This window comes from Phaenicophaeus curvirostris, chromosome 5 (genome assembly GCF_032191515.1).
Source record: "Phaenicophaeus curvirostris isolate KB17595 chromosome 5, BPBGC_Pcur_1.0, whole genome shotgun sequence".
Classification (NCBI taxonomy): Eukaryota; Metazoa; Chordata; class Aves; order Cuculiformes; family Cuculidae; genus Phaenicophaeus; species Phaenicophaeus curvirostris.
The window spans coordinates 58,509,478-58,580,837 of record NC_091396.1 but is presented as its reverse complement, the minus strand read 5'-3'; the positions used below and the strand labels follow the sequence as shown (position 1 = coordinate 58,580,837).

The following is a 71,360-nucleotide window of genomic DNA, read 5'->3' as shown; positions in this document are numbered from 1 at the left end:
CCTGAAAAGAGCAATATGGAAAACCCACTGGGGAAAAAACTTTCCGGAAGTGTCAAACACCAAGAGACACTGGGGGCTTCAGGGAGGAAAGAGGGGGTCCTTACAAAGGGGTCTATTCACCTGTCGTACCCTGGCCTTGTCCCTCCCTGCAAAATGAACTGGCCAAACAAAATGCAAGGCAGCTATTCAGATTGTCAGTGAATCAAACAATTCAGGTCGTGCTTTTGTCTACCTTTAATTACACCCATTACTGTTGGAGCAAAAAAGGAGTAAACAACCCCACTGTCCCTGCAGGAGGAAGGATATGATTTGTTTTAATTAACTCTACTGATATTATGTCACCTGTTTCACGTTTTTTTTCAACACTGGCTCTACTTCTTAGTCACCCCCTGTGATTCTGCAGGAAGAGTGCTCATCACTTCTTGCAGCAGAGCATGAGTTATAAAAGGTCGTGTTCTCTTTGGCATCTTCTGCTAACTGGAAGTTGCCCTCACACTGAGCTGTGCTCACAGTTAACAAGGCAAAACTCCTTCAGAGTGGGGACAAATGCGCTGGTATAAATACATCTATATTGGGATAGCTACTCCTGTACAGAAATGGGATAACTCTTCCTGTTTAAAAAATATGTACCAGTTATACCAGTACAACTTATGCACTAAGAAAGGCAGTAATATAACTACATACAACAGTTGAAATGGTTCTTATCACCTAGCAGGATGAATATTTATTCTTATCAGTGTGGAAATAAGGACAGGTCTGTTATTAATCTGTCCTACATAGCAGACACGGAATGGAATCATATGGCTAGCAGGACAAAATGTCCTATAAGTGTTTATTTCCTGGATATATAAATTAAAAAAAGTACCTTAGCAAAAATAATTACGTCAGGACAAAAACTGCCCACGTCCCATCTGAACAATCATGTTGAAATGATTATGGCCAGAGGTGGGTTAGGATCCTCCCTCAGTCCAAAGCCCTGCTGCCTTTGAGATTTCAGTCATACTGATACGATAAAGGAAAAATCCTATTCTTATTTTGGGACATTTCAATAAGCTGCTCAGCCTGCGTGAAGCCCATCTACATCAGCTAACAGTGTGGTTTGTGAGCAGGAAACTATTTAAATCTGAGACAGATCATCATGGCAGTTTGAGAAGAAGACCTATACTCAACTCCTGTGTCTAGTGCTTGATGCATTGAACATGGTTTCTTTTCCCCTGGTCTTTGCAGGGTGTAAGCACAAGTGAGACAGCAGGGACTGCCCTCTGCATCGATGCGTGCCAGTCTCAAGACCATGGCAAATTCATCCCCTTTCTCTTGAGTGTGCTGAGGAGCAAGACTGGTGGGACATGAGCATTAATGCTGAGCTGGAGCATTCACATTCCACCCCCACTTATCGCTTTTATCTTACATTGATATCACAGAATCACAGAATCACAGAATAACCAGGTTGGAAGAGACCCACCGGATCATCGAGTCCAACCGTTCCCATCAAACACTAAACCATATCCCTCAGCACCTCATCCACCCGTGCCTTAAACACCTCCAGGGAAGGTGACTCAACCACCTCCCTGGGCAGCCTGTTCCAGTGCCCAATCACCCTTTCTGTAAAGAATTTTTTCCTAACGTCTAGCCTAAACCTCCCCTGGCGGAGCTTGAGGCCATTCCCTCTTGTCCTGTCCCCTGTCACTTGGGAGAAGAGGCCAGCACCCTCCTCTCTACAACCTCCTTTCAGGTAGTTGTAGAGAGCAATGAGGCATACAGAATCCGGGAGCCTTTGCTAATATTTTGCTAGAGCCCAGCAACAGGACTTCTATTTTGTCTGGCAGGGCTCATTTCAAAGATGCCTGGTCCCCGGAGAGGCAGCTGACATTCTCTCTTTCTGCATTTCTTCCTGTCAGCTGTCTTCTCATTTCTGTCTTTTAGACCTCTTTTGTTCCCGAGCAGAAATTCTTGTGCAGGTCAGCACTGAGCTTTGATTCCACAGCAAGATTTTCAATGGCATAAAGTTAGTTTATTTTAATCCCTGCATAAATTCTCTCTCCTGTAACCTGGATACATTTAATTTAATGGCAGCAGTGAGTCGCATCAAGAAAATAAATGATAGAAGAGGTTAAAAAAGTCCCAACCCTTTTCTTTCTACCTTCTCAGAGAGACTTTGCAAAGTGAGTGGAGCATGCAGAAATATATCTCACACTGCATCACCTCAGTGACTTTTCCAGGCCAGCAGAGATGTTCCTCAGCACCTGTGCTGTTTTAGTTCCTTGCTCAGCCACAGATGTCACTGTAAAGATGAATCTTCTACCTTTTGCTGGAAGTTGCTGACATGGTGAATAAGAAGCCAGGTTGCAGAATCAAATCTCATGTCTCCCAAACCAACTGGGAATTCCACGATGGCTTGTATGGCCTTCAGTGGTTCATTAATGCCAACAGGTTTTCCCAGTATAAATCTCAATCAAAAAGCCTTCTCCCTGGCTAAAAACACTTCACTAAGAGCCATCTCCAACTCAGCTTCCCCAGGGTCTCAATTAAAACTGCATAAGAAACCCTCCTCTCCCTTCCCTTTGCTTCCAGCTGTGTCTTTGCAGCGTGGGTGGAATTGCTATTGGTAAGAAGCAGTGCCCTGGGGCTTTGTTTTGTGAATTGAACTACAGCAATCACCTCTTCTTATCTGCCAATCAGGATATTCTCTGACTAGTCATTTTATAGTCTACTCTATAAGACTTTACAATCTACTGGGTAGACTTTTGCCAAGATATTTCATGGTTTATTCAGAGTAAATGCACGCTAAGCTCATTTAATCTAGAATGGATGCCGGTTTCAAAACTTCCTGTCCTCTCTGTGTCCTCTGTTTACAGAAATTGTAATTCTTTCTCATGCAGCTTGGATGCTAACAGGACTTTGTTTCGTTCACCTACCTTTTCTCACCCTTCTTTAACTGCAAGTCGCTGCCGGCTTCTGCTGAAGTCAAGGTCAAAGCTGTGATGGATTTCAGCAAGTGAAAGTCTGGGCCTTTAGCTAACACATTCTTCTGCCAGAAATGAGAAGAACAGCAGCATCACCTCCATGGGATATAAGGGCACCTTTGAAATACATTATCCACCACAGAAAAGAAGCAGTCGAGCAGCACAGCTGCAGGCAGGCCACTCACCCAGTGACAGATTGAGTTACCGGGAATCAGACTTTCGGGTTACAAGACTTACCCTGAATGTGGCTGAATCATAAGCCTTTAAGCATTAGCCCTGGTAATGCTGGGAAAAGAATCATATTGTGAGAATCTCATTGTTGTAGCAAATAAACTTGCTCGGCGCTGGCAAACGAGACAGCTGCATGGGAGAGCTTGGTTGCTGCAAATGTGATGTTGTTGGGGTATATTTTTATGTCCTGACTGGTTGAGAAAATTTTGCGAGAGTGCTGATAGCAGCATTTAGTTGGATACACCTCCTCCAGTGCTGCTCCCTGTAAGCAGACTGGCTTTCCTGGGGTACCTCTCCCACTGCTGTGCAGCACCACAACTCTCCGAGCACCACAGCTGAGGGTTTGACCCAGCGCAACTTATTAGCATGATACTTTAGAGATGTGCCTTCCCTCCAGTGCTGTTGAGCAGTAAAATCACTCAAGCCCTTCACATACACACGAGCTTGCCCCAGTGGCATCAGCAGCTGTGCTCAACTGGTCCCATCCATCCTGACCTGCGGCATTAGCCACACAACGTGCTTCCGTGGCAGGATAAGCTGCGGTGTCAGAGGCCTGGGCTGCAGCTGCTGCAAACCCAGATGCCCCCAGATCTCAGGTATCAGCCAGGGATTTCATTGAGGTAAAGAGATACATTGGCTGAATTCCTTCGCCTCCTGTTCCTCCCTTTTGTTCTGTTGGTATTTCTTCATCTTCGCATTTTGAGGAAGCCTCTGCTCTGCAGGGGACTCACAGGACATCAAGCAGCCAAACAGGCAGTGAATGGTCCAGCATTTTGTGAGACCACCATTATTTTGCAGGTTATTCCTACCAGGAAGGTTTGTGAGAAGTGAAGTGTGTGGGAATGGGGAGCTCACAGCAGAGGGCAGTGCTCTATGGAAAATCCATCTGCTGTCCTTCAGACGTCCTGGGCGTGGGAACCGTGGAATTACAGGGCCTGGCATGGCAACCCCAAGTTTCTTGAACATCCTTCTAACTCCTTGGCTGAGAAGCAGCACTTGCGATGAGGAGAGCTTGTGCACAACTGAACTGCACAACAGAGATTTTGTTTCAAACACATGCTTTTTTTTTGAGGTTGAAGAAACTCGTCAAGAGTTGTTTCAGTGTTTAAAATCCATGTACATTTTCCTAGACTCACCTGGTGTCTCCTTGGGCCGTTTTGGGAGACTTGAACAACCAAAGCACCTCTACAGCCCCCTGAGGAGGGAGCCCTCAGCAACCCACCTGCCTTCATCAGCCCCCATTTTGGGAAGTACACGCTACCCCACGAGGGGCCGTTTTAATTAAAACTTGAAACTATTGCCAGCCCTTCCACTTGACTCCAGCGTCAGCCCTTTTCCTGTGTTTACTGGAGACACATCCTTCCTGGAGCCCTACCCAAACACAACAGCATCTTGCAAATAAACGCTTGGCGATGAGATCCAAGCCTTCCCTCCTCCCTGCCTGCAGACCGTGACCCCATCACCACGTTCTGGGGTGCGATGCCCATGTGGTGGCCACACCATTTGTGAAGGAGCTGGGACAGGTGGCCTTGGTGAATTAAACTGCAGCTCTCTCCTGCAGTTTAAGAAAGCTTAAGGCTTTGCTGAAGTTCTGTTGTTGTCTTTTAGGGTAGAAAGTGGCTATTTTCTCATTGCCTTGGACTGTGTGGCCACTGGGGATCTCAGCTGGAGGCAATAAGGAGCTCTCCAACCCCCTCGCTCTCCATCTCTTCTTGCTTGTCTCCAGCACACAAAAACCTCAAACGACTGGCTGTCAGCCTCCATTGTGCTTCCTGTGTGTGCCAGGGCAGTGAGAAATTTTTCCTAGCTAATTTGTATCTGTTTACTTGCTTAGACTTTTAATAAGTGCAAGAGAGAGAGACTGATATTGCCAGTACCTTTCACCCAAGATACATGGACCTCTGCTCACTCTCCCATTCATGACTTCTCCACAGAAACCACAGAACTGGTGTTAAGGGTGGAAAGGGTTTGGAAGGGATTGCAGGTCCTTGAAGGTTTTCACACCATCAGCTTTGTCACCTATATCCTCAGAGACCCTGGGGGTGCCTGAAGCCACAAGGAGAGGAGAGGCATGGTGGAGCTGCCCAAACCAGATGATGTTTGTTCTTTAGCAGCCTCACAATGTTGTCCCTGCGTTCTGCTTTCTGTTTTCATGATCTCTGCTCTCTAGCTTATCCACTGATCCCTTTCTCCTCCTCCTTCTGATGTGCCACTCTGGCTTTCCCAAGCACCTTGCCAAGACACTAATTACATTCTTTGTGCTCCTTCATTTCCATTAATGGTTGACGACTTGGACTTGTTCCTCCTTCCTTCTCTCCTCCCAGTGTACCTGTCCCCGTCCTGGGAGATGGTCCTGTCCTGGGCAAAGAGCCAGCACTGAGGGAGTGGTGTGGGATGGGGAAGGATTCTGAAATCCAGGTGAACAGAGAAGAGACAGCCTGTGTATTCCCAAACACACCTGTAAAGAGTGGGACGCATCGCCCCAAGGCTACACTGGTTGAAAAATCAATCAAACTCACTGAAGGTAAATACGCCTGGGGCTATAAAACACACAGGCATCACCCTAAAACAGGATGTCCTCCAGCTGTAGGTCAGGGGAAGCCAGGTGAATGTGCTGGGGAAGGAGCATGTATTTTGCTCTGTTCTTAGCTCTTTCCCTGTGTTGCACCAGCAAGTGCTCTGCACAGTCAGAAAAATCATATAACAATTAATTCCCTTCCACGGGAATTTCACTTAAAATATACCCTGCCCATTTCTTCACTTGCTTGCTTCCACGTTTTCAAAACCAGGGAGCTAATCTTCCACCGCAGGGAGCAAGGAACTGGTTTCACCTTGCGAATAGCGCAACAAGGTGGCAACTGGCAAGAAAGCACATGCAGTTGGCTGCCTGTCCTTCTGCCTACAGGTGCAGGATGCATCATCTTGGCAATCCTCCTGGTTCACCGGTTGTATCCAAAAAGGCATTTTTGAGCCTCTACTGGAAGAAACACAGGACTTGACAAGGAGGTCCCCAAGGCAATCCCTGTCCTCAGCATTGCTGCTCAGCCTGTTGCTGCTCATCTAAACGCTGCTGCTGCTCATCTGTTAGTGTGCAGCCTCTCTCCCCTGTGGGCTGGGACCCTGCCCCTTATTCACGCTTACTGTCTCCTTCTGCTACCAAGCCCCAGCCTTGGGATGCCATGGGGTTCCCGCACCTCCCCCTGACTGTGCACCCTCAGAGGAGCAGGACTGGGTCCGAAATTGTGTCTATAAAGTGGAGGGGACAGCCCTGGGAGAGATCTCACCGCATCACACCAGTCCCCCAAGACAAGCTGCGCCAGATCCATTTAAAGCAATAGTCACCAAAAAGCTGTGCAGCACCACTCCAGGAAAGGCTCAGGAAGCTCTTGTGCAAAGCTGACCTAATTTACAGCTTTTGGTGCTATTCTAGTAGTTTTCGATGTAGCAAAAAGGAACCTGGCATCTATTCTCATTTAATACCAATCTCAGCCTGACTTTGAAATGTCCTACTGAAAGTACAGCCAAGGAAAACTTCTTTTTTTAACAGACAAACAGTAAAGGGGGAGTAAAAAACAGGGAAGGGGGAGTAAGAAAGAAGCAAACAAACAGCAGCCAAGGATTTGGGGGCTGCAAACAGCATCATGAATAACATTATCCCCTGGAAATCAAGCGCCTGGAAACACTCGCCTGACCCAATATGCAAATCCGTCCTGGGAAGAGATGGGGCAGCCGGGATTTCTTGTACTCAGTGCTGGGCTGTTGCAGGAGGGGGAGGTGAACCTCCTTGGCTTGGCACAGCCAGAGGCTCTTTGGCACAGCTGAAGGTCTCTGAGTGTGCTGCCTTTGGGGAAGCTACTACAAATGAGGTCAGGCTGTTTTGGTGAAAACTGGAGGGATGCTTTGAGGAGGAAAGAGATGCACAGAATCAGTGGGGCACCAGTGCTGGTCCATTGGAGCTCAGAACACCTTGCAGGGGGAGCCCTCCTGTGGCCATGGATAAATGTGGGTGTGGAGGGGGCCAGGATGGACTATTTTAAAGAAAGACAAGAGGCTTCTAATCCCCCAGCGTGACTGCTGCTGGCACCATGTCACAATCACGTCTTGCAGCACAGGAAAGGCGGGTGCTCCACTCCCTCTGCCTTGCCAGGGCAGCTCTGACCAGCCTGGTTGGGAATGAGCTGCAGAAAACACACCTCTGTTTACTAAATATTCAAGAATAATGTCCCTGACATTGCACCAAGGGAGGCAACAGATCTTGATGAATGCGAAGGGCATTTCTTCACTCTTGCCCTTGTCAGCCCGTGGTGTGGAGGAACCTTTGCTGCTGTGTTCCTCTCGCAGAGGGTCAACCCTCTTGCTGGCCCACATGGTGCTTACTGAGGAACACGGCTGGTGGATCTCAGCATTGTTGTTCCCAGGAGCCCAACAGGAAACCTGTGGCAAGGACTGGGTTTTTTACTAGTTGGTTTCTCAGGATGTTTTCATGTGTGTTCCACTTTGTTTTCCAAGGCAGAAAAGTCCAAAATCAGAGTTACTTTTGTGAGTGGAGGTTATTAGGTTCCAATAACACCTGAACTATCACTACATATTGTCTCGACACCAATTTTTGTACAGGATTCCCTGGGCACAGTGTTTTACTTAACTAGTTAGTCAGCGATCCATGGGGACTGGCGTGCTGGCACTGTAGGTAAAAAACACAATAAGTGTGGCAGAGATGTTTGCACAAAACTGGCATTTTTGCCCTCAAAGTCCATATACTCATGGTCACACCACCGACTGTTCAATGCTCTCACGCCCTGCCAGGGCTCAGTCTGCTCCAGATGGCTCATCTCACTCTGAAGCCTTTTTCTTCATTTCTTACAGGGACATTCTTCTCTCCTTCTCACTGTTCTGTTTTGACTCCCTCCCCTCTGCCCTCCATGGATAACTTTGGTTTTATATGGAGGTTTTGCCCCTCTGTGGCACGTCACCCAGGGATCATGGCACTGCCAGCTTTTTTGTTTTCACATGACACCTCATTACACATTCCGTGCTTTTCATGCTTATTTTGGAGGCTGTCCCGTGTGTGTTGCAGTGGGTTTGCCATGATTCCAGAGCGGTGGAAATAACTCAGAGCATCTCTTTAGCTTCAACACCCTTTTCATATATTTGGCAGTGGAGCGTTACTAAGATAGCTCCTGGAGCAATGATACATCTAGTCAGTCTCACATGAGAAGCCAGTACATTGAACTTGAGCACAAGGTGCCAGTGCTTGAATTAAAACTAATAGCTGCAGCACATTGGTGCCTGGAACGAGCCTGATAAAGCTGAAGCCAGTGGAGACCATCATCAGATTGGCAATTTGCTGGGGTGCAGCTCGCTGACCTTTCCCCGGGCAGAGTTCCAGTTGGTTCATTCCTCCATCGGCACAAGGAACAATTGCAAAATTTTGTGAGGCTGAGGACTGATCACTGCACATTGGTCCACTTTTTAGTACCCTCATGTGATTAGCATAGATTTTGAAGGCTGAATCCTGCCATGGTTCTCTTGAGTGCATCTTGCTCCACCAGGGGAGGTTTAGGCTGGACATTAGGAAAAAATTTTTCACGGAAAGGGTCATTGGGCACTGACAGAGGCTGCCCAGGGAGGTGGTTGAGTCACCTTCCCTGGAGGTGTTTAAGGCACGGGTGGATGAGGTGCTGAGGGACATGGTTTAGTGTTTGATAGGAATGGTTGGACTCAATGACCCAGTGGGTCTTTTCCAACCTAGTGATTCTATGATTCTATGATTCTATGATTGCTGAGGTTCACTATGGGACAAAGCCCGTAACAGTTGTTTTTTCTGGCATTTAGCTGCAGTGGGTAGATTCAACATTCTTACCAGAGCCTCTGCCCTTTGATCTGCAAATTTCCACGTGGCAAAACTGATCCCTTAAGCTCCAGACTCGGGCTTGCAGTCCTTTCTCTGCCGGTTCAATAATGTTGTTCTTCATCTCTCTAGGATGGGCTTCTTAATTTTAATTACTGGTTATGCAGCTGACCTGTTTTGCCAGGTTAAATGGAAAAGGTTCTCAATGATAGCAGTGACATTGCTAATATGAGGATCAGTTTTAATACAAGCTTCAATTTTGACCAATTTTGCTTTGAAGCCTAACCCACACAAAAGGGAACCAAGCCCATTTGTGTTCAGGTGTGGATTCTGCTCTGTGGTTGGGCAAACAAATAGCAGAGCTCAAAACCCTAAGGTGCAACAAAGATTTGTTTCTCTTGATACCACAGGGAAGTAGCTGAAAATCTGACTCTGGGCTCTGCAGCTCAGGTGTTGCTGACTCTGGAAATGTTTGCCTGGATGTAGCTGAGTGGAACAGCTTTGTGCGAAGTTTGTGGCCTGAGGTTTGTTTGCAGCATAGGATGAGGTTTGCCTAACAGGCTACAAGGCCAGAAGCAATCGATCTCCTATATGACCATTCCACATTTTTCTTCCAAGTGTGGGGCAAACTAACCACCCCAGGACAGAGATGTCCAAACCCAACATCCTTCTAGTGATGCATGCGATAGCTGTTGCTGGAAGGGATGTTTCTTCCAGCCTCTCTTCTACCCTTGCTGCTCCCACTTTTCCTCTTGTGCTCATAGAGTGAGGACGTTGAAGGAAATGGACAATCAGAAAATCCCACAAGGAAAAGGAGGAGAGCTGGCTGGTTCCTCCACAAAGCTGAATAAGTGCTTCATTGTAGGGGTGGGAGGTGAAAACACCATTTTCAGCTCTGCAATTAGTTTAACTGCATTGTCCCGGTGTTTTCCATTAATTTTCATTGTTTTATCCACCCTCCCAGGAACATTCCTGTCATTTTTGTGCATGTCACCAATATACAGAGAGGCAGTTTCCAGAAGACAGGAGACAGGTAGCATCAAATGACTTTAGAAAACAGATTGGGATTTTCAGAACATGTGCTGTGATAGGAATCTTCTTCACCTGCTATTGGAAGAAGATACTTCAGCAGCTGCGGATATAAATAGCCCTTATCAGGCAGTGAAAAGGAAACAAAGGTTTGGGTAATTAGGAGAAGAAATATCTAAAGGAAGACTATTTTTTTAAAGGGCAAGCAAATCAGCTCCCATGCAGCTGGTGAAGGAAACAGTTGCCTGACAGCATGATACCAAATAGCCGGGTCTCAGAAGGGTCATTTGGTAAAGGTCAGGCAAGAGCAAGGACTGGAAGCTTGTGTTGGACCAAAAAAACCAGAGGTACAATAAGATGATCATAACTTTAACAACTAATCTGGCATTTCTCTGATTCAGGAACAACTGTTTGAAACTCTTTCAGCTAATGTCCATGGTGGCATCACTGTTTATTTTAGAAAGAACTGTGTCTTTTTGACAAAACGATCTTGTCTGCATGGGCCAAAAAGAAAATTCACATGAGCAGGCAGATGGCAGTGAAACCAGTGGAGCTACATTCACATAAATCAACTGGTTATTAATTCAGCATAAACCACGTGACCGGTCATTTGTTTGACTATGTTCAGATCGACTGTACTTATCTTGTTTGCACCCAATCTACCAGTTTTGCCCCTATTGGAAAAAAGACCAGGAAATACTTTATTAGAGAAAGGGAACTGTGGAAATACGTAGCTCTCACTCCAGCAGTGTCAGGCTTAGTTTACCATACACAGGCTTACATTTGGCTTACATCTTGCTCAGATAGACAGCGTGTGTTGCTTAAAGTGTTAGCAAGTTTGCCCAAGGATGGTGAATGTAGCTGGAAGGAGAACTAATGCTGCAAAGCCAGGCTGTCCCCGCTGCTGTCACTGCACCCTGCAGGTATGGATTGCTGTACTCTGGCTGTGCTAGTGATTTGTTGCAGGGCACACGCTGCTCTTCAGCGAGGAAAATGGTGATGTAACTGCATAGATTACTTATCTGCTAATATACCTCTCCCGATGAAAACTGGGGGAGTGAAACACTGTTGATCATGTGAGAGTGAGTGAGCAAACGCAAATATCTCAGCCTTCATCAGTCTCTGGAAAATAAATACATTCAGGGCTGACATAGCAGCAGGATTGTTGGTCACTTAGATCTGTCCTGATTTGACTCAAACGATTTACTTCCAACTTCTTCGGTTTTAATGGCAATGAAAGACAAATTGCAGCTGCATCATGTAAAAAGGAATTACTTAACCGTGCTACAGTTTGTAGTGGATTAACTGTTGGGAGGCTGGTGCTAAGATTCCAAGACTCTGGTACATTTTGAAATCCCACAGTATAAGCAATAAAAGGGAAATCGCTTCCCTGAGCTACTGTTTGAAAGCAAGCTTAACTCCTTAACACATCTTTCCCCCTCTGACCCTGCCACGCTTAGCATAATGGGGCCAAGACAAAAGCAGCAAATACCAATGAAGCAATTCTCAAATCTTAATAAAGATGGATTTTTAAGAAGCGATGCTGGTGTCGGGCTCTGGTCTCTGGTTTCGCTGTGGAAAGCCCACCCCAAAACCTGCTCCTCCCCTACAAATTGCCCTGCCTGTTTTCTGTTACCCATTACAGCTGGGATTTTATTTTTCTTGAGCTGGGGATGCTGCCATCTGCATTGTGTAACAGCAAGCACGTTGTTTGCACTAAGCCAGCAATCGCCACGTCAAGCCCTCAGCCTTGGCTCCCTGTGACTGGTCTTGTGCGCGCTGTGAAAAATGCTGGGGATCTCAGGGTTAAAGACAAGTTTGGGATCATTTTTTTCGTAAGGCAAACAATCGCAGGGCTGCGGTGCCCAGGAAAACCTCTGCCTCTTTCCATGATGAGTGTTCAGGCAGCCTTCAGGCGTGCCAGGCATTTTTTCCTTTTCTGAACTAGAAACTTCTCTGTGGAAGCAAACTCAAAGAGCAGAAGTAAACTCTGCATTTCTTGGTGCCACGTTTAAAGTGTTTACTGGTCTCACTGCATCTTAGGATCTGCTATGAAAGGGGCTTCTGAAGCCAAATGTTCTCCTTGCTGGAGGCTTCAAGACAGAGAGCTGAGTCCTTCACTCTTGCCTTTTGCCAACAAGCAGAGACAGCTGACCTTAGAGACATCCTGCTCTCCTTCTTCGGTTCCTCACTCCCAGGCGTGTGGGAAGGGGTCAAGTGCTGCTATGTTTAGTGACATTTTTATGTGTGTTCCGTTTTTGTCTGTATTGGTCCTTTTAGAGAACCAGTCTAACTAACAGCTTCCACCAGCCCAGACTACAGCCATGATGTTTGTTGGTAGGAGGCTCGTCCCAGCAGTCCCAAATCAGCTGACAAATTTCACAGCCCAACCCACCTCCCAGCCTATTTCTTCTGCAAAGTAGCTATGAATTACAAATCTTTCTGCGAGGGAGGCGTCCTCTTCTTTCCTTTCCTGCCCTCTCTTCTCCTCTCCTCTCACTGTTCAAGTTCTAAAATGACATTAGCTTAATCGTCCTCCCAGAAACTGCGGAAATCAAGCATGGTTTGCAGATCTGAGACACCAAGGGAAGGGTGATCCAGCCCTAGCTAAGCACATGCTTAGCACAGGCAATATGTCTGTTTCCAGGGAGGGCACTGGGATCCAATGGGATGTGTTTGATGTCTTGACCACACCTGAGAACTGATCCATCAAGACCTCATCCAAGGACAGTGCCCAGCAAGAACACCAGTAGAGGTCTGTCCTGTTCACAAGATAACATTATTGAGCCCGATCTTGATTTTCTAGCAGCTTTTGACTGCTCTTCTCACTGTTCCTCAATGGATGTCAGTGAAGATTTTCCGAAGCTTCCAGCCTCCCCTACGTATGCACTCAAATGCCTGTCCCTGAAGATATGGGGACAGTCAACAACCATCACACTGACAGTACTGGCCCCTAGACACACGGCATCAGCACTTTGCACCCTGTGGCCCACCCTAACCTCCATTCAGAACGTAAATGGATATCTGGAAGGAGAAAAGGAAAATACACCAAAAGAAAACAGAAATGCCAAGGAAGCCACAGGGGTTTTACCAAGGAGTTCAGTTCCAGTATAGTGTAAAATCCACTGGCCTTGATTGGAGCAACACCACAGTGAAGGAGTGCAGCTTTGACTGGGTCTGTATGACTGCCACCTCCTCTGGGCACACCCTAGCAAGAAGAGCTAATGAGGTCCAGGCTGACCCGAGCTGGAAGGAACACAGTCTGCTTCTCAGAAGGATTAAGAATTAAAGAGCCACTGTCAGGTCCCATAAGCGTAAGCACGAGGTACAAAACCCAGCAGCCCTGAGCTGCCTATACCGGAAAATCTCACTGAATTCTTCAAGGCGGGATGCAAAGGGCATCAATCCAGCAGTGTCTGCAGAACAAGACTTGGCACTGTGTCAGAAGGAGGGGCCGTGCCAGGCAGGTTCTTGCAACAGGCTGAAAGTGCAGTGATCACCAGAGGTGGATTAGCATCTATTTACCCATGGAGCAACTTCAGCCTGAATATCCTGGTGCAATACTCTTCTCTGAACACACGGCTTCTTTGGACTGATCTGGTCCAAAGCGCATCCTGGAGGTGCTCATCCCAACCCCTAGGCAGCAGCACATCCCCCAGTGGGTAGCAGAGGAGGAGAGGTGGTTTTGGATAAGTCGTCCCAGCTGTGGTCCACGGGGGTTCTGACTCACCCTGCTCTGAACCCAGAAGTCTGAGTCACAGTTCTGCTTCCCTGCTGGGCCAGGAGGGTTTGAATCAGATCACAACAGTGTGATTCGGGACTGGAATAAACCCTTCGTCTAAGTAGCAGGAGACTCTGAATCAGGTTGTGAAACGGTCCTTCCTTCCCAGCTGTGGAGGGCCTGAATCAGGGGCTGAGCTGGTAGTTCTGCTCCAGAGCAGAGGACGTTACCCGAGCATGATGGTGAATATCCCTGGCCAGCAGAGTGGGAAGGGAAAGACCCTAATTGCATGTTTTGATTAAAAATTGTCTGGATGCTCCTGTTCTCAGCTAATTTGCCATAATGTCACAGGCCTTTTGAAGTGGAGAAAAGGAGGAGGAATAGAGAGAGCAGGATTCTTGAGCAGTAGCAATGATTGTTTTGGAGACAGGACACTAAACAGGGCACTTTGAATCTCCCTGCAGAGATGTCCTGATCCCAGATAGTATGTCTAGCTGCCTTCAGGCCACTACAGATCCTCTTGTTTGTGTGTTTAATGCAAGGGAGCACGGTCTGTGCAGACTATTATTTAGGTTTTGGGGATTCCTGCCTAGAGGTGGGGGATGCTTTACACTGGATAGAACATGGTCATGTACCACAAGAACTTTGAAAAACACCACATCCAGGTGGACAGCGATGCAGGAAAGGAAGCACCATCCCTATTTTGAAGAAAGGAGATTGACTTCTACCCAAACTCATCCAAGGGCACAGCATGGCCAGCACAGCTTCAGCTCAACTTTTCTTACAGCTTTTGAAGCTTTGTTCTGCTGATACAGGCCTTCTCCCTCTCCATCAGGGAATTAGAGGTGCTTTCTTCAGCTTTACACTTCTTTTGCACACATTCACTTTCATACTTCAATTCATTGACTTGTTTGTGATGGAAGTAATTAGAGTGGGCTGCACGTGCTCTTCTGCACTCCTTATCTTCTCTATTATTCTCCTTGACACTAATAGTGCTCTCTGGCTGGGATGGTGATGATTCATGTGACATATTATCATCAGAGAACACAGTTGACAACACATATTTTCTTTCAGCCAGCACCACGGTTGCATCTCTCAAACTTTGATTGTATCTAAGAGCTGCTGCAGTGGAGTATTTCTGTATCGTGTGCCATCCAGGGAGCTGGTGATTTGTTGCAGGAAAGATGGAAGCAGAAGGAAGAATTCTTTAAAATCACGGACCGGCTTTACCTGTGCGCGCAGCTCTCTGATTTCAGGGTGTGTTCAGGACAGGACAACACGGACAGTCAGTGTCTCACTGCTGACAGCTGGTGACTGTGAGATATGAGTGGATCAGCCAGGATTGCCTGAATTGTTTCTCACCACCATGGCAGCTGCAAACGCAACAGCCTGGGTGCCTGTTCCCAGCTTCCAGCAACAAGGCAGAAGATGTCAGATCCCACTTGGAGAAGGAGGATACAGGAAGGTGTTTCTTGCGGCTGCTTTAGTAGAAGACTTGCTATAGTTGGAGACAAGACTGACTAATATCTAGCAGAAATAAAAGACTATTTTGAGCTGCCTGTATAACCTTCTGTTTCCTTAACTCTTTTCCTACAATATTCCTTCATTCCATTCCTTGCAGCTGTTGTACCACATCTCTACTCTGAATCTGCTTTAGTACCCCTGGGGATCCCTCTGCTGACTTGGGACAGTCAAGTCTCTTTGGAAGGGACTTCCCATCTATCTCTGTGGTTTGTAGAATTGTCATGACAGGTTTGGGCCAACAGTGATGATCAGTGTACAAGTAATGAATTAAAAATAAAATAATGATAAGTGGCATCAGCACCTACAGAGCTCAACACAGACAAAACCAGGCTCCTGAAACAAGAAGAGCCAACCAAGCCATTTCAGACCATTGCACTGAAGTGCAATCATAGAATTTCTTAGCCTGTAAAAGACCTTTAAGATCGTTAAGCCCAATAGTAAACCTAACACTGCCAAGTCCACCTCTAAACCACGTCCATTATGATCAGGAGTGAAAATCAGTTCTATGTTCCGGTTCTCAGATTCTGGAACTCTTCCAGCTTCTAGTTTGGAGTGCCTGATTTACGCACAGGAAAGGATCCTAACAGTTTAAATGTAGATGATTTCTAATTTGAATTTTTCCTGAAAGATATATCTATAAAGAAAACATCATTCCACAATCTTCACTGGCCTAGTTCTCCTCTATAGGTAACTCAGGAACACTAAATAAGTTGCAAACTCGTTTTTTTGAGGGTGTACAGAGAAGGATAAGGCTAAAACTGGAGAAGATCCATCCTATGGACTGGCATTAAATCTAACAGCTATCTCCAGTATTCTACTGTATCAAGAAAACTGTATGATATGGGGAATAAATGAGAACACTTTTAGACATACAAAGGAAGCCAGGCAGAGATGGCAGGAAAGAAAACCATTTCTCATGGCTTTATATGCTTAAGTGGACTTAAAATGCATGTGCATAAGAGAGATACTGGTTTTAGTTTCACTGGGCTAAAATGTACAAACTGGGATGCAGTTACTGTAGTGATTATTGAAAAGCCTCTGGGGTAAAACAGCTGTCACGCAAACCCATTCCACATGGCTGATGCCTTTTTATGGTCTCTAACAAGACATTGGTATTAAGCATTTGGAGCTGCTTAAATACAGGACTCAAGCCTACCGAGACTTGCTATTGGCACGGTGTTTCTTACCCCTTTGCTGAGGTAGGGCAGCACCTTTCTGTGCTGTATTTTCTCAGCATGACAAGGATACGCAGCAGCACGTGGCTGTGGTTGCTGCCAGGATGCTCACACATCTGAGAATGCAGAGCGAGAGGTTTGGGAATCAAAAACCAGGTCACATCAATAAAACAGAGATTTTTTTTTTTCATTTGTTTAATAAAAGACTGGTAGTAAATTCTGTTTCTCTTGCTGTGTTTCAGGGGACAGGACAAGAGGGAATGGCCTCAAGCTCCGCCAGGGGAGGTTCAGGCTGGACATCAGGAAAAAATATTTCACGGAAAGGGTCAATGGGCACTGGCAGAGGCTGCCCAGGGAGGTGGTTGAGTCCCCTTCCCTGGGGGTGTTTAAGAGATGGGTGGATGGGGTGCTGAGGGGCATGGTTTAGTGATTGATAGGAATGGTTGGACTCAATGATCCTATGTGTCTTTTCCAACCTAGTGACTCTGTGATTCTGTGATTCTGTGCTGCAGCAAAGGTTGCTTTCTCTGGCCTCTAGTCTCCAGGCCGTGAGGACTGCTTTCCCATGCCACCTTTGGCACACTCCTGAGCCCCAGGGAGCCGTTCTTGCACCTCAGCAGCCCCAGAAGGGGTAGCTCATGAACCCATCACCCTGTGCTACGGCTTCTGGAGGTCTGGTTGGAGCGATGCACCAGCTTTGACTGAGGTATGCTCAGCATTAAGCAAGACAAATGCAAAGCTCAGCCCTTAGCAGGGATACTGGTGTGCTGCTTGGGGTGTTGGCCTCCCTGTGGGATGCTGGGGGGGCCATGACATAGTTTAGGGACACTGCTTAGGGACACGGCTTAGTGGTTGAGTTGGTAGTGTTAAGGCTTGGACTTGATGATCTTAAAGGTCTTTTCCAACCTAAACAATTCTATGATTCTCTGACAAGCCAACCAGTGCCAATCCCTCTTATGTTCTTGGGGTGGGAATCAGCTGCAGGCGACCAAACACACCTCAGTGATGTCCTGAAGGTGTGAGCTCAGCCCAGAGAGGAGGCTCAGCTTGCTCTTGTGTACAGCTTTCCACTCTCTTCTTTCATGACTCCTTTGCTTTGGGAGGGAGAATGTGTGTGCTAATGGCAAGCCAACAAGTGAATCAGTGCATACCTGCAATCAGCAGTGCCGGGGAAAGGAAAAAAAGATTTATCCTCCCCCTGTTGTTTTAGACAATGCTTCCGCTTGCAGCCTGTGGTCCAGTTAAGGACGTTTATTGATTGCTTGTCTAGTTTACTACTGGCTGCCCAGGGAGCAAATAACAACATTTTAAATGAGAAGGCTGATATATGGCAAGGCGGAAGCTGACAAGTAGTGATTAAGCAGCTCTCTGATCTGGAGGAGGGTAAGAAACAAATGACAATATATAGAGATGCATGACAGCTAATACAGCAGGGGAGAAAATTAACTCGTTGCAGGAAGGAGGAAGATCTTTCAGCTACTCTCATTCCTGTCTGAAGATTAAGCTGCTAAACTAAAGGTTGCCAGAGAGAGTGACGATTCCAAATATGTTTTTAAAAACCCTGCTGCAGAGCACTGTGTATCCCTGTTCCCGCAGCACCCGCAGAAACAAGGGGCTGATTCAAAGGCTGATGAAATCAATGGGAAAGTTTCCAATGACATCCGTGGATTTAGGTCAGATCCTTAAATCCTGGGCATGGTTTCATTGAGAAAAACACTTTATACACGGCAGGCTTGGAAACTGGTCCCCAAATTATTGTCCTGAGAAGAAAGGAAGCATTGCTGATGAACTGCTGGGTGCCACAATAGCACCCTGGATCATGGAAATGCAGTTTGGTATTATACAAATTTTTATGATTTTGCCCATCTGAAGTGTTTAAAGGACTAAAGTGACATTTTCCCTCCCCCCTGCTCCTTATCCTGCACATTTAGGGTAGATGAGCAGGTCCACTCAACGGTGCTCAGCAAAGCATTTTGCTAGATGGTCATTTGTACCGAACAGTTTGTTCCCTATAGTAAGTACAAATAAGATTTTAGATGGAAAGGGTTTACCTGCTGTTCTGCACAGTATAATGTTCTACTGCTGTGTCACAACCAGGCTCCTTAATCACATATGCCTGGTGGTGCTGGTGCATTTATCAGCTGATAAGGATTATTTGCATAAAGCAGATTGATTTTTATTTTAGTATATCTTGATAGAAGAGGAAATGGGCTCCTGGAAAATATTGGCAGAGAACTGGAGAGATACCAAGGTTCGTATGACATCACACATTGGCCTTTGATGGCCTCTATCACTGGTGTTACCATCTGCAGTTGTGCTGAAAGGCTTTTCAAAGAGCTCAGGTGGAAAAAGTGCTGACTGTAAGCTCAGAGTTCATGGCTGAAGGTTACGTGCTGCGGTGGGGCCAGCAATGGCAGGTCTGACAAACAGGTTGAAAGTCAGATGCTCACCTTGCGATTTCTTTGCTAGTCATGAATTCAAAAGCCTTTGAAGGTCAAGGGTAGGGTTTTCTAGTAGGCTGACGGGAAAGGACAATCTGCAAATAAAGTTTCCACCAAGTGCAATGTTACTATAGAATCAAAGTCCTCTTTGTTTAACAAGAACAACAGGTTTATAAAGATCTCATCACCGCCCAGATACTACTGCTGCTCTGCAAAAGCACACAGCAGGGTGTATGAGAGCAGAGGAGCGACATTGTGTCATCTTAAAACCTGTAATTAAAACAGTTCTTGCTTGCAAAAAGAATTAGCAGAGAATGCCAGCTCTTCAACTTTTTGAAGGCAGGCAGAATTCAGAGTGGCATCATGCAAGTGTAGCAAGGTGCCCATGTAAATGATGTTGGGCTGTACCTTAAAAGAAGAAACTAGAGAGAAAGCCCAGCAAATGTGCTGTGTGAGTCAAGACCTCAGGGTATGATTTTCAGGGGTCTTACAGGACTTTCCACTGGTAATGCACACTGGCTTGACTTTCATCTTTAGGCATTTTCTTTTCTTCTCATTAAAATTAACTTTCCCTGTGACTGTTTCCTCCTAGCTATTATTTGATGAGTTGTTCTTTCCCTGGGGAGAGGTAGCTCCAAGGCCACATTGCGTAGGCTCTGTAACATGGACTTTGGAGGAAGGTAGGAGGAAAAAAAATTGCAAATTTGGAGAGATGCAAAAGACATTTAAAGTTGTTATTTCAATACAAAACAGCAAGCTTTTAAAACAAAGTGTTTCTATGAATAAGAAAAGCTCATTAAGACTTTGTAAACAGTGCTGGCTCTAAGGAGGGGACATTTTTGTTTAGCTCTGTGTGCTGTGAGGGAGTTTTTTGAGATTCTTGATATTTACATAGAGAACAGGCTATATCTTGTGAAGATCTGGAGAAAAATGACAGGATGCTTTCTTTACTAAATGGAAGCATTGCCCCTGTGCAACCCAGGATGGTGGGATGCAGGTGAGAGAAGCAGGGGATGCGCCAGGCTGCATCACATCATTCTCTATGTAGTCTGCGCTAACACAGCTCAGTTTGGCTTCCAGCTCGTGTGGGTTGCTGCTGAGCTTGGCTATTGCTGTTCTCCTCCAGAGACCTCTAAACAAACAAAGTTTGCCTTCCTATTAGATGGAGAACATAGATTGCTTATTTTGTGCAGAGGTAGGGCTGAATTATACTGGTTGTTCCCCAGCTTCCAGAGCGCTTGAATTTAAATCGTAGGTCTGCACTATGAAATTTATGGCAGATCTTTGTTTCAAAGTACATAAACATTCTAAAAGACATTAATTTACAGAATAACCCACTAATACGTTGACTTCACGAAGCATCCTTCACTTTGCTCTCGGCACGTAATAGATAATTGTGTCCATGTCCTTAGTAGAGTAGAAAGTAATATTACAAACAAGTATGTTAGAAGGCTTAATACAACTAATAAGCAGATAGCAGAATGCTAAGGGCAGAGCCAGCAGCAGTATCTGTCCCCTTACTGCCTAATTGTGAGTTCCTGCCCATGATAGTGTCGTGCTGGACCTGAGTGACCCATCCAAGGTCAAACACAGAGATCAGCTTGTCAGTAGCAAGCAACTGGCCCTGCTCGGACAAATGAAGTTTCCTGTCGGGTAATTACACTTTCCCTGATTTCTTTGTTTTGAATTTGCAAGAAACTGCCCCCATAGCGTGACATCTTGATTCCCCTGAGGGGGAGCAGCCTCCCTGCCCTCCCAGATTGGTGCTGGTGTTGCTGGGGTTTGGCATTTTCTCAGCAACAGGTCTGACTCTGAGGAGGAAGGCAAGCAGGGAAGTGGAAAGATCTACTCATAGAATCATAGAATCATAGAATCACTAGGTTGGAAGAGACCCATCGGATCATTGAGTCCAACCATTCCTATCAATCACTAAACCATGCCCCTTAGCACCTCGTCCACCTGTCCCTTAAACACCTCCAGGGAAGGTGAATCAACCACCTCCCTGGGCAGCCTGTTCCAGTGCCCAATGACCCTTTCCATGAAATATTTTTTCCTGATGTCCAGCCTGAACCTCCCCTGGCGGAGCTTGAGGCCACTCCCTCTTGTCCTGTCCCCTGTCACTTGGGAGAAGAGGCCAGCTTCCTTTCCTTTCCACAACCTCCTTTCAGGTAGTTGTAGAGAGCAATATTGCAGCATGGAACATGGGAAAAGCCTTCCCAGTTCTGGAACTTGGGTTTCTAAAGTTGCCTCCTCCCTCCTTGCTTGCTCCTGATGAGACAGACCAGGCAAGAACGTGGTTTCACCAGGGGGATAACATCGATCTCCCACAGTATCCCAAGAGGTGACAGGGACATATGGGCTCAGTGTGTGTGCGCTCCTCCTGCTCCTGCAGCTCATAGCAGCATTCCCTCTGGGAGAGATATCTGCTTCAGAGGGTAATTTTCTATTGCTGCCCAGCCTTTGCAAGTGCTTATTGATGGTGGAGTGCAATTATATGTGGTGAAGGTACAAACGCTTGATTTTCCCCAAATAAAACCTTTAATGCAGAAAACCAAACCCTATCTGTAACTAACGTTTGAATTCACAGCACATGATGCAGGCAAGCACAGCTATAAAGTTCATTATGGAGATAAAGCAAAGGCTGCAGTGCCTTCACACATGCCAAAGTGCCAACGTGCCTCTTGGGGCATAAACCAACAAGCCCTGTGCCTGCCAAGATGTGCAAAGCCATGAGATGGGAAAGTTGTCTCCGCGGTGCAGCTGCCATGAGAGCATTTTGCACTGTACCTGCTCTCCAGCATCAGCCCTGATGCCATCACGCTCCCTGAGAGCTGCCTGAGAAGGGGGAAGAGATTTAAACTAACATGTTAAAAAGAGAACAAAATGAACAGTTGTGGGTGCAACTTGAATAAATGCCTCAGAGCTGCTAGATCTCGCACTCAAAAATAGCACGAGGGAGGGGATTTTAAGTCCTGTGCAGTATTTCCAAGTGGCTTTTTGGATAGATTGACACAAATTCCAGAGGGATTTTAACTACAAGGATGAGGATCCAGAGCCTCTCTCAGCCTGTGCACAGGATTTAACCATGCAATGGTAAAAGCCTGATTTCAGTTCCATGGGGCAGGGACAGGACTTTGGGAAGAAGGGAGCGTGCTTATAATGTGCATGTTTGCACAGAGTTTATTAGGATTATTTTTAGGAATATTTACTGTACATGGGCAAAAGAGTGTGAGCAACACCAACTCCCTTCAAATACAAGACTGTTGTGTTATGAGAAATGACAAAATAAACATATACCTAGGGAAAGGGTCAGGTACAGGGTTAATTTTTGGTTTATCTCAGCTTGATCTTCCTGTTAAAGAAATAAATCTCCTGTTAAAGCTCCATTTGCAGACAAATGTGTTGGTTTTTTGGAAACCGACTTTAAGCTGCATCGTGGGGAGTCTCTCAGACTTCCTAAATATTTCTTTTGGAGGGGGGAGTGGTTGGAGGAGGGAAAGAGCTATGAAATCAGAGAGAATGTTATTAGGATTCAATTGTTCCTGCTTCTTTTCCCCAGCTACTGTACTGCATGCAAAGCTGCTCTGCTGTGAAGCATGGAGAAGGCATGAAGGTCTGCTGTGCAGGTTTGCTCAAGGTCCTGAAGAGGGGAAAGAGGAATTTGTCCTTCTGCTGGCAAAACTCACTGCTTATGCTGTTCGCCCCCGTGGCAGCACAGTTCTCTGTTGGTAATTAAACTGAACCAAAATTCCTTGTAAGGCTTTGCCAACACTCACAACCTGTGCCCCTGCGAAGCTCAGCCTGGTGCTCCCTGGGTGCTGGCAGCTGACTCCAGCTGTAGTTATGTGGCATTGAATCCCTGGCAGCCAGGGCAGCACCAGTGCCACACCATAAAACTCTGACTCCACCACTGGAACATTCTTCAGATGTTTTGGAAACCATTTTGTCTCTTTTATCCATATTTCAAAGATAAATGAGCCAAATCTCTGATGCCATTGTTTTAAATTTCCTTATTAACTCCATTGCATTGGGTATGAGAATGGGGGCTCTGGGCAGAGACGTGGCAGCCTCCTGCTCTGGCATGGCAAGGAAGGTCTTAGGTGACAATGACAAGGAGAAATTGTTAGAGCAGTCTCGTGTATGGGCATCTCCTGAGTAAGCAGTGAAGGTGAAATGGTCTGGGACATTAATCAGATAAGATCAAAGAGCAGAGCCCAATCAGCCCTGACTGGCAGCTTGATAAACTCAGCACCAGCGAATTCATCTGGGAGACCTCCACAAAACCAGTACTGGTGGGATCAGGAGGGCACACTGACTGCATGTGACCAACCAAACAGGAACGCACAACCACCTCTTTAATGGACCTGGGATTTAATTGTGTCACCTTATGCACGATGAGTCTAATTCCAGAGAGACCTTTTCAAGTTTGTACACATTATCCCATCAAATGCCAAGCCTGGGAAGGCAGCATCTTCCTCTGGGACCAGCGCTGAACCCACTTCTGCAGAGCGTTTTTTAGCAGTGTGACTGTTGTCAGTGGCAGTTGTTGTATGGGGCTTGAATTATGGGGCCATTCCCGTTCCCTCCTTGTGTGAACGTCGCTATGGCAGGCAGGCAGCTGCTTTTACCTCTTCTCCGAAATTCTGTAAATTTTGGACCCCGTTCAAGACTGAGCAAATCAGCTGGGGAATTTCCATTGTTTGCTCCAAGCTTCAGAGCAGCTGTTATTGTTCTTCATCATCTGTTGGAACATTTCTGATTGAGTTATTGTCTCCCAAGGAAACTTTCAGAAGACTTTCAGAACGAAGAAGCCCTCACATATTGGCAAAGTGATTTTTTGGTTTCATTCCCAGGGTGATAGTCAAGAGTTTTTTCCTTTTTACTGACGTCATGGCTTTCGGATGTGCTTGGACTAACTTGTGGGTGAATTCAGTGTTTGTCTTCATAGCTTCTGCTACGTTTCTCTTTTTACCCCACGGTGGTTTATAATCACTAGTCCTTACAGAACTATATTTAATTTCCACAGAAATGTGAAATAATGTAATGGAAAAGTCTTTATTCTTTAAATGTTTAGAAGAAAAACGATAAATTAATTGCTGTTGCTTAATATGTCTTCGGTTGTTTTTTCACTTTTCATTTGCAAAGACTTCCCACACACATCTACATCTGCAGTCATTTTTCTGGTGCGTCTGGGTTTTGTCTCTCCCTTTTTGTGGGAACACTGATGGGCATTGTCAGCTTTTTCCAAAGCTGAGGATTTAAGAGATCCAGAAATTTACTAATTAGTTCATGTTTAATCTGCACGATCTGCAAGAGCAGTTCTGGAGTCTTGTAGATTTGTTCCAGCACAGTCAAATTATGCTGATTAGATTGGCAAAAAGCCAAAAAGAAAAAAAAAACATAAATAGCAATTATTTTAAATAAATTCCAAGCACATAAAGACTGATTTTAGCCTGGGCTGTTGAAAAATTCCATACAAGTTGTAGTCTGTGTTTATTGCATGTTTTTTTCCCAAACGAAGTGGGAGAGTTGGACTTATAAATAGTCAGAAAAAGTTGAAATGCCATGGGCAGCCATGATCAGTGAAGCAGCTACTCCCTGCAGCTGTGCGGTGCCTTGCAGGGGAGGGCACCATCACCAGCATTTGCTGCGTCGCCTGTTCCTGAGGTAGAACGCTCTCTCTTAAAAATCCTGGTAAAATCCTATTGCCTGTAAACCAAACTGCTCCTGTTGAACTGTGCCACCTCCTAAGGTTGTTTGAGCTGCCTTGTGAGGCAACAGGGCTGCTCCCCGCTGCAGCCACCTGCTTGCCGCCCAGACCCTGCTGCGGGTCAATGGGCTGTGAGGTACACTTGCTGGACCAGGATAATCATCCAGCTCTGTTTGTTAGTGCAGCTGAAGGTGCAACTTGGCAGCGCCCTTTCTGGTGCACCGGTGGTTTCTGTCACTGTTTTTGGGGTGGAGCGAAGGTTAAACAAGGACCTTACCTCTGGCTCTTTGGTTCATGACAAATTCAGGCATGGGAGCCAGGAGATTTAGCTCCCCAGGCTACACTGCAGGTAGGAGGCTTCTTCCATCACTGGTCTCACAGGACTGCTGCACTTGCTAAACAGCAACACGCATGCTCAGAGGGTAAATGCAAGGTAGAAAACAAGTCAGGTATAATTTGAATGTTTATGGACATAGCTGAGCAAGCCTTCTCCTTTTCAAAGGCTTTCAGTTGTTTAGGAAACAAAGTTGTAATGAAAATCTCCCCTCTTGCAATGGGCAAATGTGCTGTTTAAGAACCACTGGAGATTTGCAATATAAATCTCATGACTGTAGTTGAAAATACAACTGGAACTTGGCTCTGGCCTGCAGGAAGCTGCCATTACACATTTTGGGAAGTGTCACGGAGCTTTAGACCATCACTGCCAGGAAGGTACAGAGGGACCTTGGAGTAAATGGGCATGAGCTCCTAGATTAGCTCCATTTAGTCACACTCTGCTAGGAGGTTTAAAACAGCTCCTGTGAAAAGGAATGAGCTTGTCCTTCCCTTGGCAAGGATGACAGTGCTCCTCTTGGCAGCGTTGCTCAGCCTGGAGCAGCTACCACTGTGAGCTGCTGCTGAGCCCTGAGCTTCTCTCACTTTGTCCTGCATCCCCAACACCTGGTATTCGACACCTATCAGCTCACACTTCCTGCCCCCTCCTGCTCCCCTTGATAGCCCTTTGCTGTTATCTACACTGAGTTTCACCTGTGCTTTATTGCCTAGTCAGTCATCCACAAGAAGGACTCATCTCTAAGGCCCTTCCGTAGTTCTTCATGACCTGTCCCCATCCTTATTGCCATAAATAACTTTGTGCCATCAGCAGACTGCCTCAGTTAACTGCTCAGCTTTTTTTCCAGCTCATTTATAATGGTGCTGAGCTGCACAAGCACCAGCACAAACGTTGGGATGCCACTCATGACCTCCAAGCTCCTGTGAGACCCAACTAGGACTTCTGCTCTCCGTCCCTTATCCTTGAACTCAGCCTTATTAATCCTAAAATGAATGGTTTCAGGTTGTGCCTTAATGCTGTTAGATTCCCCTTCTTTTTGCTTGGGTGGCTCCGCAGCTTTGCTTGTGGTCTTTTAATATGACTTTGGGGTGTGTAACTGAATTCAACCACTCTTAGGTCCTCTATAATGCAGTGGGGCAGGGTGAAAGCAAACTGCCGCCCGCTTGGTGTTTTGAGCAATTAGCAGCCTACGTGGTTATTTCTGCTTTGTTGATTTTTACTCGAGGAAATAAAATGCCGACTGGCATTACTCAAAATTGCAACAAAATGTGGTTATCTGCTACTAGGGTGGCTGTACTGGGTCCAGACTATCTGAAACCAGTGCCATGTTTCATCTGGTGTGGGAAAAGCACAGGATCTATCTATAGTCACTGATATTTCTAATTCACAGGGAACTGGGGTTATTTTTCAGCTCTGATAAAAACAATGCAGCGCATAAGCCTCTTTGAGTCATCCCCTCTGCTATAATATCAACCATAAACTGCTGATTTCTATAAGGCAGATGTATTTATAGGCTTGGGATAGAATATAGATTTAAAAATGCCACTTTTCTGCTTCAAAGAGATTGACTTATATTTTTAATCTGTATAAAAGTAATCCAGCTAGTTAATGAAAATGGCTACAGAGTAAAAGGAATTAAAGTTTCCAAAAATCATTAAGAATTGATACGGCTTCATGCTCTGATTTGGCAATGAGTCATGACACAGTGAAGATTATCTAACGGTATCTGCATCGAGGTAATGTAAGAACTTGTGGGCAATGAGGCGCTGCCATGTGAGAGCTTTGTTCTGGAGGAGATTCTAGCTTAGTGCTAGGAGAGCACGGTTATTTAGGGAAGGAGCTGTGATCCTTCTAGCAGAGGGAAGACCTGGGATGTCAGGTCCCGTTTTCCACCCTGCCACTGACTTGCACAGCCCCCTTACATATCAGCCTTTAAAATGAGCACAGTGCTGCACGATTCCCAAAGAAGCCAATGCAACTAGGACTCAGGTCATCAAGGGAGTTGTGTTGAAATTCCACTGAAATACCTTAGTGAGGAAAGTCAGTAAGAGCTGGGGAATGAAATCCCTTCCCCTCCTTTGAGAAATCTGCTCTTCCTTCAGGCAGCCAGCAGCTACCTAACGTGGAGGTAGCACCACGCTCTCACAACAGCAGCAGGCACTTCCATCTCCTTCTGCAACCATTTTGCAAATCCCTTCCTCCTCCTTGAATAAATGTTAGCAGGTTCAAAATCAACCTGCATGAGAAATGAGGAACTGCTCCCTTACAAAGCAGAAATAATGTCTCATACAGAGATTTATCATGTGGAACAATCACATTTTCTTCCCCTAGGGAGGCTTGCTGCACCTTGACTCTTCTAATGCATCTCCTTCAGAAGTGGTACAGAAGGAGCTGGCAGGTGCAAAGGTGCTTGCTCAGTCTGAAGGGAACACTGAGCTCTGTGTATTCCCTTGGAGGCTGAAAATGCTCTGAAGGTTTATGCATAAGATCCAGCACCGTTCCTGAGGCTGGGAGAAAGCCTTGGGCTAGCTGCTGCACTGCATGGTTGTGTGCCAGTCATAGAATCACAGAACCATAGAACCACAGAATAGTTAGGGTTGCAAGGGACCCTAAAGATCATCTAGTTCCAAACGCCCTGCCATGGGCAGGGACATCCCACTAGATCAGGTTACCCTAGGCCCCATCCAACCTGGCCTTGAACACCTACAGGGACAGGGCAGCCACAACTTCCCTGGGCAACCTGTTCCACTGTCTCACTGCTCTCATGGTGAAGAAATTCTTCCTAATGTCTAGTCTAAATCTGCCCTTCTCCAGTTTATACCTGTTCTCCCTCATCCTATCACTACAAGCCTTTATGAACAGTCCCTCTCCAGCTTTCCTGTAGCCCCTTTCAGGTACTGGAATGTCGCTATAATATCTCCTCAGCGCCTTCTCTTCTCCAGGCTGAACAACTGCAGCTTTCTCAGCCTGCCCTCATAGGGGAGGTGCTCCAGCCTTCTGATCATCTTTGTAGCCCTCCTCTGGACCCGTTCCAACAGCTCCATATCCTTCTTACATTGAGGTTTCCAGAACTGGACACAATACTCCAGATGAGGTCTCATAAGAGAGGAATAGAGGGGCAGAATCACCTTCCTCGACCTGCTGGCCATGCTCGTTTTGACGCAGCCCAGGACACAGTTGGCCTTCTGGGCTGCGAGTGCACATTGCCGGCTCATGTTGAGCTTCAAATCGACCAGCACCCCAAGTCCTTCTCTGCAGGGCAGCTCTCAATCACATCATCCCCCATGTGTACTGAAATCAGGGATTGCCCTGATCCAGGTGTATGACCTTGCACTTAGCCCTGCTGAACCTCATGAAGTTCTCACAGCCCCACTTCTCCAGCCTGTCCAGGTCCTTCTGATGACATCTCATCCTTCCGGTGTGGCAACTGCACCACTCAGCTTGGTGTCATCTGCAAACTTGCTGAGAGTGCACTCAACCTCACTGTCAATATCATTGATTAAGATATTAAACAGCACCAGTTCCAGTACAGACCCCTGAGGGACACCATTTGTCATGGATCTCCATCTGGACATTGAGCCATTGACTGCTACTCTCTGAATGCAACCATCCAACCAGTTTCTTATCCACCGTACCGTCCACCCATCAAATCCAATTTAGAGAGGAGGATGTTGTGGGGGACCATGTCAAAGGCTTTACAGAAGTCCAGATAGACCACATCTGTCGTTTACCCGTGTCCACTGCTGTGGTTACCCCATCATAGAAAGCCACTAAGTCGGTCATACAGGATTTGCTCCTGGTGAAGCCATGCTGGCTGCCATGAGTCACCCCCATGTGCTTGAGCACAGCTTCTAGGAGGATCTGTTCCACGATCTTCCCAGGCACAGAGGTGAGGCTGACAGGTCAGTGTTCTCAGGGTTGTCTTTTCTGCCCTTTTAAAAAATGAGCACAACATTACCCTTCTGCCAGTCACCAGGGACTTCTCCTGATTGCCATGACTTTGCAAATATCATGGAGAGTGGCTTGGCTACCACATCTGCCAATTCCCTCAGGACTCTGGGATGCATCTTATCAGTTCTCATAGACTTATATATATATATATATACCATGCCTGTTCTGTTGGTGGCTTGCAAGTCTAGCAACCTGTTGAGGGGGCATACAGTCCCATTTATTGTCTGTATAAGAAACCTTAAGGAGTTCAGTGCTGTTATCCTTACTCTGACACAAGCTGGGAATCAGCTGTAACCATGTGAACATCCCCTCTCTCCACTGAAAAAGGACAATTCTCTCTCTCTCTTCAAAGTGCTGCTAAGGTTGATGAGGAAACATTGGCAACTAAGGATCCTCCTGGGAGCCCTGGGTGGTAAAAACTGGAAGCTTCCTATCTGCAAGCCTTTTGTGGGGTATATATTCCACTCAGGTATCCATTAAGTATTTCCACCTTATCTAACAGAGAAGACAAAAACACAGCAAGAGAATATGCAGCAATTGCAACTGGTGTCTGTTAAATATGGTTTCTCAACACAAGCAATCAATAGGTGGTTCGTAATTTTTTAATTTATTTTTAATTATTCGGAAATAGTGATTTATGGACAATTTCTAAGGGCATGGAGAATCAATGTAAAAAGTACCACAGAGCCTACAATCTAATCATCTTCCTCACCCCTCGAGTGCAATAAAATAACTTCTGACTCAGACTATTTTAGCATCACAAACTTTCATTCCACATGCCCCAGGATCAGCCAAGCCGAGTCACAGACACTTAAGTTAGCGGTAGCTACTGCTAATGTATTTCTGACTCAAGAAAGGAGAGGAGACCACAGCCCTCCAGGGCAACAGGAGAGACAGACTGGAAAATCCCACTGCAGACTTCCCTTTCCTGCACTGTGCCCAATATAAAAGGAGGTTGCTAAAGCAACAGTTTCTCCTAGCTGACTGGAACTTGTCATGCATGTGGGTTTCATGCTCAATCAGAATCGGTGTTATCAGGAAAAAATGGAAAAAACTCCTTCCTCTACTTACACAGCCAGCACCTCTGGGAGCAACAGCTCTGAATTCACTCAGTCCTGGTCTCTGACATTCCCTGCAGCTATCTGGACCCTAGGGAGGGCTTCTCCACAGCTCCACTGGAACCATTCATGCAAATGACTCTCTTAAGAACTACAAAGGAATACGATATTTAGCACCAACCCACTCAGTCCCCACTGAAATAACTTCAGGCTGAGGTCTTCACTGTCTTGAATGAGGCTGTGCTGTTGCCACGGCAGCGCACTGCTCTCCGCAGGGTGCCTGGGGTCAGCAGCAGTCAGGCAGCATCCCACCACCACACCTCACAGCAGCTGTACCTGTAGCTGTACCTGTACCTCTGTGACCACATGCCCTCATGGGATGGCAGAAAAATAGCAGAAAAACAACCATTCTCCTTGCCTTGTGGGCCAGTGAAGAGAAAAGGAGCCTGCCTCTGCCAAAAACTTGCCTGTGCAATCCAAGCCGCCTCGGACTGCCAGAAGAGCTGGTGCATGCCAGCGGTGCGTCTGTCAGCTGGAGATGTGAGGGCAGAATGGGGGAGGTGACAGGAAGGGACCACTCCGCAGCAAGGGAAGCCCTGTTGTGGCTTATCTACCTTAGCAGCCAGGTGAAAACACACAAGTACGGTGAGATGCCCCACAGGCCAGTGTTCCCAGCTGGCTTCTGCATTTCTATCAGCCTATCAGCCAGCTAACCTCAGAGTTCAAAGCTGTTGCGCTCCGGCTGGAGAACAACGCACCCCTAACAGCCTACAAAAGGACACATCGCTCCTGGACGAGATATGCAGGTAAAGGGCTGGATACCACTGAGGAGGATTATTTTTACTTGACGATTTCATTCAAGGTTTGTTTGTTCCCTGTGTTGATACTGATGTAGATTCATTGCAGTTCAGAAGCTGTCACATAGAGAGAAAGGAAATAACACAATCTGGCTTTCCTCCTTTGGCATCTGAACAACATAGCTCCTCAGGAGCAGTTGAGAAGCTAGTGTGCCTCATATTTCCCTCATGGTGACACAGACAGAACTTTCTGGTCCTAGGGCAACCCCCTTACTCCCTCTGACCAGCCACAGCTGCACCTGCCTGCAGTGTAACACCACAGCTATGCAACGCTGACTCTCCCACTTTGCTCTTATTGTGCCTCCCCCATTTTTGTGCAAGCAGAAGCCAAGACAGAGCACAGGAACGGCCTCCAACACCCCAGCCATTTCTCAGCCCTCCTTTTCTGAGCCTGTACTGCTGCCACTGGCATCAGGGGTGAGCTGGAAGCACCAAACACCACTGAACTGCAGCTCAGGAGGGAAAAGTTTTATCATGTATCTGTCCAGAAGGAACCTGGTAAGGCGTGAACACATGGGCTGCCCTGTGCACTCGCCCACCTAAATGATCAGCTGGGATGCATGTTAGCATTTACAAGCAGATAGATGTAGGCCTGCTGCATCTCTAGGCCCCACCCCGTCCCCCGCTTTCTAGGTCACCACGACTTCCGCAATCATCCCATTCACCGGGACTAATGAAGCACAGATGTACTCTCGAGGGAGTAAGCGTGAACCAGAACCCTCATCTCTGGAATGCTTCCCAGGAAGAACCATCTCCTCACCATCACGTATCCCAAATTACCGAAGTAGAAGACAGAGTGTGAAATTAAGCAGAAGGGTGAATTCCTAGTATTTTTACTACTTTATCCCTTTAAGGTTTTAAGGAAGATTTATGATCACACCTTCTTCAGGGGAAAACAGCGTTGGGCTAACAGGTAGGCAGGTAACAACCACAACGAGATACAGATCTGTAATGCTTTAATTAAAGCACAGGTAAATAGTGAACAGCAGCAGACCTCTTAAGTGTTTCACAAGCCTCATCTTAGTCATTACTGTTTGCCTTGTAGGTTGCAAGATGTCTAAGACTGCTCTCCATGCTAGCCTATAGGACATGGAGCACAACGGCAACAGGAACCTGGCTGTCGGGCAGAGCTGTGTGCTGGTGCTTCTCCACAACAACTGAGGGATCCAAGAACACCACAGCAATGAAAATGTGCAGCCTGCCAAGGTGTGACCAAGCTGTGTCCGGGCAGGAAGAAGAGATGTTTCATCCCTGACCAAAGACTAAAATGTATTAAGAGAAAGGAATCTTTGTAAGCACGGTCTGGGCAGATTCCCCCAGTGTGGCAGGAGAGGCACATGTTTCGGATTTACCACTTTTGGCAGGGAATGTAGCCAGAATATAAAACACAGGTGATCAGAATTAAATAGTGGGGGGTTCTGGCAGCACAATACCATCCAGGCTGGACAGTGTGGGATCCTTCTTGTGATCCTGACAACAAAGCAGCAGCAGGAAGTGGTGTGGTGCTGCTGGCCACGGCTGTGACTGGCAACAAAAACACAGAAGCCTTTTTAATATTGCAAAGCCAGAAATGAAATCCTTCTCCTCTTACGCAATGCTTGCCCTTCCTCAGCAGGGATCAAATCAATATGGGTCCACGCAAAGTCAATGCTTTATTTCAAGGGGGTTTGAATTGGGCTTTGTAGGCAAAAAGGCATCAGCCTTGTTTCAAGCTCCATGAGACACATCGGTATTTCCATTCCGTGTCTATTTGTACAACACAAATGTGACTTTGTTCCTCTTTAATCCTGTCTAAATGTTACGCTATTTTTAAATAAAGGAAAAAATAATCAAGGCTAGGGCTGGAATTACCCTCGGTGAAGACTGGGGATCCCACTTGCTAATGAATGAGAATCACCTTGAGGGAAGTTAAGAACAACCCTGTAACATTAACGTTGTTATTCCCTATGATAGCACCTTCTGTGGGGGTGGTTAAAGCACACAAACACGTGCATGCACACACACATGCAAGCATGTCACTATAATACAGCCACCAAGCCACATAAACAGTGCTAACAGTTTATTGCAGGCCTTTCTGGAGAACACTAGCAGCAGAAAGAGAACTTTCACATAATTTCTGGAGAACTGCTGCAGTTGTAGGCCAACTTATGTAACTGATTCAGCTCAGCAGAAGTGCTTTCTGCCTCTAATCTGCTCAACAGTTTATCTTTGCTGTCGTGATCGGTTGAGCTTTCTTTAAACCGTTATGGATTAGCGTTCTGCTATAACATGTTAAAAGCTTAGCTTTGTTTATTTTTGTCAAGAATGGCAGAGGGATATCAGGTTCAAATGTTCAGGCAGTGGTTTATGAATGGTTATTTTTCTTACATGGCAATCAATATATTCAAGTACCGAATGCAAGGCACAGCTAAACATTTTATAGACAGTACTAATGGCTGGAATAAAAATACTTGTGAATTCAGTTTTTAGAAAAAAAGAAATAAGAAAGTTTATAAATTTGCATAATTATTTTAATCTGTAAAATGAAATTTAGTCCAGGACTCAGCAGTTCATCACACCCATCACTTTGTATGGAAGACCAAAGAGTAAATGGTCTGAAAACTTAATTAATAAAGATGGTTAAGGATTTTACTAACTTTGCATTGTTGTTGCAATTTGGCGACAGAAATCCTGCCAAAAGGAACCTGTCATTCAACCACTGGAAGACAGGATACCATAATGCACATAAACAACCAAACAAACAGAATCTGAGCCACACTGCTTACGAAGAGGTGTTCAGATAACATTAACCAGCTGTTGAGTGAATTTTCATAGTTGATTCATCTACTATGAAAGCAGATGATCCATTAGAAGACTACAGTATGAAGCAAGGTCTACTTGAAGCAAGATTCTACTATAAATTCATGAGCACAATATACTATTTTAAACCAAATCCAACAATTAGCACATTTCTTCGATCTCTGTGTAATCTAAATGACTTGCAGATGCCAGCCTGGAATGGAGTGAGAGGTTGTGTTCCTGTGCGCTGCCAATATTCCTCTGTGCAGCCGAATGCTATTCCAAGGAAACACTAATTCTGCAATCGGTAGGGCTGGCAAGCCTATGACCTCCCAACTTTTGTAACTAAAATAAAGCAAGTAGCCACTTTCACCTTCCTAATAGCAACAGAGAAACTGCAGAAGTTAAAAAAGAAGTGTCTAGTGGTGCTAGAAAAAAATACAAACATAAATCTGGGAAAATAATCCAGAAAAGAGGAGAAAAAAATCCAGCTTATCTGCAATTAGTGTGTGGCTTGTTTTGCTTTCTTATTGGGAGAGATCTGTATTACGCACATTCCAGCGAATGGCCATTCGCTATTAATTTATCTTCTTTCTGACGGCAAGTGGAGCACCATTCCAGAGTTTCAACATTCCCTTGATGTTGCTCTGGTTAATGCTTGTGTGCTATTTAAACAAAATGTATTCCAACTAAATCTGACTATATATGGAATTCCCTGACAAGCAGAAATTTTTTGGATATTCTACAAAGAAGAACCATGAAAACAGAGTAGATACACAAACACACAGGACGCTCTGAACCGCACAAACTCAACGTGTACTAAAACAGGCTCTTGCTGGCAAAGGTCAAGTACCCAGTGTGACCGACCATCTCCCTGAGTGGCACGCCGCTTTTGAACTGCACAGTTCCTTGCTGCAGATTAACGCATGAGCTACCTTGATTTGATGGGTTGGTGCTGTCAAAGCCAGCGCTAGAATTATCCTCAGCTGCTTTTCCAAGGTCAGGGATTTGCAAGCTAATTGTCCTTACATTGTAGACTCGGAGCAGAATTTCCAAGGTGTTAATTTCTGTAAAACCATATTCTTCCATCGCTAGGCAGGTTCTTTGGACTTGTTCAATGCAGGGGGAGAAAGAGCAGATGCGGCCACCTGCAAAATGAGACAGGTAGTGGGAAAGAGAACAAAAACCAAAATGAAGCGCTTTTTATCTTTTTTCAAGTTCTCTCAGATGCACACAGGATTACTATTATACAAAGTAGAAAACATTCTTCAAGATCTCCATGAGGCAGCTATGCAGGTTTGAAGTGTCAGCACAGAATCAAACACGGACGACTCTACAAGAGTAGAGACTTTAGACCCTTTAAAAATCACAACAGCAAATTCATTCATCTTCCAAATCCAGGGTTGCCCACCACATTCGTTCATGCTAAAACCGTTAAAGTTGATCCCTTTAGAACAGCAACTCCTTTGGAATCACTATCTGCTATTCTGGACTGAGACACCAAACTGAAGTTGGCACTCACACAAAGCCAGAAGTCATTCTGTGTACACTGTACAGAGTTGCCTTCATCAGAATTAAGCGTGCGTGCACACGCACTCTGACAAAAGCGGCTGTGTTTATCTGAGAACGATGGTATGCGTGTACAGAATAAAGTAATCTCTCCAGGCCATAGATGGAGTGCTGCTAAGGCTTCACCCTTTTAGTCAAGCTGACTAGCATGTCTCCTGAGCATTAAAGGTTACTGGACAGCGTATCAGGCAGTTTTACAGCAAATGCTTCAGAACTCTAGGATATGACTTAAGGGATAAACTAACACTTGTTTTCTTGTCTGTGCACAGTTCAGATTTTTGATTCAAATACAGAGTATTAATTGGCCCCCTATAACTCTCTGCATGCTACAATGTCACCTTAACAGCTGAGAATAGAATGATTCAGATTTACTCTGAAAAGCCACAGCCAAATCAGATCAAAGAATTATAAGGACACTGTCTGCCATAAAGCCAGGGCATGTGCTTTCACCCAGGACACAGCGTATCACGAGGCAACTGCCCTTCCTGAAAAGCTTTTGAGCCAGAGCAAGGAACACTTGGTGATGGAGCTTCAGATATTGCTTTACTTATTACAACTAGATGAAAATGCTTGTTGACCTGACTTGCATACGTTCCCAGCCCTCTCCCTGGCTCACCCAGTCAAGCTTTCTAACACAAGTTGTCTAAGCAGTTAAAGAACCCATGCAAGTGAGAGCAAAGCATCCTGCTAAAAATAGAGGCTATGCTGGGACTATGTGAAGCCTGCTTTATCTCAAACTCCCCTTTTTTTTTCCTTTTTCGTTTCTAAAGTCACATTTCTAAAAAAAGAAAGCATCAGGTCTGAAAGTGTCACTGCAGCACTCTAGTTACTGTGCAGCAATGATGGGCTGGGTACTGACTAGGGAAGAATGCTTTCCATGACTGTTAATCCACCATACACTAAGTAGGATTTAATTTTAGTCCTGAAATAAAGTCTCCACAGCTAGGGGTTCTTATCATGCATCTTCAGAACAAAGTACTATGGACAAGTAACTCCCTGGAGTGATGATTAAAAACCAAATCTAATAATCACCTGCAAAACTAATGCCGGTATGTGTCATTATTAACCAACTCTGTTGATGACAATTTAATTGCACATCCAGTCCATTAGCTCCCATGAAAATAGATTTATATGTTCATCAGCAATGACCAGGGCTACCAAAATGATTCTGAATCAGACAGGTAATCTTTTCTGGCCAAAGCAGTACACACTTCTCGCATGTTTGTAGACATAAAACAGAACCCCAGGAAGAACTCTGTTACACAATTAGAAAGCTACTATGATGCACATATGCTAGAAATAAATATATTATATCCTTATTGTGTAGGGAAGTGAACAAATGTCTAAATTAGCTAAATGTCAGTTCACAATAACTCTTTTGTCTGCAAAGCAAGAATTTGCAGAAAGATCAGAGACTTACTACTAGTTCATTCAGGCTTTTTGGTTTTGGTGTTTCATATTGCAATAAAAAAGGAAAATATATTTACATTTACAGTAAGCCTGTTCTTATTTACTCTGACTACAGAGGTTTCGAGATATGTTTAGGCTTTCAAATTCACATGCTCTGGATTTATAGTCAAAAACTAAGTAGCCTGCACACAGCTGTTGCCATACAAGCTGCAGAGCCGCCTACAGTTCCTGTCAAGCCTTCAGTTAAAGGCAAAGCACCCTTCATTTTGCCTCAGGACGGTCAGCTGAGCACAGCATGTCAACACCAAACTTGGTGTTGATTTATCAGACTGACTCCTTGCAAAGCAGGCTGCTTGGGGAAGTATAGTTAGAGAAAATGGGCTTTCAGGCTGCCTGGTAGGGAAGAAAACTCTTGTTTGCAATAGCTAATACCCAGAGGGGAAGCACAAAAAATAATGTTACTTTACTTACTGCACTGCTGGGAGCTTCTCAGGTACTGAGTGAGAAAACAGTGTAACAGTTGGTAATCCACATAACTGAAAGTGTCCAGTGGGTTTTAGTAGTTCTGCCAATTTCAGTTTTTCCCTTTCATATCTGTTCTTCCAGTTATTATTATTATACATCCCTCTGAAATAAATATACCTACAAATAGCTTAGAAGCAAACCCACCATGTATGTTATCTTCATGGATCCTAACAAGCGGGAGAAGGGTCTCCTCTGCTTTTTCTTGTACACATAATTGGGCAGGCCAGCTCTGACTTACAGGCTGCACCTGTTTATTAAGCAATTATGAGAAGATTGGAAAGCTACAATTAGCAGAAATTTGGAAGGCAAAAATGAAATTGCAGTTCCAGACTACAAGAAGTTAGAAAGATTTGGGAAGTTTCGATTGCCATGGTGTGTTTAGAGCGGTCAAAAATGTGGATGCTAAGCAGCAGAAAACCACACTCAGAAGGACATGTTCATCTGTTCTAAGAGCAGAGATGCTGTCACCTTCAACAGACCAGAGGCTTCTTAATTCTCTGTGCTGTGGGCTGCCCTCTGTACAGCCGCTGGATTACCAGCTATGCAACACCCTTTGTATCACAGTCACCAAAAGGATATAAATCTAGATTTCAGCATTCGTGATTTTCAGATTCTCTAGGAGTCCTCTTGTTCTTTAGACATCAAGAGGCATTCAGGGCTTAAAGGACTTGAATATGCTTTGCTTTGGCTTGCCATGACAAGGATTCCTTAGTGAATGAAGAAAAGACATGCACTCTCTCCCTCTCTGCTTGCTGAGGCGCAATGCTCTGTCTGTGGATCACAAAGGAGCGGACTAGGCTAGAGAGCAGTGAAAGCAACTGAACAGAAACTTTTCAGTACAAACCGAGTTTGTGTTCTTTCAGAGCTCTCCTTTTAGGAAAGCTACCGTTTCTAAATTTGGTTAATGAGATCTGTGTGTCATCATAAATTGATACAGTAATTATCTGAGATTAATCCTGTTCACATTGGGAAGCTGTGTGAGCTTTTTGATCAGAAAAGCTGTCTAAAAATGTGTTTATTCATGTATAATGCATCTGACAAGTGCTATAGTTGAGGAGAAGAGAATAATGAGACCGTATGAAAGACTTAAATTTTTTTTCTACCTCCAGTTTTACAGAGAGTGAGTTAGTTTGGAACATTTAATGGAGAGGTTAAATCTCCAAAAGCCGTAGGCTGGAACAAGCCCACACAGTCCTGGCAGTCATTGTAACCAGCAATAGGATCCAGAGGATATGAAAACTGTAAGTGCAATTCAGGCTGGTACGATTAGGAAAGAGAGTTAAAGGGAAGGGGGAAATGGAAGAGACGATTGGATCCACATAGCATTGTACACTCAAACAGACAGTGTCTAATTAGTAATCAACTAATTAGTAATCAAGGGATACACCCTTGCATCTTTACAAGAAGTCAGAGCCTTGAAAGTTGCTCCTCCTTCAAGAACAGTTCCTGGTATTTTCCTGTGCAACTCCAACTAACAATTTTGTTTCTCACTTGTCTGAGCAAGGACTGACACCTCTACCAGTTCTACGCAGCTAATAACTACATTACACTTCAAGTATGGAAAATCTGTCAGTGCTACTCAAAGAATAAGAACTCCAGTGCACGCTTATGATACAGAAAACGTGTCTAAGGTATGTGCTCTCACTTCTGTAGGTTACAGTATGTGTCACAAGTGCTCTAACAGGTTTTTTCATCACCCTAGTATTATTCAGAAGATGTAAAAAGAACATATGTAGTGAAACACCATTAAGTTCCAGGGAGAAGGGCCTACAATTTTAGAAATGATTCTGTGATGTAAAGAACAAAGCACTGCATTTTCCTCCCTGGTAAAAGAACACACCCCTGGCTTTTGGGTCTTCAGTGCATTATCATAACTGGAAGATTACGTCACAAAGATCTCGTGGAAGAAAAAAACACACAGACATTATCGTTATATAGGGGCGAGGCAGCAAAGTCACTGAGCAGCATCACCGTGGCATTTACTCTGTGCTAACAGGACACTAAAAATATTGCCTCTGGAAAAGGGGACAGAACGTCCTTTAAGTGAGTGTGCTCGTGGGCGATCTGATGTAGCTTCCCTGACAAGTGAAATTAGAGGATTTGGCTGTTGAACGAAATTAAAGGATGTTTCTTGATTCAGAAAAGAAAATTTTCTCCAAATCTCTTGCCAGCTCATTAACAGGAGTTTGATGTGATTTTCTGCAAACATGACCTTAACCTCTACATTTGTAGGTGCATCCTTCAAAAGCAATTTATTCCTGCTCACTGCTAGGGGCTGGCAAAAACATGCAGCAAGGAAATTAAAGAATTGATTGTCTTCAGAATGGGGAAGAAAATCTAACAACTTGTTTTAAGGATCATTTCATCCCGGACTACTTCATATAACTGTGTGAAGGCCAATAGCTTTGACTGGCACTTCACAGCACAGATTGTGATGCAGGAATCCTTCTGTTTGACTCTTGAACACATGAAAGAATCACTGTTACTTCAGGCCAGGCCTTTGTGCACATATGATCCACCAATCCCTGACAGACTGACGCCAGGTTAATGCCCTCCAATAAGATACAACTACTGGGGCCAGCTCAGCAAACTGCCAGCACTCGGGAACCAGACAAAGCTGCTTTGTGCTTTTAGCACCCAGCCCTATAGCCTAGTAGGGCAGTTTTGCGCTAGACCAGATGGCCCCTTGATGTTGAGAGGATATGCTTCAGTTTAAAGCTAGATTGTGGATCTTTGACCTCACCTTGAGTTAATTTGCCTTCACATCAAAGCAGGCACCACACTGAGCAAAGGGTGATGCCGACATTTTGGCAAGCCCTTATTGCTTCATCCGTTTATTCCAAAACAATCTCCTAGGGACATGAAAAGTGTTGATACCGACTTGAGTACCACCTGCATGGGTGGAGAACGACAGCATGCTAGACTGTCAGGCTCCAGTTCCTGCCCCAACACATTCTCTGTTCATTCTTGAGGCAGCCTGAGTCCAAACAACATCAGCCCTGATGACACTGCCCACCTCTCACTGTGATTCAGCCTGGGGTACTCCCTACTCAGATACTACAGCAGGGAGACTTGTGGCCAGGTATTTACAGCTGCTCTTCAAAGCTACACTTGGTTGGTTTAAAAACACTGCCATGAATAACCACTGAGGCCAAGAAAAACAGACAAGGAGGCCTTCTACATGGATGTGGTATTCCTTGAAAGCTCAGTGGAGCCCAAATGAAAACTGAAACTAGCTAAACTAGGCACTGCCTTACCTGCACCTCAGGCTACTGGGAGGATGAGCTATTACTTATTCTCTTATACAGCACCTGTAATAACACCTGGCAGGTCAGGACTGCAATCAATGGCTATGCTAAGGGAAAAAAACGCAAACAAGATCTGTTTTAAGTCCATTGCATACAAATAAGACAAATGAAAATCAAATGGAAATGAGTATCAACTACTATTACAATGAGCAAAGTAGTGCTGAAGGGCTTCTGTGATGGCAGGAAATGCAGAGGCCCAATCAGGAAGAAGTTCAGATGAAACTTCCCTGCAGAATTGAGGGAGACCTGACAGCACCACATTACCTGATTCAGGTGATATCTCAAGGATCACAATTTGACAAGATCTAATTTCAGGGGCTCCATGATGCTCAAAAGGGAATGGCAAGTCATTTAAATGTAAAATTTTTAAGAGAAAGACGGGAAATAAAAGAGGAGTGGCTTTAATGATTTAGTGACTCAGACTCTTAATTTAAACACCACCAAGGACCAATTTATAATGCAAGAGGCCAACACAACTCAATATATGGCTGTATTTTTCTATACTCCTACCTCAAAATTTAAAACTTGTGTGAAATGTATTGTACAAATGGGTTCCTGCCTCCTCTTCCACAGCCTTGGAAGAAATACACAATATTTATGAAAGCAGAGTAGATGGGTGCAGAATTATCTTCAAAGTACTACAGTGTTCATCTGTGAGATGACTGTGAGTCAGAAGTTTGGGGACATTTAAGAGTTGTAGGATATTAAGGATATTTATTTTTAATTTTCTCCTTTTTTTTTTTTTTTAAATATAACCTGAAGGGGTTAAATGGCAATTTTGCAGAACCCAACAAGGTCAGATATTAGGAACAGCAGCTATGAGTATAGAAAAGCATTAATCAGCAGATGCTATGAAAGAAAAATAATTCAGGTCTGGAAATGAAAGCAAGTTCTGCAGTGCAGCAGTGCCCAAGAGATATTACAAGCAGCACTTCTGCTGAAAGCGCAACTGATTCAATCAGCACGAGGATGTAGCAGAGATGCAAGCCTGATCATCAGCAGAGTACATCACCACAGAATAAGAACCTTCTAAGTCACAAACCTACAGTACCATTTCATTCTTCTAGCTCTTCAGAGGTTGGCAGTGCTTTGAATGGGAGGCCCGGCTACTGTAAGTAGCATATTTACAGCATGCTGCAAGGCATAATGTGAGTGATAAGTGTACTCTGTAAAGCAGATCATGAACACTCACCCTACTAGGAGCTGCAGCTACTCAGGATCTTGAGCTTAAGTAGGAGAGAAAACACTGACTTGATAAGCTTATGTTAAAGTTAAGAACTCTCTTACATACTGTCTCAACGGAACACTCTGTAATGAATATTGTGGTTTCAAAGAGGAGGCTAGCTGATGCTACATATTGAATTCACTTAGCTCTGATTTCATTCAAAGTACCTTAATACTTTAGGGAATAAATTACCGCTATCTGGCTGTACAGCTGCAGTATTTGCATGGCACATCACAATAAAACCCACAGTGTGAATGGTTCAAATGGTGACCCTGTCCAGATATAAGAGAGTGCGTGGAGGAAAGAGAGTGGAACAACTGATGTTCTCTAGTGATGCTTTATCACTACACTAACCCTCGGAACAGTGGTGAACAGCAGCAGCATGTGCACAGACTGTTCTCACTGCAGAAAAGCTTCAACTATCTAACAATGAAACAAAGAAGCACTATAAAATTATCTGCTTGCAGTAGGGAACGGGAAGCAGTTACAGATAGCCTTCTATCATATTTTAGATTTTACAGCAGTAAAAAAACCCAAAACTACCCATATGATTTGGAATAGAACAGAAATATGTGATAGTTTGTACCTATTACTACTGCAATCAATTATATTTCATATGAAAAAAGAATAACAACTTCTGTTTATATGCAAAAAGGCAAAACAAAAACAAATGCCCCCAGCTCAGTCAGGTACCCAAAATAAGAGCCTTAGACTAATACCACATTTCAAACACTGGTGGCTGTTTGCAGCCAAAACTGCAGGAAGGGTCAGCAACTTCGCCTTCTAACTGGTACATAAAGCGCATGATGCCATTTCACAAACAGAAAAATACTGGATTTTTAAGTGTTACTGCCTAAGCAGATGTAATCTTGTAGCATAGCAAAGAAAGGTATAGCCAGATGGTACAGCCAGTTTGGGACTATAATACCTGTTCTAGGATTTCAAATGCTGGAGTGAGACAAGGATTCAAAACTTCAAGCAGCTCTGCTCATTATTCTAAACATGCACCACTTAAATAATTCAAATTGGACTGCGCAATGCAGCGCCTTCTAAGCTGGGAAGTCAGCTGAGCGTTGTGCTCACTAGATTAGATAATTTGAGCACAGGAAGGGCATCGTACAGTGCAGTGAAAATGAATTTTTTTTCCCAGAGCACACTGGAAAGCAGCTACAAATCGAGCTGTAACCCTTGCAGGTACAAAGTGGTAACAAGTCTCTCTCTATTTACTCACTTTTTAGAGAAAGCATGTGTTACACTGGTATCAGAAAGCATTCTAGAAAATTTTCAGTAATACCTGAGTAGTAGCTGAGGTAGCCTAACAGCTGGGTCAGTCCTGGCTGACCAAGGTAATGCACATTCAGTGACCTTTTAAGAACAAGCTTAAATCCTGTGATTTCACAAAGACCTAGCAATTCACTTAAAGTCAGGCCTGTCATTACATATTTTAAAAAAGAATTGGACCTTGCACAGAATCAAGTTCTGCTCAACTCATATCCCAGCATGGGGACTGTTCAGCACTCTTTGCTCTCTTGATTAGAAAAAATCGCTTTTGTAGATGGAAGCAATCTGGTTAGTTTAGATCCACACTGGTACAGTTAGACTAGTGTAACGTTAATCAGGGGAAAACTTAGTCCAGGATAAAAGAACTATTTCTTCACTGAAGGTTATTTTTCAGTAGGGAAAAGTTCTGTAATAAACTGATTAAATTCATCCAATACCTCAACCGTAGGCCTCATTTGTCGCCACAATTCTGGAATAACTGGCATAAGTTAGAACAGCCTTTATGTTCCATTCCCACTGTAACTGATGTAACTTCTCATTAGCTCCAACAGCAAAGATTTAAGGCAAAAATTGGCAAGCATTTTTAAGTATCTCCACATTTTCTTTAACATTACTGACAGGGTGCTCTGTTAAATAGGTACAAATCTGTAACAAATGATGTAAAGTGCATCTGAACACCTTTTATACAAACACCTCTCCACTGAATTGACAAAGAAATCTGCTTTCAGCATTCATTGTTACTGCTGCTTCCCACACACCTCAGATCTAGCAAAATGCACTTGACAAGTTCAAAGGGTTTTTTATAAACTGCCCATTTTAATTCTTGCAGCTAGCACAGGCCTGTAGGAAAAATGTGTTCTTCTCCTTTCAAATCTTCCACTGTAAATTGAAGACCTCTTTTGAAGGTTTTTCAGCCTTAGGGACATTTGAGAACAGTGATCACACAACGGAAGCGAGCAGATACAGCACATGGCTCAAAGGCAGATGTGTGCATGCATGGTACTTCATGAACAGAAAGAGAAAAGTGGAGTTACCTTCAGCTTTTAACGCTGACTTTGCATGTCCTATGGCTTCCCATGGAGACGGAATATCTAGGAACACGGCGTCTGCAATGTTTGAAACACCAAACCCATTTTTGCAGACGTCCTGGTTGGTCACGGTGACCAGGTGCTCCACTCCATGCTCTCGAAACTCCTCTCTGGCCTTCTCAGCTCTCTGTTGGTGGAACTCTACCGTGTACAGGTGCCCTGTGGGAGCCACTGTCCTGATGAGAGCATGGGAGAGAGATCCGCTGCCTGTACCTAGAAAAGACAAACAACTCATGAAATGCCTTTTGACAGTGCTAAACATTAGAACAAAGGTCTTCTCCATTAGTTCTCCTGCTTGGAACGCTTACTCAAAACCCAAATGAACGGAAAACATCGGTTAAATTAGAGAACAGTCCTTCTTTCATAAGGAGAAAGGGACTAAATGACCTAGGAAACAGTCTTCAGAGTCCTCAAAGCATTAATTAAATATCTGGCAAACTGAAGACCTGTCCTGCCTCCCTGGAGTAGAAAAATAATGCCAAGGGTCAGCTATAGCTCTAACAAGTGCCACAGGAGAACACCAGGAAGTAAACGCAACAGGAAAAAGTCAGGGAAAATAACCAGAGTTTTTCTCAAAGTGCCAGACTCTTCTAGGGTAAGAAGAACTGAAGGCAATTTTTAACATATCTTCAAAACCTTATAATTAATTAAAACAAAGATGAGATGTAGGCAAGGGTCTGTGCTTGAAAATCCTATTGATACCTCTGAAAAAAACCCAGCCTTCAGGATATGGAGTGTGTTTTACCCAGGTCTCTTAAGAGATACTGGCTATCCTCCATTCCCACTGCAATTATCTGAAGCTATGGCCTCTTGGCTCCTTGCAGTCACACTGACCAAACAATTTGATTTCACAGGTGACACATACATACACACCTCAGCGAAGTCTACTGAGATCCCTGTAATTGTATGTAAGTACAATTGCCACATACAATCAGGGACTACTAAGACACATATTTTTTTTCCTTGCTTTAGTCTGATAATTTAGAAAACTTGTTTTAAATGATCCACTAGTGTATTATATAGACGAATGACTAATAACCAACATTTTCACTGAAGAAAACACCCATACACCAATTCGCATTGCAAATTACTCACTCAAGTGGCATTTAATGGAATAACCCCACAAACTCAAAACCCCACAGCAACCCCAAATTATCTGTGCTTATTGATTTATAATTCTGTAGCTGGAACACATTTCTCACAAATCTATTTCTGGCTCTCTTCAATGACTGTTCACACTAAATTTCAGGCTGAAGCAAGCTCTTTCAACTAGCATATATCTTAAAATTCTTATAAAGCAGAGAACCTGAAGTACAGCAGTGACAGAGAAAGCTCAGAAACTAGTAGAAAGGAAATTAATTAGGGGACACAGGGGCTGGTATGGCTGCTTAATTGGAGCGATACTTTCCGTCACCGCACAGGAAGTCAGAGTTTACTGACGGATCCAAGGTTCTTGCCCTCCGGTCACATAAGAGGAGAAACATTGTCTTGGCACTGTATTTAACCTGACAGCTCTGAAAGGGCAGCCATTCAGAATATAAACAGAGTTCAGGACCCAGGTTTGCCGCCGGATCAACCACCCACACTGCAGAATCAGCACTGCTCCTCTGCTCCCCTCTGAGAGGGCTATGACCGCAATGGGCAGATCTGCATACCCCTCCCAGCTTTAATGGGGAAGATGAGACAGGAGGGAGGACCTACAGATTTTAGCACTGGGCTCAGAGAGCGCCAAGGGAACAGACAAACTCTGACACACGTATTTATTTAAAGTGCAAATCCATGTACTCATGGAATCATGTATAAATATATATATGCCCCAACCCTGGAAGTGTTCAAGGCCATATTGGATGGGGCCTTGAACAACCTGTTCTGGTGGGAGGTCTCCCTGTCCATGGCAAGGGGGTTGGAACTGGACGATCTTTAAGGTTCCTTCCAACCCAAACTCATCCATTGAGAAGGGCAACAAAGCTGGTGAAGAAGTTGCAAAACAAGTCTTCTGAGGAGCAGCTGAGGGAACTGGAGTTGTTTAGCCTGGAGAAAAGGAGGCTGAGGGGAGATCTTATCACTCTCTGCAACCACTTGAAAGGAGGTTGTAGTGGAATGGGTGTTGGTCTCTTCTCCCAAGTGACACGGGACAGGATGAGAGGGAACGGCCTGAAGTTGCATCAGGGGAGGTTCAGATTAGACATCAGTAAAAATTTCTTCACCAAAACCATTATCAGGCACTGGAACAGGCTCCCCAGGTAGGTGGTTGAGTCACCATCCTTGAAGGTATTTAAAAGACGGGTAGATGAGGTGCACAGGGATAAGGTTTAGTAGTGGACAGGTACGGTTAGACTCGATGATCTCAAAGGTCTTTTCCAACCACGTGACTCTATGATTCGATAATTCTATCTGGTCAGGGCAGCTGTAGGCTCTAAATGTCAATATAAACATTTTCCTGGTCAAAAGGATGGTTGCACAGCAGCCATGTGGTTGTAAAATCTCAATGATACATGCGCATAGCAAACAAATAGCATTTTATCAATTTATTTTTTTTAATGACAACAGCAGGGAACTATTGTTCACAGGATGCAAAAATGACTGAAATTCTACTTTTACATTTCATGACAGAAGGCAGAATTGCACAACTGAGAACTTTTGCACCCTGACGGAATTCAGTTAATTTACCACTCAAACGAGTAATGTTGAACATTTTCTGCATCTTTCTCTGCTGATCTGAAGGGCTGAACAGAAGGCCTGTCAGCACAGCTGGGCTGTAAGCAGAAGAGAGAGGCAGCTTGTGATGTATCCAGTTTCCTTGTTCGTATTCTTTTACATTTTTAATCACTTTCCTTTTAAATCTGCTCTTAAAAGTGCCACAGAAGATACTGTTTGTCCCCTTCCTAGGAAAACCCACTAAGATTTTTTGGCTTATTTTCTGGTACTCTTTTTTAATTCACAAACACTCCAAGCCAAACTCTGTACCGAAATCAGGGTGTTGGAAGTCACCACTGGCAGGCATATTACAGACAGAGCTTTTGTTAAACAAGGCTGCCAGGAATTATTTATTGTTGACTGGTTACGGCAAACACAAGAATAATACACATGTATCACATTTTAACATATCAAATTCTATCACACTAACATCATTAATTAGAGTATTTCTGAAGATGCTGCCTGCCTTCTCCGTGACAACACCCTCAAAACTGTAGGAAACAAAGAACACGATGGCTATGAATTACCCACCATTGTTAACTCTCTCCTTGAAGAGAGGACAGACTCTGAACCCAGCCCTGTGAAATGATGATGACCCTCAACTCTCATGTGCCTGCTAGTTCAGCACGCTTGATGTGATGCATTAAGAATGTAAGGGTCTGGCAATTCAGTGCGAGTCCATGCTCACCACAAACCCTAAAGCCCAAACACCACTGCCTAAAGAAGAAAGGGTTTCAACCCTACGTTTCTCTGATATTGTAGAAGGGGAAAAGGATGTTTACATTCATCATCTCCCCCCACAAATCTGCAACATTTAACGTTTGAGTCCTCCCACCACCTGTTGTATTCCTTTTCAAATGCTCTCTGTCCTTATTTCAAATTTCTACTGAAAAAAAAGCAGAATCCAGCAAAATGTGTCTCGAAGCATCTTAGGCACTGTTTTGGAATAAGTTCTAGTCAGGTTCAAGTTTCCTTAGGAAAAGAAAGACATTCTTAGCGTGGTACAGAATCAGTCAAGGAAGCAGGAAATTGCAAGAAACACTACTGAAACATGAACTAGAATGCTACCCAACCTGAAATATCACAGCTGAACTACCTGCATACAAACAAATCAAAACCCTGAACACTCAAAATTAACATTTTGTACCAGAAGCAGCAAGTTATGAACTGAGTGGATTTCAATGGATTTCTGTTCTTGTATATGTGCAATGAAATGCCTGTGTTCTGGAAAGCATAAGATAAGACAATTTCTAGAACAAATAAGAGTTTATCATTTTTCCATCAGGATGCTTGTCTTTCTGACACCTCACACTATAAAGAGCCCTAGAAACTGCTTTCTTTCACTGGACAATACCCATTTAATTAGAGTGTATTAATCATGAATGGACTCTGCAGAAGAGAGGTAAAATGATGATAATTCAAACTGTGCTGAAGACATTCTTAACATCACAGCTGCTGTCCTAGAGCTCACTTAGGTGAGCACTCAGGTCATAGCTAATGCCTTTGGAAAATATGATGCTCTTTTACATTCTGTGACCCTAAACATCTTAGTCAAAAAGCAGACATCTGCCTTGCAGGCATTTAAAGAGATGCTGCAAGGTCCCCAATACGCCATACTCAAACCTCAAAGCCTAAGGAGAGGCAACCTGCAGGGGATCAGCAAGCAGACAATGAATATGGTCCATCTCAGTCCAAACGCAAGAATTAAGATCTTGTGTTAAAACCACGAGTTAAGTGGCTAATGGCCCTGCAGACAATGCATTATCCTTCCCTTCCTGGGCTCAAGCACATTCCACTCTTCTTCTCTGACACATCTTTGCTCAGTGGAGTGCTTCTGCCCTCTCCTACAACAAGGAAAACACTGCAGTTTTAGGATTTCAATCCTAACAAGTGGCCTCCTAGACAAAACACTAGCTCAGCACTTACTGATATTTCCTTCTGGTTTGTAAGCAAGAAAGAATTGCCCAGATGCATCCCCCCATCATTCTCATGACCTCAAACAGATCTCTTCCTCTTACTGTCTGCTTATGCAAGTGACAGGTTTTCCACAGAGAAGCCACCTCAGTAATCTGAGACAATGCTCATGTTAAGCTCATTTCTCACCTTTTCAAAGCTACCCTGAGCAACATCTGAGCTGTTCAATAATAACACATGCTATTTCCCCAAAGTATAGATACACAGCTGAACACTGGTATGAGTGTTACCACAGCATCTAGCATAGCACTTGGCTGATAGCTGAATAAGAGTATATTTTTACACTGTTCTCTGTTTAGTCTGGTTTTCTTACTGCAAAGGATATTTCTCTAATGTCCTGGAATCTCACCTATGCTATAAATATAACTGATCTGATTCTGTGCTCCACTACATTTCTTCATTGCAGGCTACTGCTTGGCTTGCCTTCCCTAAAATTTCTCCTCATGGGTGGTGCTTCTCAAAAAAAAGGAACTACAAATTGTGATTTAGGATCTATAGTCGTTTACAGCTCTGCATAAGCAAAAGCATTTTGGAGTAAAGCTGAAGAAGTTAAGTGCATATATAGGTTCATATTGCTTGAAAATACGAAAAATTAAAAGTATGCAAAGTATGACTTAACACTGACTGGGTCAACACAACATTTTCATAGAACTCAAGTTTCTGCTGCAAAATTTGGCTACCTAAGATATTCTAAAATGAGTAAACACAACAAAGCAGTGACAGTGTTGCTGTATTTGTCTCCTAGCTACGCCGCTTAGACCTAGCAAATAAGACGACAAGTCATGAGGCAGCCATGAGAACGGCAAGACCCTCAAAACCAAAGGAAAGTTAATCTTGAGATGGAGCTAACAACTCCACAGCTAATATCTACCAAGAAACACTGAACAGAGCAAGACTGCTCACTCTGCGTGACAAGTTTATGTAACAGGAGAATCATTAATAATTTTCAGCAAATACATGGAGAGATATTAAGCCTCTGATTAAAACTAACACAAAGATCTTGCTGTGAAGACAGCCAAGGGCACAAATTCTGGTGGCAAAGGTGAAACACAGCAAGATCAGGGACAGAGAGAGGGAGGAGGAGAGGGGGAGAAAAAGTTTCAAGGAAATGAGACGGCAGCTGAAAGAGGGAACAGTACATCAGGAAGTTCCCTTTACAGGAGATTAGCTCTTTCTCCTGCCTATCTGTTGTGGCCACCATACCAAAACAGGCATTTTAGGCAGCATACTAGAGGTCAGAGAGGGCCACTGCTCACTGACCAGACTGAAGAGTTGGGGTAGGATTGTGGGTAAGTTTTCAAGGCTGGCACTGCCTACAAAAGGAATGGAAGACTGAAAAGAATTCTTCCTTAGAGAATCAAGAGTCAGAGTTGTTTAGGGAGAGACCTTCTGCAGAACAGACATAATATCATTAAGTTCAGAGCTGCATGAGAAATACGCATGGTAGTCAAGTGAAGTGATAAGATGAAAGCGAATCTAGAAAGTCTAGAAACAAGCACTTTAGGGTATGAACAGCATTCCTCATCAGCTCCAGGTCAGCCACAAGTCTGAATATATTAGAGGGATGTCTCATGTGGCCACAGCTTTGCTTCAGTTCTTTGGTACACTAAGAGAATTCTATGCTCTCTGAGGATTGTATTGATGAGGTCTTTCTTGCACTTCAAAAGGGGCTATACAAGGATTGGGTTTTTCAATTCTTCTCTCACTTTAACCTGAACAGCTGCTAAGAGGTAGATAGAGGAGACATTAGAAAACATGGACTTAATTAGTATGAGCACATTCAAAGATCGAATTAATACTTACAAACCTTGGCCTGTACTTTACACTAAACACGGAGCTGCAAACAGTTTACATATACTTATGCCACGAAAATAGTGAAGACATGATCAGTTTTTATCAAAAACTCTACAAGCACTGCAGAAGAGTCATCAGCATACAGCTGACTTGTTATTGTGGGCCTCCACAATAAACTATTAATCATTTAGTAAGCATCCATTAATCATTAAGTCCTTATTATTTTTTTATGAGTGTACTCTTAACAAAATCTATACCCAGGCTGTGAGTTTCAAAAATTCATAATCGTTTTTGAGAAGCTGGCCAGGAGCTCTAGTTACTCCTCCACAGAGGAACCATGAGGACCTAGAATACTGTTCTTAGTCTTCAGAAATCCAGTCTGTGGGCTCAGAAACTCATTGCTGTGTGGCAATGAACAGCTTTTAGAAATTTTTAATTTGGGATTTAGCTGAAAGGGGAAAAAAAAAAAATAACATTTTTGCTCATGTGAGTCTGATTTTGCTGAGTGCTGAAGGATCACTGGGATGGTGGTTAGAACACTCTTGACTAAATTACATTTTGTCTAAACACAATGCTCCGTCAAAGCCAAAATATTTCTGAGATTTATCAGATTAAATGAGGTTTCACAGTGCTGCACTGCATTCCCTGAGTAATTCTGAGGGTTAAGACGGACACCTGTTTAGGTCTCGCTAGGGAGAGAGGACAGAAAAAAACCTAGAAACGTGGGGACTGGAAAGGGAAAAAAAAAAAAGATTGCACACACTTTTGTTTGGAAAAAATATCTGAAAGGTTTCAAATTAGTTCAAATGTAGTATAGAAATGAATGTAAAAACCTCAAAATCTGTCGTCAGAGAGCTGTTATACTACAGGCAACTGTAGTCACTGGACTGAAAATAGCCTTGCCTTGAAAGTTGCCATCAAGATTAGTTTTGGAGAGTGTTGTGACATAAAAAAAAATTTCAGCTTATTCCTTTCTCTACACTGTGGCTGCACATGTAATGAACGCAAATGGAATGAACGCAAATGGGATCAGAGTTACCTGAGAAGAATTAAAGTTTCACACAGGCCACCCACAGCAGATATTTTAGCAGCTATCTCAAGTATCCCTTAATTCTGGGAAGATCAGGCTGTTGAAGACTGTTGCAGAGCAAGGAATTCCTCAGATCAGGGACCAACGTTTTCAAGAGAATTCAGCTCCAATAATGGCACTAATGTTTTTTAAATCTCAGCATATCTTTACAAATCAGAAATTAGCAGAAGACAGAAAAAGGATCATGTTCCTACATCTCCATCACAAAACATCAGCCAAACGCTATCTTCTCTTATAGCATTGATAGAGTATGCTTGGATCGTTTTAATTATGCCATGTACTGATGAAAAGCTTGCTCTTTATGTATTTATTAAAGATGATTAAAAATAGCAAAAACTATATTAACATGTTTATACCATTTTGACAAATCATGACTAATCAATTTAAACTGCATAATTCAAGTAATATAAAATCAAGCCTCTGCTTATTCTACTGAATTTTCCTAAGCACACACAAAAGATCATTAACGCTCGTATTCACAGCGTCACAGCACGACATAGAGGTTATTTAATCTTGCTTTATCGATCCTTTCTCCATATATTTGTGGAGACTAATCCACAATTCTGCTTGCTTACACCAGGTACATGCAGGACACACTTCCACAGTCTAATTAGGAAGACAAGAGGAAGAGAACCTGGCATCTTTACAGTGCCTGCTTTGCCAGCCCATACAGCAACTATGTACACTAGTCCAATTTCAAATTATAAAGAAGACAGACCTCCATGCTAATCAACGGTCAAAATACATTTAAATCCAGCACCAGCAGGAAGCAGACTCAAATGTCACTACTAGACTAGATTTCCCGTCTTGTTCCTATTAATCGCCATTGCGCTGGTTCCATCTAGGCCAGACAAGTTTAATCTAGAACTAATGATTTTGGATCAGTGAATACTGTCTGATTTAGGATGGCACCAAAGTAGGTTACATCATCACACTGGAGGCTCCAGTTGTCAATATCTGTAAAATTTTTAATCCACATCACTGCTGCTTGTCAGTTGGAAGAAAACCTGCAGTAAGATCTCTTGTGTCAAGGTTAACCAGATGAATTTGATGCAATTCTCTTTCTTTCTTCATGAACAGAGAATCTGGCAGGCAATACAAGCACAACTACAGTAGTAAAACAGTTCACTTTTCCTGGAAAGCTGAACTTGTGATATTATGACAGCATAAGCATTAAAATAAACCTAGAGACAGTTTCCCATTAGAACAAAGGATTGTTGTGGCTTTTGCCTCATAATATCTTTTGGAATCTGGATAGGTTACGCCTCAAAAGTTCCCATTTCTTAGCTGTTTAGATAAATGGGCTTTTGAACATTTTCATCCTCTCTAGGTACCTTTGACTTTACTGTAAACATTTCATGTGCACCTCCATACTCCAACATTCACCTATTCCAAGTGAGGCAGGACAAGAAGCAATTCAAATCTCCCCCATCTGAATAATTTGCTGTGTTTATTTTTCCCATCCTGTCCAAACATAGAAGGGAGGGGAAGAACGGAAGAGATGCCCAGTGAACAATACCGCTGCTTCCCATGACAACCCTAAAAATGCCTGATTGTCCGACAAACCAAATTATACACTCATCTCACAGGACCCAGCCATTTCAGCAGCACCAGAGACTTTTGCATATGGCTTTGCCTGTTCCAAGGGCTGCTGTACAGCAACCAGCTCCGTATTCCACCCGTTTCTTGATGGTTGCAACTGGATGCTGACCTAAGTGGTGCTACAGTTGTGTCAAAAAGTGGTCATTATGCCTGAAAAGCTGCCCAAAATGATGCTTGGGTGGGAACAGGAAATGTTAAATGCAAGAAAATACGGTGCAGCACAAGCCCACAATGCCGACGGTTTGCCGTAGCTGTGCTCGAGAGGGAAGTGCATAAAACTGCTTCATAAAAAGACTCAAAGAAAACAGCTAGAAAAAAGGCAAGGACGAACTACCTCAGTTCATTCTTTTCCAAACTACAGAGATGGAATCAAACCAAGCGAGCCTCCTACTGCCTGTAGAAATAAAGTCATGAAGGCATTATTATAAACTGCATCTAACAAAGAAAGTATCTATTAATATAAGATTTCACTCCTTATTGGCAAATTCAGCAAAATGATGGAAGCTGTGATAAATTTAGCCAAGTTTAGAAACAAAACACAGCCCTGTGATGAACACATCATCCATTGTATTATACAGCTACATCAATTTTTCAGTCAGTTGCCGTGTGCTAGAAACAGATCACACTTTCAAAGAGAAAGAGGAAATATATGTACTTTCATGGTACCACAATATATAAATACTGCCCATTTATTTCCCTTACTAGCTCAACATCCTATCATCAGAGTCTCTTTCACTGGGTTATCTCAACTATATTCTCTGAAACCACAAATTCAAAGCCTGACTTTTTATTCAAATCATGTATTTGCAAATATTTTTGAAGTGTAATACGTAGCAACAGTTTCAGAAAACAGAAAGAAAAATGTTTGTATATTTATTTTAATAAGATTAATTAATCGAACGTGTACTCAAAGGTATTCTGGTACACGAGGCCAACTTACTGAAGCAACATTACTTGTTCAAGAGCAGCTGATTAACACATGCAAATGAAACAGCACTACTCAAAGTGCAGGCTGGGAAAACTATCACAATGAAAAAAAAGTGACGTTTGCAAAATGCAAATATAAACCTGTTTTTTCATGAAAGTATTAGCGTTAGTTCTTAATAAAGGATTTCAACATATTAATTATTACCTGATTCGCATACTATGGAGCCTGGCTTCAGCTCTAACATCATGGTGATAATGGAGATGTCAGTGGAATACAGAATCTGCGTCCTGTGCGGAAGATTCATGGTCCACAGTTCTGGAGTTGGATGAAGAATATATACCCATCCTCCTTTACTGCAGGTCACTCTGGAGCCATACTTCTTCCCTATGAGGTCCGTGGAATGCCTGATGACCCCATACTTAGTCTGAGTCACAGTGCCATGCTGGACTTTCACAGGAAACATGGATTCATGGCCCAAAAACACAATAGCTGTGTCACCATCCTTTATCGTATCTCCATATTCAACAAAACTCATTGTGACAGTCCTGTAGTTGGCTGGTGGTTGTCACCTAGAAGAGAATAAATATGTCAAGAGAGTTTTTCATGATGGAGCTGAAAGTACAGACATAGAAATAAGTAACTTTGTTTTCCCCAATACAGAACAAGAACAAACTGCGCAAATAAGATGTTACCAAGAGAATTCCGTGACATTCGGGGACCTACCCCCTGCTGCGCTTTTGATCAAAATCAATGGAAAGATCCCACAGACTTGAATATAACCAGTATATTTCACACTTTATAGTGTATTTGAAAGAAAAATTAGCCAATATAATTTACTCAGCCTGCTCCACAATACTACTAAGAAACTTGCAAGGTAATACGAGTTTCAGCACTCTGTTCAATTCAAGTTCAGAAGCTCTTTGAGCATGTCATTAAGTAGCAATTTTTATTTCCATCTGTTGGCTTACAACATTAGATAACTGTTACTTGCCTGGATATCAATCAGCAGTTATTAGGACCACTATCAAAAGTTTACTTGACCAAAATAAGGCTTAGAGATAGGATAAACGTAGTAACTGATTGATTTATGCATAAATTTTACTAACTACAAGGAGAAGAGAACATTGTGGCCTTTAATTTGCCATTGAGGGTGCAAAGTACTTGTCAGGGAAACGATCTGTGCTGCAAGTAAATGTAAACAACCATTTGCAAACTAATGCAAACATTGTGTTACTTCAGCCCCATGGTCTCAAGAGATGTTTAGAGAATAACAGTTACATTTTTTATAACCTAGAAATGAGAAGGCAGCTTACAATGAAACCTGGCATTGCCTTTCAGATAAGGCAGTTAACCATCTAAGCAGCAAGATGATCAGTTTGTGGAAGGAATTGTTTAATGAAGCAATGGTCATTCCGAAGTTAGAAACTAAAGCCTAAGACAGAAAGCTTTCAAAGTCAGATTTCTGGTACTCCTTCCACAAGAGAATTAAAAGTAGCATTACTTTTAGTTCCAGAATAATGACTTGACTTGAGCGCTTTTGAATGTGTAACGGCTTGGTCCTACTTCACCATTTTCATTAAAAACTTTTAGGTCTCAAATTCTAGTCTGTTTTTGTTGACCAAAACTCATTGTAGTTCAATTTGCTGTTAAGCAGACAGATTTACAGTTTTTCTGCTGCAGTCAGAGAGACTGATGGGAAGATATGCTTGTGACCAAAACTTCCAAAGCTTATGACATGCCTGTTGCATAAGGTATTCAGATGCCAAAACAGAATAGGCCTGTCTGGACAGTGAAACAGTAAAGGCATCACATTAATTCAGAAATGTATACATACTCAACTTTGTGAGACAGTACAAATGTTTAACCATGTTTTATAGCTTGCCCCTTCTGATTATATTTATGTTCTTAATCCTTCACAAATGGCACTAGCAGTTTTCATTCTAGATGCTATTAATGCAACATAGCTTTCAGCTGTTAGAACAGTACCATTGGAAAGCCGCTTGACTGTAATCCATTTATTTCACCGTATTTACACAGTAGTTACACGTACATGGAAAAGCAATGTTCCCGCAGCACATCTGCAGAGACATGGAAAGAATTATTCTCTGTTTGATTACACAAACCACTTTCTTTGCCTTCCTTTGAACCATGGGTCTTACCACAGCTAACTGCCACAGCAGGGCATGCCGACATCCCCAACGACAGATCTCTCGGGCTCAGATCTCACCTGGCACTTGGGGTCTATGAGGAGTTTTAGTAGTTTCTTTGCCTCACCCTACGCCAAGGAACAGAGTGATATAGAAACACTCATTTTAAATAAATATTCACTCCCTACCAATGCAGGGCCGCACACACTGCTATTACCTCAGTCTCCTTTACTCTCTGGGCAGCACAGAGATGTCCTGGGTGAGTATTATTACTTTTGCTACACGGTGCCGTGGAGTTGGAATGGGAGGTGAGGCAATGGCTTGTGGCAAGAGGTTAGGACTTTGCTGTGGGCTGTCTTCAATTTTTCATTCCCCATGACTGCAGCACCTCAACTCAGCGCCCCGGGTGTTCCCTTGCAAATCAAACCTCCCCAGATGGAACCCTCAGCACAGCAAGGCCATGGAGCTGTTAGAGCAGGTCCACAGGAGGGACACAAAAACCATTCGCTGGCTGGAGCACCTCTCCTGTGAGCACAGACTGAGAGCTGGGGTTGTTCAGCCTGGAGAAGGCTCCAGGAAGATGGGGACAGGCTTCTTCACAAGGCCTATTGTGACAAGACAAGGAGTAATGGTTTTAAACTGTTGGAACGGGTCCAGAGGAGGCTACAAAGATGATCCCAGGGCTGGAGCACCTCCCACACGAGGCCAGGCTGAGCCTGGAGACGCCTCTGGGGAGATCTTATAGCGACCTTCCTGTACCTGAAGGGGGCTGCAGGAAAGCTGGGGAGGGACTTTTACAAAGGCTTGTGTTGACAGGACGAGGGGCAATGGGTATAAACTGGAGAGGGGTAGATTTAGACTAGACATAAGGAAGAATTTCTTCACCACGAGGGCGGTGAGGCCCTGGCACAGGTTGCCCAGGGAAGCTGTGGCTGCCCCATCCCTGCAGGTGTTCAAGGCCAGGTTGGATGGGGGCTTGGGCAGCCCGGTCTGGTGGGGGTTGGAACTGGATGGGCTTTAAGGTCCCTTCCAACCCAAACTATCGTATGATTCTATTTTACGGTCCTGCGCTCCCTCCCCCACCCCCAGACGCTGTCCCGGCAGCTCCGGAACCCTCCGCGGCCACACGAGGCGGCCCGGTCGGCCCTCCCCCCGCCCCGGTACCTGCGCCCGCCGGGCCCCGCGCAGCGCCCGTCGCAGCCGTGACGCGCCCGCCCCCGCCCCCCGGCCCGGCGAACCCGCTCCGCGCCCCCGCCCCGCAGCGCCCGCCCCCCCGTGCTTCAGCCCCTCCGTTCGCGCCGCCCCTCGGCTCAGCCCTCCAGCCCCTCCGTTCTAGCCCCCGCTCCTCCACCAGCCCCTCAGTTCCCTCAGCGCCTGCTCCCTCCGCCCCAGCTCCCTCAGCCATAGCTCCAGCCCCTCAGTTCCTTCCACTCAGCTCCCTAACTTCAGCCCCTCAGCCGCAACTTCAACCCCTCAGCCCCAACCCCCCAGCTCCAGCTCCTCCACGCAGCCCCCCACCTCCAGCCCTTCAGTTCCCTCCACCCAGCTCCCCAAGTTCAGCCCCTCAGCCCCAACTCCCTCCGCTCCCTCCATCCCAGCCCTTCCCACCCGACTCCTTGGCCCCCAGCCCCTCCGCCCCGGCTCTCTCCGTTCAGCCCCATCTCCATCCCCTCCACCCGTGCCCCTCACACCTTCGTTGGCTGCTCTTCCACAGGAACCAGGAAGGAGGGAAGAATGAGAGTTGTCCACCTCCAATCCTCCTTCATCTTTAAGCATCCCCCTCCGATCCCGATCCCCCATCCCAGCCCTGCCACGGCCCCTCAAGGAGGGGATGGGCACCCATGGGTGGCAGGTCACCGATGGGGACCTATCCCAGTGGGAGCTCATGTTCTCCCATCGAGGGGGTGTGTGTGGAGCCACTTTTCCCCATGGAATGCCTCAGCCTTTGCTCCCTCGCCCGGAGCAATGAGCTTCCAGAAAGTTCTGCCTGCATCCCCTAGGGAAACACGGCTCAACCTGACCAGCCTTGAGGGCTTCATAAAGCTGTGGGAGAAACCAGAATGTGGGCTCAGAAGGAGCATGATCATTCTCTAAACCCCAAATGGCACGGTGCCAACTCCCACTCATATCTCGTGTGGAGGACTCAAGTGGTGCTGTGGTGGCACAGGGATGGAGGAGAGCATCGCCTCATCTTCTGCGGAGGTGTGAGGGCACAGCAGGACACGCATGAATTGCCCTGGAACGTGCAAGTAACATCCTGGCTCCATCAGATACCGCTCTGCACCGTGCCTCGTTCACCAGTGACCTGTAATGCACAATAGTGGAGAAAAAGTCATCCACACCGTGGACGCTGTAACGGAGAACTGTTTAGATGACAATTTATGATTTATTTTGTAATGAATGTGATTGCATCTAGTATAAGGGAATTTTTGCCCATTGCCATCAGTGAGAACGCGTTTTCTGTTACTCTATTGAGATGCCCCTAGCATAATTGCAGCAGTCTTTGTTATTTAGTTATGAAACTCTCCTCCATCTAATCTAAACATAATGTATGCGGTTCCAGAGGTTTCTTAAACTGCTAACTCCTACTCAGCTGTTTTTCTGACTGGCAATCGTGGCTCTACTGTGCCTTTAGATTTGCGCCTACCTTGTTGTTTCTTTTTTTCCTGTCATTTTTAGTGCCATTGGTTATCTTTGTCATTGTTTATGTTCTTACAGCCTTTCTTTTCCACGATGAACTGCTGTTCAGATCACTATGGGCCTGGCTGCAAGATCAAGATGCTCGGCAACTTCTAGTTTCTACAGGCGCTCAGCTCACTGGAAATGATCAGTACATTTCAACAGACTGCCTAAGCAGTGTGAGAAAATGCTCTGAGGATAATAACTAGGCAAATACATTTTAAGCAATAGATGTAAATGGGAAGAGAGGTTTCGTTTGGGAAGTTTAGCAGATGCATCTACAACCAGTTCCTTTAATCCGCTCGTACGTGAGTGTTATGTTACATTTTCAGGTGCTGTTCAGTTGTCAATTAGGAATTGGAAACAACTCAGTTGTATGTAGCAAACCACTTTTCTCTTGCTATTTCTGAATTTGGAATATTCTTCTAGATTTTCAAGAAGATGTTTATCCCCTAATTCTTCAGGTTCATCTTACGTTCACGTGAGTGATTTCAGAACACACGTTCACTAGCTAACACCCATCTCCTCCTGCATTTGTACACTGCACAACATTTATACTTAAGCCTCTTAGGAAGTCAGCTGCATGGCCCATGATTAACTTCCTTTAATTCTTCATGGCTAAAGCCCAATGCAGAGATCTCCAGAGTAATCATCCCACCTTTCTATCCTGAGATGCAGAACAGCAACGTAGTGTGTAAGTCAATATGCACTAAGATACCATCCCAGCATGGAAAGTAAGTATTGGTGCCTTTATCGCAGTCTAACAGGCCATCCAGGCTTATCCAAAGAAAGTATTCTCTCAGCAGATGAGCTAGATAAAATGGTTGATCAGAGGCTGTTGACACACGGCATAGCATCTGTAATTAAGTCACTAGGGAAGCTGGGCTGGGATGCTCTAACAAAGGTAGGATCCAATTTATACACAGCTTTCAACAAATCTTACAACGCTGTCTGAGTAAAGCACAGTGCGGTAACAGCCACTTCTGACTTACTGCATGCCAGGAATTTGTCAAACAGTGGTGAGGGGAAGAGGGTAGAGGGTACCCTGTTGATTAAACATGTAAATTGGATGTATTTTGATTGCTTTGCGCCTGTGACTCTCTTCCCGTGTCTTCTTTTCAGACAAAAGCTTTATGAAGGGGAGGTGTCTATACCAGAAGTGCTATAGTGAATGGCACACTAAGACTACTACCACCTTATAATAATGACTGGTATTCCCTGTTCTGCAAGACTGGGAGGGAAAGAGCATGTCCGATGAACAGAAACGAATCCTTTGATTTTGGTTCTTGGGGTGACCTTGGCTACAGCACATTTATAGCGTGGAACAGTTGGTTGCTTCTCTGTTCGTGTAGTAATAGATTGTGAAATAAGACAAAAGGAGCCTTCAGTACCTACCCTGATATTTATTTTATTTATTTTTTAAGAGAAACACTGCAAAAAAAGGGTGTAATGTAAGAAATTGTTCGTAGTTTTATTTCTTCTGTTCTAAATTGAAAATAAAACCTGAGCAATTCACATTAAAAACATCCACAGTCAGAACTATCTTTGCAGCTGAAGTAATACTCCAAAATTACATTTATTTTGAGGACTCCGGGTATGATTTTACACTTACATTCATTTAATACTTGCTGAACAATGGTGTTACTTGCAATTTACACTATTCTGAAGCCTGAGCCTTCTGTGAAGCTAGTAAAACATAGGAGAAGATGTTGTGAGGTCAAAAAGGCAGAGGAAACCTGGAAAGAGGATTTTTTCTTTGATCCAGGAGATAAGAGACTAGACTTACACAGGCGCTGAGCCCTTGGCTTCTGCTAGAGATCCGTGTACTCAGCATCTCAGTCTATCAGACCTGGAATAACTCGGAAATCTGGCTGGCAGCCAAACACAACACATTTTTATTTGAAGCAGCCCATGGTTTTTATTTTGTAATTATTTCCTCTATATGTATATCATTATTTTTAAATCCCAGGCAGTTTGGTAGTGCGCACGTGCTTCCCATTGTCGGGGTGAGGGTACTGGTTGTGGTGCTGAAAGAGCCATGGTGGGGAAAAAAATCCAGCTGATGGCTCCTGAAATTATAAACTCACGTTGAAGGAAGGAACTCTATGGCTCAGATCTGCTTTTGCATGGGTAGATACATGCTCTGTTTGGATAGCACGATAAATGTGGATTCTGCTGTGAGAAATACACGTCAGAGGAAGGTGAAGAAAGTATTATGTGAAGGTGAAAGTCAGATCACATCCATCCCCGCCTATGGAAGCGGGGTTGGAACTGGGTGATTTTTAAGGTCCCTTAACAACCCAAACCGTTCTATGGTTCTATGATTTACATTATTTCTGCCAACAGTGAGATTCTCAGCTGCATCTTAATTTTAGGACCTGCTTGTGTTCTTACAAAAAGACCAATGGAAGTCACTGTTCTCATGAATTTCAGGTGAGAATTAGATGGCTCCCATCACAGCTTTTGTGCCTTCAGCGGGAAACTAGCCACTCGCCAATAAAACTTAAGATGGGGTTTTTTTTGGCACATGACAAGAGCAGGAGACTCGCTGTGCCTCACACAATCAACTCGCTGTCCTCCAAACCAAATTATAGAAGAAGCCCACAGTGTTGCAGGCACTGGGGCAAAGCACAGGGCCCTTCTCCTGTGGAATCCACAGTTACTGCCTGGCCAGCTTGGTCTGGTTTGTCACTTGTGTCATAGAATCATAGAATCACTAGGTTGGAAAGGACCTCCAGGATTATCGAGTCCAACCATTCCTATCAAACACTAAACCATGCCCCTTAGCACCTCATCCACCTGTGCCTTAAACACCTCCAGGGAAGGTGACTCAACCACCTCCCTGGGCAGCCTGTTCCAGTGCCCAATGACCCTTTTCATGAAAAATTTTTTCCTGATGTCAAGGCTGAACCTCCCCTGGCAGAGCTTGAGGCCATTTTCTCTTGTCCTGTCCCCTGTCACTTGGGAGAAGAGGCCAGCCCCCTCTACAACCTCCTTTCAGGTAGTTGTAGAGAGCAATGAGGTCTCCCCTCAGCCTCCTCCAGGCTAAACAACCCCAGCTCTCTCAGCCGTTCCTCATAAGGCCTGTTCTCCAGCCCCTTCACCAGCTTTGTTGCTCTTCTCTGGACTCGCTCCAGAGCCTCAACATCCTTCTTGTGGTGAGGGGCCCAGAACCAAACACAATATTTGAGGTGCAGTCTCACCAGTGCCGAGTACAGAGGGAGAATAAGCTCCCTGGACCTGCTGGTCACACCATTTCTGATCCAAGCCAAGATGCCTGTGGCCAAGCCAAGTGGCCACCTCGGCCACTGCTGGCTCATGTTCAGTCGCTGTCAACCAACACCCCCAGGTCCCTCTCCTCCAGGCATCTTTCTAGACAGACTTCTCCTAGTCTGTAGCACTGCACAGGGTTGTTGTGCCCCAAGTGCAGGACCCGGCATTTGGCCTTGTTAAACCTCATGCCGTTGGACTCTGCCCAGCGGTCCAGCCTGTTCAGGTCCCTTTGCAGAGCCTCCCAACCCTCCAGCAGATCGACACTTCCACCCAGAATCACTAGATTGGAAAAGACCTCTTGGATCATCGAGTCCAACCATTCCTGTCTGCCACTAAACCGTGCCCCTCAGCACCTCGTCTACTCATCTTTTAAACACCTGCAGGGACGGGGACTCAACCACCCCCCTGGGCAGCCTGTGCCAGTGTCCGATGACCCTATCCGTGACCTTTTTTTTTCCTGATGTCCAGCCCGACCCCCCCAGCGGAGCTTGAGGCCATTCCCCGGTGCCCTGTCCCCTGTCCCTTGGGAGAAGCTCCCAGCTCCCTCCGTGGCTTTCGCTTTCGCCCCCGCCCCGCCGCGGGGTCACCGCGGGGTCACGCCCCGCCCGGGACCCCGCGCGCGCGACCCCACGCCGCGCAAGATGGCGGCGAGCCCGCGCGCGGCCCGGCGGCGGGGGCGCTGGCCCCGCCCCGCGGCCCCTCTCCCAGTGGAATGAATGGGCTATAAATAGCGGCCAATGGCGGCGCGCGCGCGCTCCGTATAAAAGGGGCGCGGCGGCCGCTCGGCGGCTCCAGTCCGGGCAGGGCGGCGGTGCGAGCGGGGCTGAGGCGGAGCGCGCGGTGAGTGCGGGGCGGCGGCTCGCCCTATAAGGGATGTCTAAGCGCGTAGATATATTTATATTTCTTTCTCTTTTTGCGTGGGGTGGAGCCGCTCGCGCGGAGGGAGGGGAGCGGGGGGCTCGGCGCAGGTGTGCACCCAGCCCGCCCTAAAACCAGATTAACCCGGTATTTAGCAGGGTAGTTACATATGCTCGCCCCAGCCAGGTCCCCTCCCCGGGGGAGCCGTCTGTTGGAGAATGGCTCGCCGGCTGCTCCCCGGCGCTCCCGAGTAGCCGCCTGTTCCCGAGCCCCTCGCACACCGGGTGGAGCCCGGGGCATCGCGGGGCGGCGCCGCTCACCTGCGGCCCGGACCCAGCCCGCTCCTGCTCTCTCCGTGGCTTCCTAACTCCCCCAGCTCGCCGCCTGGCTTCTCCTTCTCCCCCTTCCCAATCCCCTAGCTCGCCGCCTGGCTTGTCCTTCTCCCCCTTCCCAGTCCCCCAGCTCGCCGCCTGGCTTGTCCTTCTCCCCCTTCCCAATCCCCCAGCTCGCCGCCTGGCTTGTCCTTCTCCTCCTTCCCAATCCCCCAGCTCGCCGCCTGGCTTCTCCTTGTCCCCCCTCCCACTCCCCCAGCTCGCCCTCTGGCTTCTCCTTCTCCCCTTTCCCAATCCCCCAGCTCGCCCCTTAGCTTCCCCTTACCCCTCATCCCCAACTCCCTCAGCTCGCCCTCTGGCTTCTCCTTCCACCCTTCCCAATCCCCCAGCTCGCCCTCTGGCTTCTCCTCCCCTTTCCCAATCCCCCAGCTCGCCCTCTGGCTTCTCCTTTACCCTGTCCCCAACTCCCCCGGCTTGCCCTCTGGCTTCTCCTTCTCCCCCTGCTCCAGCTCGCCCCCTGGCTTCTCCTCTGCCCCCCCACCCCGTCCCGTCCCTAGCTTGCAGCTTGCCCCCTGGCCCTCACAGCAAGCCCCCTGGCCTCCCCCACCCCCACCCCGCCCCATGGGGCCCACCCGGTGCTGCCATCACCCTGCACCCTTGGGCACATCCCCTCTCCCGGCAATGCTTAAGGACGAGGCTGGTTGGAGGTGAACAGCTGTTTTATTCTTCCCTCCTTCCTTGCTCTTGCGGAAGAGCAGTCAGCAAAGGTGTGAAGGGCATGGGTGGAGCTGCAGCCAAGGTGACCTTGCCCGGGCTCTCCCCGCCCCGGCAGTGCGGATGCCCCAAGCCCTCTGTGATGGGCGTCCCCTCTCTCTCCCCTAGTGACTGCGGTAGGGACAGCCATGCCCTTCTCAAACAGCCACAACCTCCTGAAGATGAAGTACTCTGCTGATGATGAGTTCCCCGACTTGAGCGTTCACAACAATCACATGGCCAAGGTGCTGACCCCGGACATGTACAAGAAGTTGAGGGATAAACAGACCGCCAGTGGATTTACCCTGGATGATGTCATCCAGACTGGGGTTGACAACCCAGGTAACGGCTGGGGACTGTTAGGTCTGTGTAACAATCTGTTCTCCCTCCTTACTGGAAGTGCTTCTTGACCACAGGACCCAAGGCTCTTGAGCTCTTATAAAACGTTGAGAGGTGGCTATGAGTGCCTGGCAGTGTTAAAGCAGGCCTTGTTCCATCAAGCCGTGTTCCTTGTTGTGATCCGACATTCCCAGTTACACTTCAATTATGTAACTGCTCTGCTAAATACTTTAAATCTGCACAAAAAAAAAAAACCAACGCTAAAGGGAGTGCATTCTAATTATAACACAACCAGGGGGAGAAAAAAAAAATGTGGGCTTACATGGCAATTCCAGACTGGTTATGTGATGTTCTCTAGCACTTCTATGAAAAAGGGGGAGCAGATGTCTTTGCATGTTAACATTACAGTGTTTATTTTTACTCTAGCAATATCAAAATGGCCCAACTAAATAATCAGAGACTGTCTCCCGAGGAGGAGTACCCGGACCTGAGCACCCACAACAACCACATGGCCAAAGTTCTAACCCTGGATTTGTACAAGAAACTGAGAGACAGAGTCACGCCCAGTGGCTTCACCCTGGATGATGTCATTCAGACTGGGGTTGATAATCCTGGTAAAATGTGTTGAGAATATTCTGTGTGAACCAGCTGGAGTAACTGGTGCTTCTGAATATGATGACTTAAAACTAGTCTTGTGTATTTATGAGCAGAAATGCAGCTCTGCCTGTAGCAGAAGGAACAGAAAGCAAAGCATGCTTGCTTACAGCAAAGCGTGATTGCTTAGATGTAAAGTTCTATCCGGTGGTCTAAATTGGCTGCTGAAAATGGATGTGCTGTGCATATTTGTTCTAAACAGAGCTTGGCAAACGGGTGGTTTAATGGCAACAGCTATGGGTTTCCATAGTGCTGCGTTTGACTAACTGGATGAAGTATAAAATGTAGGGTCTCTCCAAATGTTTTCTATATAAGAATGCATTTCTAAGTGACTAAAACTACCACTAAAGAACTTGCCTGTTTAGTGCTGCACTGGAGAACAGCCGAACGTCACCCAAACTTAGCTCTTCTGACTTTATTACCACTCCAGGCCATCCCTTCATAATGACAGTAGGATGCGTAGCTGGTGATGAAGAATGCTATGACGTGTTTAAGGAACTCTTTGATCCAGTTATTGAAGACAGACATGGTGGCTACAAACCAACCGATCAGCACAAGACCGACCTGAACCCTGGTAACCTGCAGGTATAAACTTCTGATCAATTACTGGTACTGCCAGTCCGAGGACTGGGTAAAGTTGTTGGCAGCTGCCTAAAACGATTACTCAGGCTCTGTCCCCTCGCTTTGACCCAGCACAGACCCACAGGCTGTGTGTCCAGTGCTGTCAAACTTAAGAGGCTGCTACAGGATGTCAGTGGGAGGGGTAGAATGAGGCAGCTGGCATGCAGCAGGAGCTCGCTTCATGTGCTGCTGCAGCATGGTTTGTGCCAAATGTGTATTTCTGTGAACTGTAGTAGTTGAGGTTAACAATGCTGTCTTAGGAATTGAGGACTGTCGTAAAACTTAACGCTTTCTTCTCTCTGGTCTTGGGTCTAAAAATAGCTGGTGCTGTCATCCTACAGAACAGATATTGCTATGGCTAGGAGTAAGAATTTCTGTGCATTTTATGGATTTCAAATGTTATTGTAGGTTCTTGAGAATTCCTAATGCCATTGTGATTGGCTAGCCAAGAATACTGTCCTGAAGTAAGACACTGGTATGCAGGCCAAGTAGTCAATATCTCCAGCGTAATGTCCATGCTTAAATATGTGGGAGCTATGTGTATTTAGGGCAGGTATCTCATCAACAGGGTTATACTCACTGGTTTCCTAATCTTGTAGGGAGGTGATGACCTGGATCCCAATTATGTGCTAAGTTCCCGTGTCAGAACTGGTAGAAGCATCCGTGGATTCTGTCTTCCCCCGCACTGTAGTCGAGGAGAGAGGAGGGCTATTGAAAAGCTCTCTGTTGAAGGTAAAGTGAGAACTGGGTGCATGGGGGAAACCACTGATGTCTTTTGCACAAGAGGTGTTCTTTGCAGTTTGAAAATCGGGGCAGTTGGCAAAAGCTGCCTCTCTCAAGACTTGGTCTGAATGTGGAGCCTTGCCTGAAAAAGGCTTGTTATGTTACAGCTGCCTCAGCATTGCAGCTTGTAGCTGAGAGCAAGAGCACATGTCGGAGGGAAACTGGGCTGTGTTAAGTTGACCTTTGCTGATCTTGAAAACTTCTTTCCATGTTTATGGGGAAAGAGGGTGGTTCATGGAGGCTCAAACTTGAAATATAACAGGTATGTAGCAACTCCAGGGCTTGAGTCATAGTTGCAGGATTTTGTGGCTGCTTTTAATTAACTTTCATTAATGCTCAGCTTGCATAGAGGTGCTGTCTTGCTCCAAATGTGCAGTTGACTAGAGTAAGCGTGAGTTTTCAGTGGAATTCCTGAACTGCAGTTTTTTCTCTTGCCTCCCAGCTCCATTAAGCGAGAGGGAAGGATGCACTCAAGGTGCCGTTGTGGAAAGAGTGTAGCTGTTTCAAAATGTCTCAAGGGCAGGGTAATAGTCCTTGACTGGAATAATGCTGTTTGTTGTATTAATGACCTTGATCCTCCTTGGAAGAAAGCACTTTGCTTCTCCAGTTAAGCAGGAGAAAAGATTCTTTACTGCATATAAGGGAACAAAGGCTACTTGTATAAGCCTGGAAGGTGCAGACAAATCATCTGATGCTTACTGCCTTAAGTTCTGTAATGCTGCAGAGGCATTGCCATTGCAGATGAAAGCGAGGGAGGAACCAAACCCAGCAGATCAGGCATTGCCGTGCTTTGTGTGTGGTCTCTGAAGGGCTGGGAATGTCTAGCATCTTTGGTCCCATCCTAGAAATTACTCTGTTTCAGCTCTCGGTAGTCTGGAAGGAGATCTCAAGGGGAAGTACTATGCGCTGAGGAACATGACTGATGCAGAGCAGCAGCAGCTGATTGATGATCACTTCTTGTTTGACAAGCCAGTTTCTCCTCTTCTGTTGGCATCAGGGATGGCACGAGACTGGCCTGATGCCCGGGGGATCTGGTAAGTATGTGTGGAAGGGAGGAGTCCTACAAGGTCCCTGCCAAAAAAAAAAGAAACTTGCAGTTTGAGCTGTGGCTCGTATTGTTGGGTGAAACGGCAGCTTATGGAATCTAATAAGAAACTTGTCTGGTGTACTCTGGGGAAGGTGCATCTAAATCAGCAGAGTTTGGACAAGTGTTACTGTGCATCACATTGGAATGGTGGGGACAAGGCAGCTTGGTTAGCCTGTAACCAGAGCTTACCTGTCCAGCACAGGCTTGTGAAGCACCAGGCAGCTTGATGAAAGTAAAAGAGTAGATGTGTCACCATATCTAGCTTCTGTCCCAGCAACCTCAGAGGAGCTTGTGGTAACAAACTGTAGCATTGGCTTAGCTTAAACTTGATTCTGGAGGCACAGTTGCTCCACTGTAGTCTCGTAGCTTCTGCTTGCAGAAACTTGCTGATGCTGGACCAATATGGCTTTACCTATACCGGTGGTAAGGTTTTTCCCTCCTGCCTCTAGAGGCTTTGTGACATGAGTTGACTGATGCAGAGGTGCAGAATGGAAGGATTCTGGATGAAGGTCACCTACATAAAACTCTGCATCCCAAGAACTTCTGCAGCTTAATTAACTTGCTCCCTTATAAGCTACTGGCTAGGTTTTTATTGGCTGGAATACTCTGATCTTATTACTGTAGCTGCTTCAGTACAATGCAGAGGAAGCACACTTTGTTTCTGTAGGTCACCTTTAAGATTGCATCATCTACCTGCAGATTGCCGGCACTAGATAGTGCTGTCATCTGAGCATGACTAATCTACAGGCTTGAAATGTGAAGTCTCAGTGTTGTCTGCATAAATAACTTTCCTCAGGTACTAGTTAATTCTTGATCCTAATCAAGATGAGAAATTATGAGCATGATAAATATTGGTTGTAGTTCTTGCTGCCAGCTGCAAGCCAGGACAAGAGCGGCCCATTGGTGGTGTTAGCTCTCTGATAAGGTACAAAGTATAGTTTAATGAATCTGACAAAGTTCTTATAAAACACATTTTATGTTGTCAAGATGGTGTCATTATAAACATCACTGCACAGGGCTGCCTCAAAGTCTGTACTGATCACTTCAGTGGGCTGCTGAACAGGTGGAATCTCTTAGTCTCTTAAACTTGTAAACTCTGGCCACAAGTGAGCTGGGGGGATGACTGGATTTGGGGTTTTGATCCTGTAAGACTGGCTAATGTCATGTTATTCTGACCTGTGTAGATAAAGGCTAATTCAAACTCCCTCTTGAAAAGAGTAACGTAAAAACTGAGTTCTGTTAGGTCCTGCGTGGACAGGAGTAGTAAGATTAATTTTGTTGAAGTAGTAGATAAGTGAGCCTCTCAAAATAAAAGCTACAGTGCTGAATAATTTGGTGCTACTACAAATATCTTGCAAGTGTCCATTGGGACAGACAGCAAATTGTTTGCATTTTTCTCCTAGGCACAATGATAACAAGACCTTCCTTGTCTGGATCAATGAGGAGGATCACCTTAGAGTTATTTCCATGCAGAAGGGTGGAAACATGAAGGAAGTGTTCACCCGCTTCTGTACTGGGCTAACAAAGGTAAATCAATATTGCCTGAGCCGTGGGTTCAGATAGTGTGTGTTTCTCTGGTTAGAGCTGAGAATGCGAACTCTTTGAAGTCCCCTTGGAATCCTGCATGTTGGTGCTTCATGGTGTGGGTCTTGGAACACCCTGATGAGATGTCAGGACTCAGAAATGCCTGTATTGACAAAGCATTGTGGCTGCGGAGTCTAGAATGTCCTCAGTGGCACCCTTATCCAGGCATCCAAACTGCACTTAAGGGATTTCTGCGTGGTTCTATAAAGCATTGAGAGACCCTAGGTGGGTGGAGAAATCACTTGAATGTGGATATGTAAAGCTGGACTGAAGTTTCTAGGCTGAATGCTTTTTTGCTGTTTCTTATCTTGATGCAAACTTGAGGCTTACCAGCCCCTTCCTAATCTTACCAGATGTGCCAGCTTGACATGTACTAAATAAAGCTTCCCAACAGATATTGACTTTGGATTTCACAGTGTAGTTTAAACTTAGCCTGTCTCACTGCTAGAAGCAAGATTAAAGCCTTAAAACCCCCTTGTTGGTGGCCCTCTTTCCCAAATGGAAGGGGCTTATGTGGTTGACTTAAATAGTTGTTGAAACTGTTGTGGCTGTTCCTATGTGACTGGAGCTGTAAATGAGCACTAATGGATGACCTACATCCTTCGGGCGGAGAACAATCTCTAAACATCCATTCTCTCTATTTATAGATAGAAACTCTCTTCAAGTCCAAGAACTATGAGTTCATGTGGAATCCACATTTGGGCTACATCCTGACCTGCCCATCGAACCTCGGAACAGGGCTCCGTGCTGGTGTGCACATCAAGCTACCGAACCTTGGGAAACATGAGAAGTTTGGAGAAGTCCTCAAGAAGCTTCGGCTGCAGAAGCGAGGCACAGGTGAGAGGTGATAGTGATGATAGCTTAGCCAGGCTGCCCTAAGACACAGGCAGGAGCCTGGCTAACAGCCAGAGCTGTGTCTTGGTTCACACTGACAGTGCCTGTCAGACCATTTGGAAGGTATCCATGTAGAGCATATGGAGAGAACCAAGCCTTAAAATTGTATCTTGGGGAAGCTGGGGGGGATGCAAGTGTGCTGCTTATACCTTGCTGTGTCTGGCTGTCTAGGTACGGCCTGTGTGGCATTCTTAGCACCAGATAAGGTGGGCCTGGTGGCAGCTGTTCCTGTTGGAAGCAGAGGTGGAGGATAGTGATTTAACTTCTGGCTAGGAAATCGCTGCAGGGAAAACTTGACCACAGGTTGGACTGCGCAGGGGTTAAAGAATAAAGAATTGGCCTAATGGCAGGCTCAGTGGCTCATGTTGGCAGCTTTACCTTCCTGCATGTAGGAGGAGGCACAGTGGCAGCTTGTAAATCATCATAGGAATGGTTGGACTTGATGATCCGGTGGGTCTTTTCCAACCTGATGATTCTATGATCGTTTTGCTGTGTTCCCACCTCAGGCTGGTGAGGGGAGAAAGGTGGGCTTGCCTGCTCTAGCAGTGGTTGGGGCACTAACTAAATCTCTTGCTTCAGGTGGTGTGGACACTGCTGCTGTTGGAGGAGTGTTCGATGTCTCCAATGCTGATCGTCTTGGCTTCTCTGAGGTGGAGCTGGTGCAGATGGTGGTGGATGGTGTGAAGCTGCTCATTGAAATGGAAAAACGCCTTGAAAATGGCCAGTCCATTGATGACCTCATGCCAGATCAGAAATAAAGCACTTTATTCTCATGTTTCCTAACTTATTGGTTGAATAATAAAATGTCACTCCAATTCAACCCCCTGGGCTCAGAGCCCACTTAGTTACACTGTAGAGAAGTCTTCCATCCATCTGTGTTAGAGTTTATTTTTTTGATGGTTGAGATGTTGCTGAAAATGAAATAAACTATTGTTTTGGCTTGAGATGTCTTAGAAGTGTTAACTGAACATCTTTTGAGATTTAAGTGACTTGTGTTTCTTAGTTGTGCTGGGTTGGTTTTGTGTGCTACTGCATCTTCCTGACTGCTCTAGTCTAAGGGAGTTGGAGTATGGTGAAAGGAGTATCAAAAGTGAATCTTTAACTTGATTGTAATTGCTGTAAACTTGAGAACGAGTGTTAAATGTGAGTCACTCCAAACATGCCCTACTTCTAAGACTTGTGCATCTGCTCATGGCATATGTAAGCTCATTATTCTGACTGCAGCAGGCCAGGCTGGCTCCTGGAAGG

At 45.1% G+C, this 71,360-nt stretch overlaps 2 protein-coding genes across 3 annotated transcripts; one reads left to right on the top strand and one right to left on the bottom strand.

The window, feature by feature from the left end:
• Positions 1-33,103: 33,103 nt before the first annotated feature.
• On the bottom strand, positions 33,104-54,709 carry TRMT61A (tRNA methyltransferase 61A). Its single transcript, XM_069858924.1, has 3 exons — positions 54,313-54,709; positions 43,970-44,236; positions 33,104-34,765 (listed from the first exon to the last, which is right to left on the bottom strand). Exons 1-3 carry the CDS (start codon positions 54,641-54,643, stop codon positions 34,437-34,439), a joined length of 927 nt encoding a protein of 308 aa, XP_069715025.1. The 5' UTR covers positions 54,644-54,709; the 3' UTR covers positions 33,104-34,436.
• A 9,533-nt stretch (positions 54,710-64,242) lies between these two features.
• CKB (creatine kinase B) lies at positions 64,243-71,056 on the top strand. Of its 2 annotated transcripts, XM_069858923.1 has the most exons (8): positions 64,353-64,492; positions 64,916-65,103; positions 65,574-65,728; positions 66,364-66,496; positions 67,410-67,581; positions 69,038-69,161; positions 69,866-70,055; positions 70,692-71,056. In XM_069858923.1, exons 2-8 carry the CDS (start codon positions 64,926-64,928, stop codon positions 70,868-70,870), a joined length of 1,131 nt encoding a protein of 376 aa, XP_069715024.1. In that variant the 5' UTR covers positions 64,353-64,492; positions 64,916-64,925; the 3' UTR covers positions 70,871-71,056. The 2 variants fall into 2 exon arrangements, with proteins under 2 accessions (XP_069715022.1, XP_069715024.1); XM_069858921.1 differs by lacking the exon at positions 64,916-65,103 and having other exon boundaries at positions 64,243-64,492.
• The last annotated feature ends 304 nt before the right edge of the window (positions 71,057-71,360 follow it).

Coding starts and splice junctions, on each gene's coding strand:
- CKB (XM_069858921.1), top strand. CDS start 64,300: ATGCCCTTCTCAAACAGCCACAACCTCCTGAAGATGAAGTACTCTGCT. Junction 67,582..69,037: donor CCTGATGCCCGGGGGATCTG/GTAAGTATGTGT, acceptor TTTTTCTCCTAG/GCACAATGATAACAAGACCT. Junction 70,056..70,691: donor GCTGCAGAAGCGAGGCACAG/GTGAGAGGTGAT, acceptor CTCTTGCTTCAG/GTGGTGTGGACACTGCTGCT.
- TRMT61A (XM_069858924.1), bottom strand. CDS start 54,643: ATGAGTTTTGTTGAATATGGAGATACGATAAAGGATGGTGACACAGCT. Junction 44,237..54,312: donor CTCCATAGTATGCGAATCAG/GTAATAATTAAT, acceptor TGTCTTTTCTAG/GTACAGGCAGCGGATCTCTC. Junction 34,766..43,969: donor GTCAGCGTTAAAAGCTGAAG/GTAACTCCACTT, acceptor CTCATTTTGCAG/GTGGCCGCATCTGCTCTTTC.